This window comes from Vigna unguiculata, chromosome 3, assembly GCF_037176805.1.
Source record: "Vigna unguiculata cultivar grain cowpea cultivar isolate G323 ecotype 2 chromosome 3, ASM3717680v1, whole genome shotgun sequence".
Classification (NCBI taxonomy): domain Eukaryota; kingdom Viridiplantae; phylum Streptophyta; class Magnoliopsida; order Fabales; family Fabaceae; genus Vigna; species Vigna unguiculata.
The window spans coordinates 53,517,142-53,580,812 of NC_140794.1; the positions used below are offsets into that span (position 1 = coordinate 53,517,142).

A 63,671-nucleotide genomic window follows, 5' to 3' on the forward strand; every position below is an offset into this window, starting at 1 on the left:
TTGACTTTTTACTTGCTTCTTTCTTGTGAATATGCAAAATTACTTTGTATCTCTTCAGTTTCCATTTCCTTTATAAAAATTAGCGTAACACGTGTTATTGCTCTTGTGTATGTACTTTTTAAATATGTATGATATTATATTAGTAGATGATAATATTATAATGTTATTAAGTTAATATATAAATTAAAATTATTTATTAAAAGTAAAGCGAAATATATCAGAACAGATAAAAGAATAACTATTGATAAATAAAGAAGAAAAGAAGAAACATAGACATCCGATTTTATAAAAAATTTGTAAAAATAACGGTCAATTTTTAAAAATTTAATAAATTATTATATTTAAAAGGTAAAATCGATATTTTTAAAAGTAGACACAAAAAGGAGAATCGCCATTATATATTATTATAGATAAGTGGATTTAATTTGTTTCAATGGTACAACACTAATTCGGAAATAAACAAAACACAAAAGATATGAAGTGGTTAGGTTCTGAATACAAATTTTATGTGCTGACCAATAATTATTTTTATACTTTGATTTATTTTATTTAATTATAACATTTTTTTTTCTCTTCTTCCCATTATTTTAAAATGAAGTATGGCCTTTTAACAACTCTAAAGTTAAATATAATATAAATGACCCAGCTGTAACAACATTTTCAAGTTTTATTTTAATTTTAAGATAATATATTTTATATTTAATTAAATTTTAAATTCTTGATAAATTTGAGTATTTTTATTACTTTTTGGTTTATTTAGTATATAAATTTTTTATTATTACTTGTTTTTATTTAATATTTTTAAAATTTTTATATTTTTCAATTGATTTTTTTAGTAGTTTAATTTTCTTTGAGGCTGTGTTCGTTTGATCACATAAATTTAGGAGAAAGTGTGAAGATGAATTAGTGTAGATTTGAGAAGATGAATGTGTGTGTTTTTTGAGTGAATTTAGAAGGTAAAGTGAATAAATTTGAAAATAAATTTTATGAAAATTAGTGAATGATTTGATTGATATGATAGATTAAAAAAAATTGTAATAAATAAAATTACAAATTTACCAAGACACCCTTCATCACAAAGATTTAATAAAATTATAATTAAATAAATTAATAAAGTTAAAATAAAAAATATTTTAATTATATATTTTAATAATAATATCTACATATATAATTAATTTGTAATAATATTATAATTATTATTAATTATTATATACTTTTATTAATTAATTATTAATAATAATAATCATTTTATATATTATTAGTTATTATATATTATAATATTAATCATTATATTTTTAATAATATTTTAAGGATATTATTTAAATATTTTAATTATTAATAATTAAAACATATATTATTATTATTAATAATTAAACATATATAAGTATATTATATGTTATTTATTATTATAATTTATTATATATATATATATATTAATAATTATAAAAAAGTAGGTTAAAAAAAATAGGTTAAAGTATCATTGTCCAATTTTAAATTCTATCCCTCTCTTCAAATTAGCTTCAACAGTGTTTTCTGTACAAACAAATCACAGAAGTATCATGTTCCATATTTTTATCTTCGTGATTTTACTTGTTTTTGTATAATTACAAAGTTATGTTATTAATATTAAATGATATTTTGATTAATCTAAATTTGTGATCGACTTTTAAACCTTATACTGAAAATGTGATGAATAACGAAAATAATTTTATTAATGATGGTGACAAAGATACTTACTTTGTAAGTGATAATTTGTAAGTCATAAAAAATATATTGATTTTGTTATCAACACGTTTTTAATGACAACATTACATGTTATTTGTTGTTTTACATTAAATACAATAACACTTATATTTTAACCATCAAACCTTACAATTATTAACATGTGGATATTATTAAAAAATAAGATAACAATTACGTCATTTAATTATACAGAAAAATAAATAACATAAACTTGATTGAAAAATATAATTTTTTAATATGTAATAAAAAACTGAATTAAAAATATCCACATTTATTTTAAAATTATCCTTCCTTTATTTTGGAATAAAAAATAAAAATAAAAATAAATAGTTCAAAGTTCAACTTTCTCAGTTTAAAGTGTTACAATAAAATGTATTATTTGAATAATTATCTGAAAATAATGTTACTAAAGTGAAAGAAAGAAAAAGTTAAAATGTGTTATTTTAGGAAAAAAATGTGATTGCATGTTGGAAACGTGCTACATTAACAGAGTATGGGATTTTGAATTTATAATGAATTTGGTATGAGTAGGGAATGAGATATTTTTGTCTTACATAAAACAATACATGATAGAATTTGGTTTCTGGGATCTATTTAATCCACCAAATAATGAACCGGGTCCACCCAATCACCATCATCTACACACCTTTTAACATTTTCTTAAAAGATAATGTTATCTATATAAAGAGGGAGAGGCATCCGCTAACTCTAAAAGTACAAGTTTTGGATATTTTTTTATTTTATAAAATTTAGTTTTAAGGGTTGAATGATTAGTTTTCTTTACAAGCACTTATATAAAATTTTATATAAATCAAACATTTATATTTATTTTTCTATATTGCACGGTTTGAAATTAAGATTATTTAAGTATATTTTTAGTCTCGGTTTAAAATTTTGATACATTTTACTCCATAAATTTAAAAAAATATAAATATAGTCTTTTTAATCTTGTTTTGTTATTTTTTTATGTATCAAATATGTTTTTCAACTGATATTAAAACGAAACTATGTCAATCAATGTAAACAACTCAAATGATAGTGTGAAACATGTTTGATACGTAAAAAAAAAAAATTTAACATATCCATTGGTTAAAAGGACTGTATCTATTAATTTTTTAAGTTTAAAAATCAAAATATATTAAAGTTTCGGACATAGACAAATATTAATTTCAAATCAAAGTTCAAGAACTAAAATATTTAACCCAATTTATATAGGTAAAATAAATGGTTAAATATATTTTTAATCATCAAAATTATTTAATAAAATTGTATTTTATTCTTGTTTTAAAGTATGTAAAAATTTTGTATCTACATTTAAAAAAGAATATAAATATCTTTGACAACAAGGGACAAGTTACAATAAAGAGGGAAAAAGTAGAAGATTTAACCATTAGTTACTAAAAATATTTTTATTATTTTATAAAATACAGAGTCAAAAATTATACAAACTTTTAAAAGAGAAACAAAATACAATTAAAGTAAATAATTTAAAAACAAAAAATATATTTAATTCTAAAATAAATAAGAAATAGTCATTTCAATAGTTTAATAGATTTTTCTATCTCACGTGGGGAAAAGTTTGTACGCGGGATTACCAATTCTCATTATACTAACTCTCCACGCGGTGCAAATTAAAAATGTGAAAATCATTTACGCGGCATATTATTTTGTTTTTTCTTGTAAAAAATACTTACTGAAAGGACTTTGAACAATTCTTTTGCCATAATTTCTTCCATCGGGACAATTTATGAATTTGAAAATATTTCTTTTAATTGAAGGATATGAATTTATGGCAAGAGTTTGGAAGTCTACGAAATATAACAATTTGATTGAGAAGAATAATGTTTTAGATGTAAATTTGGACCATAGATCTTAAACAAGAAACAAGTTCATATTTTTGTTTCAGAAATGGAAAGTATCAGCATTTAAATGAAACTTCCAAAAAAGATATTTTGTATTTAACTTTTAGATTTGTGATAAAAAAAAGCAGAAACATTTAAAAGAAATTTAGAGATAAAATGTACCTGAATTTAAATTTGACGAGAAAACAAATAATTTTTTTTTAATGTTATTAAATTGTCTAAATTGTATTTTTAATCTTAGATAATTACTCGATTATAAATCCACCTTTTTAAATTTTATTAAATTAATAATAAAAATACTTAATAAGTTAATCTAAAAGTACTTTTCTAATATATATTAATCTGTGAAGTGTTTTTTACTTATTTCCTGGATATTGTCTCTGATCAATAGGAATTGTCAAAGAATATTCTCCCAAAGAGTTATGATTAATATATAAATAAGTATATTTGAAAGAAAGGTAACCACATAAGAATATAAAGTCGAATTTAGAAATTAAAAAGTAGTCGACAGTAGAAGAATTAATTACAGTGTGTGTACTGCTATAGAGCACTCTGCTATCATTAACCTGAATAAATAACTTCCCTCGTTTTCTCCATTTATTACTATAGTATAACTTATTATAATTCCTGAAAAAGAAAGAAATTAAGAAACTTTAAATTTTGTTGCGTTTCCGGTGATATTTCTGACATTATATGACTCATAACCACACATGTTTCAATGTGCAACACCAATTTGAGTAGCCAAGTGCCGTCAAAACTAGCTTTGTCCCAATGTGATTGTGCTGAAATTATATCTTCTATAATTTGTTGGCACACCCCACTTGGCTTATCAAGCTTCTTGACTCTAGCATTGGTAGAGAAGGTCTAGTCCGTTCAGAAAAAACGATGAGTCCCATGACCACGACCGTGATGTTTCTTTAGTCAAGTCAAGGTTCGATATCTGCTAAGGTTGCTTAGAATTTCGTGAAGATTGTTGTATGTACGCGGTTACCCTCCATATCATAGTTACATTTGGACAGTGATTCAGTGTTCTTCTGTCTGATAGCTGAGATTTGGGTTGTGAGTTGAGTTCGGACCTCTGATATAGATGGAGCTCAAATCCTTCTCTTCTAGTTCCGTGTCCACATCTGATGTTGCCCATGTTGGAAGATCCTATTCCACTTTGATCTCCAGTTTCAGGCACAAAGTTGGATTTAAATTCTCTACCCACTTCAAGTGCCGCAGAGGTAACTAACAATTACCCAAATTCTTGGAGGTTTTGTTGTTCAATTTTTTTTTTTTCCTTTGATTTTTGCTGTATTTATTTCTTTTCATGATCCTGGACCTGCTTGTTAGTTTGAGCTTCTTGTTTTAGTTTTTAATCTGTAAAACTGAATATCTGAACTAATTGTAGGTGATGAGGTAGGTGTAAGCCATGGTTAATTTCGTTTATTCGTTTCTAAAGTTGACATTTTTACAAGTATTTGATGCCCCCTTTTTTCTACTTAATGTGGGAAGATATGCATCTTGTTTGAAGAAAAAATGATTCTTTTGTTTTGGATATTTTGGGGGTTCAATAGGAATGTGGGTTTAATACCTCCTAATGTTTAATTTCAGGGTTGTTTCTGAGGACTTACAGTGGTTCGGACAAGGCTTATTTCACAAATGAAGTTGTAAATAGTTCAGTTGGTCAAGATAATCTTGCAGCAGAAACGAGCTCACGTAGAATTAACGGAACCAATGGCTCAACTTCGAGCTTCTATTACAGAAATCTGAGAATACTTGATGCTTTTGATGATGAATATGGGGGAGTTGTCGTTGATTCAGATAGGATACCATCCAACCCATATACCTTCGCATCTTTGCTGCGTTTGTCTCTCTTTCAGTGGAAAAAGATGGTAAATTCCCTGTCCATATTTTCATCCTCCCTAACATGAACTGTGCTAGTGTGATTCCGGTGTTTCGTCGTTTGAAATAAGACATGTTTGAGAAAACAAAGACATATCAGTATTTTCCATTTACTTTATTTTGAGACTGAATCTGCTTCTATGTTATACATAAAAATATCTGATCATTTACAGGGAAAAAAGGGAATTTGGCTTAAGTTGCAGTTAGAGCAATCTGATCTTGTTCCAATTGCTGTTAAGGTAATTCAACTTTTAACATATCTACCATTGACAAAATAAAGAAAATAGATATGCAAATGAGAGATTTCCGTATGTGTCATGTTCACAAAAATTTAAAGAAGTAAAATGTGCAAAAAAAGCAATAAATATCTGTCTCTAGACTTTGCTTATTGAAGAGTTGTTGAGGTTATTAGTAACCTGATTTTGGTTTCAGGAAGGCTTCCAATACCACCATGCTGAACCAGGATATGTGATGTTAACTTACTGGATTCCTGAAGGACCCAGCATGCTTCCAGCGAATGCGTCTCATCAAGTTGGAGTTGGTGGCTTTGTCATCAACGAAAAAAATGAAGTATGGTTGCTTCTGATATAATAAACATTGGAAGGAAGCAAACACATTTGAATCATGCAGAAACTGATATTTGTCTAATTTTCTGTTGTGAAGGTGCTTGTAGTGCAAGAGAAACACTGCTCTCCAGCAACTCTTGGTCTTTGGAAGATACCAACTGGATTCATTCTTGAGGTATCTTCACTTAATCTTCTCTAATGCTCTAGAAATGAAATATAAGACCAACTTAGACATGATGTTGAATGGTTATCTCATTTATGACTTACCTGTTTGAATTGTCTCAGGCAGAAGAGATATATACTGGAGCTGTAAGAGAAGTGAAGGAGGAAACTGGGGTAAGTTTGATGAAATTTTATGTTTTCCTGGGGTGCAAATTGGAATTGAATTTGTTGATGGGGTTGTATCGTAAGTTTCAATTCTCTAAGGGGCTTTCTTTTTATGCTAGCTGCTTTATGTTGCAGATCGATACAGAGTTCATAGAAGTCATAGCATTTAGGTAACAACTTCGTTCATACTCCCAGCCATCAAGAAAGTGGAGCTTTTCTTTAATAAAATAAAATTGAAACTATAACCAGTTATTCTGCCACAGTTTTGTTGTATTTTTCTTGAAAATCTGATGAATTTGATCGTGAATTGTAGGCATGCTCATAATGTGGCATTTGAGAAGTCAGATTTGTTCTTCATCTGCATGCTAAGACCCCTGTCATCTGAGATCATTGTTGATGATCTTGAAGTTGAAGCAGCAAAGGTGAGATATTCTTAGCCATGAAGACAATTAATGGAAAGTTTTTTAAGTGATTTGAGTCTGAAAAAAGTGTTGTGTATGATGTGATGCAGTGGATGCCACTGGTTGAGTTTGTGGAGCAACCACTGATCCAAGAAGACTCGATGTTCAAGAAGATCGTGGATATCTTCATTGCTCGTCTAGGGAAACGATATTGTGGCTTATCAACTCATCAAGTAGTTTCAAAGTTTGATGGCATGGTGTCTTCCTTGTACTACAATGTCATCGACAATGAAGATAACTGTGTTGGAAAATGAGAACTCAAAAGGCCCCATAAAACGCTTCTTGGCTCAATGTATAACAACCCTCGCTTCTCAAATTTCAGCATCAAGCTGAAAACTGCGCTAACCACTATACTGCAGATCACAATTTATCCCTATTATGTATATAAATATCCCCATGCTTCATCATCATCACATTCCACGTTTACCAATGATTCTTGCAGAAAGAACATCAACATGCAGTATATTAACTCAAAAGCTGTTAAATTTGAAGCTTTATAACAGTAGAATTTATATTAGAATATTAACGCTGTTCAAATTTAATTAGTGAACACTGGATGCTAAACTATTTGACAAAATTTAATTACGTTTCTGAATTTCTTTTTTCAATTGAGTAGCTATATTTAATTTTGAATTTAATCATTTTGTTTGTCTAAGGAAAAATTGACCACGCACGTCTAATTATGAAATAAAAAGATTGAAGATTCTAGTGTTTTAAAGCAGAATCAGACTAAAATTTTGTTTGACGTGGGTGTTGGTTCTCAAGTGGGTATTCACCAAAGTCCCACATCGAGTAATATGAAGAGAGCAGCAGAAAAATACTATAAAAGTAAAGAGTTGGTTTTAGAGTTGTTACCACAACACAATAGGTCTCTTGGGTGTATGAGGGGCTTGGGTAGTTGTGTGTCATTAGAAGGTTTGCAGTTTTTGCCAGAAAAATTGCACTATGAAGGGTTTGCAATTTTGGTCCACAAAAAATTGCACTTTGAGTGATAATATTCTTGTTGAGTGTTTGTGGATGTAGGTCTTGAGGTGCCGAACCACGTTAAATTTTCTGTGTATTTTTATTTATATTTTTCTGCTTTTATTTGTAGGTGTGCTTCCGCTTGAAGCTGTGTATTTTTATTTATATTTTTCTGCTTTTATTTGTAGGTGTGCTTCCGCTTGAAGAGATTATTTTTAGTACATGATTTCCCAACAGTGGTATCAGAGCTGAGGTTCTGACCAAGGGTTTCTAATCAAGGAAGGAATGACGAAGGGTTTCTAATCAAGGGAGGAATCAACATCCTTTTGAAGGGAGTGGAGTTCATGTGTTGTGAGATGCTCCCATATCTACGAAGGAGGTTGCAAATGGTGCTCATGTGGCCTAATGAGTGATGTACCATGGAGATCTGATATGTGTGAGTCATGGTTTGCGACATGTGCATGGAGAAAGTGCTCTACGGCTTACAAATCTGTGTTGTTGTGTCCAGTAGACTGCGATGTTTGATAATGTTGGATCTGCATGGTGAGTGTGGAGCTCGAAATGTCCAATGGTGGTGTTTTGCATGACTCACGCGATGCTTCGTCAACAATGTTGCGTCGTTGTGTTGTGGCCGTGTCGTGGCTTGACCAAGGTGGCGTTATGATGGATTCCCTTTGAGTATCAGTGAATTGTTAGTGACAATGATGTAAAAGTTGCCGACAACGAGTCTGATGTGCAAAGCGGTGAGGGCCGTTGATGGGAAAGATTGTCATCATCAGTGAGTCTGTGCATATCACCAGTGACAAGAGTGGTTCCAGCATATTTGTTGGATCACTAGTGCCAAGAGTGGTTCAAGCATATATGTTGGTGGTGTGTCAAATGTTTGTTTCATAGCAGTGAGACTTTTGGTGAAGGGAGGATATGTTGGTTCTCAAGTGGGTATTCACCAAAGTCCCACATCGAGTAATATGAAGAAGAGAGCAGCAGAAAAATACTATAAAAGTAAAGAGTTGGTTTTAGAGTTGTTACCACAACACAATAGATCTCTTGGGTGTATGAGGGGCTTGGGTAGTTGTGTGTCATTAGAAGGTTTGCAGTTTTTGCCAGAAAAATTGCACTATGAAGGGTTTGCAATTTTGGTCCACAAAAAATTGCACTTTGAGTGATAATATTCTTGTTGAGTGTTTGTGGATATAGGCCTTGAGGTGCCGAACCACGTTAAATTTTCTGTGTATTTTTATTTATATTTTTTTGCTTTTATTTGTAGGTGTGCTTCCGCTTGAAGAAATTATTTTTAGTACATGATTTCCCAACAGTGGGTGAGGTTTGAGAATAGTGTGAGTGGTTGGTGAGGTGTAGTTTATCCAGAAAGGCAATGCCACGTGACTTGATGTGAGTTTTGTTTCAGAAATCAATGAGTGAATATTTATTTATTTATTTAGTTTCAATTCTCATACAATCTTGGACGGACAGAATCATTGCTTATAATTTTGGACAGCCTGTAGTTTTTGCTCTTAATTCAAATTATATTCAATCATCACATCATTCTTTAATTTTAAACAACAAAAATAATTAGTAGAGTAAGATCAATATCATACAAGTTTTATATAGTTTCCTAACTAATGCAAGTAGGGTCATGATAGGGACCGAAATCGCACATGTCACTTCTCAATTTTATTGTGTTTCGCTAATAAACATATAACTAAAGAATATATTTATCTTTTCTACTTTCTAAAGAAAAATTGTGCAATTAGTTAATTTTGTAAGAAAATGTATTTGGTACATAATAGTATAAAAGTGTGACTATCAAAATTAAAACACGTTATATATATAACAACTTTACACAGAAAAAAATTGGAGGCAAGACCCCTTTACACAGGGGTGGCAAAACAAGCTACATTCAATGGATCAGTCCGTGTTAAAAAGAACCGTTTGAATTGAAGATTTCAACCTGTCAGTTTGTTTTAGTCCATTTTGTCCGACCCATCAATTTAATGAGTTAAAGTACGGACCAGTTTGTCCTGACCCGTTGGTCCGTTCTAAATTTTTTTAAATAAAATAAAAGTAATTAAAAAAGATTAATTTTTTATATTATATTTTTTAAATATGTAAATATATAATAATATTATAATTTAAATTATTAACACCTACAAATTAAGTTTCAATTATTAGTTATAATTGAATAATTTAATATGTAAATTTAATAATTATTTTAATTTATCTAAATAAAAACATTAACTAGTCAAATAAAAATTTTAAAAATATTTTATTTGATTAAATATGCTTTAATAATAATTTATATGTAAATATAAAAAAAATAAAAAATAAATAAAAAAAAGTGGAGGGTCAGGCCCGATCCATTAGCCGGGACAAAATATAATTATTGGTCCGTTTCTGTTTGACGAACCAGTCCAATCCGACTTGTTTTTGACAAACCATAGATGAACTGGATCAAAACGGATCAAACTGATCCGTTTTACCATCCTACATGTACATACTCTGCCTGTGTATAGAAATAAATTTGCATGGAGAAAAAAATAAATAAAGGAATCTTATGTATAAAGATCTTGTTAAATAAATAATGTAATTAATATCTCATATAATGTTTGCTTGCCACACAATATTTCACGTCATTTATTTAACAGAATAACTTACAAACAGCCTACTTAATAAGTAATAATAGAACTGATTAGGCTTTTAAAAAACATTTATGAAAATAATAAATTAATTTTGTAATTTTCAATAGTATATATATAGATTAAGAATACCTCCAAAAATTGAGAGAAAGTACGCAACCAAATTAAAACTTAACTTAATAAAGATGAAAAAGAAAAGCTAAATCTCATGAAACGTAAAACACTTTTTTGTTTGTCTGTCTTTGGTGAGAAAGGAATAGCCAAAGAGAAATGCTATCTGAGATTCTAGGTTTTTAATTTAGGTTTCATGATTAAGTACTTACCTCACATTCTTTTCTCCAAATTGCGCCCCAAATTGTTGTTGAATTTTCAAGCTCTACCCTCTTCCTTGCCTCCACTTTCCTCCTCTTCCCCCTTCGTAAGATTCTCTCTTTCATTATTCTCCATATTTTCCTCATTCCTCTTTCTCATTTTTTGGATCTACCATTTTTCTAGATTTATGTTTATCCTATCCATTTCCTCAACAAAGCCACACAAACCCTTAATATCGTCTGCATTTTCTTAGTACGAAAAAAACAACAATTTTGATAATTTTTTTTATCTCGTGTGTTATACTTTTGCAAAAGGGGTTTTGATGTGCATGTAAAGATGATGTTTTTTTAATTATAATTTTTCAGGCCTCTCTTGGTAGGGCGAAGAAGATGAAAGCATAACACAATGTCGGAATGAAATTTGGGGAATTGAGAAAGAAGTGAGGGAGAAAACACAGACACAATGTCGGAGTTCCCCATGAACTCGAGCCTGGAAATGGTGCAAAATAAAGAGAAAAAGAAACGTCACATGGTGCATCTCAATGTCTATGATCTTACACCTGCCAACAATTATCTTTACCTCTTTGGAGTTGGAATTTTTCATTCGGGCATAGAAGGTTTGTTTCTGCCATCTCTACAATCTCTATTATTAAGAATTCAGGGTTATTGATTGGGAACTATCTAAACTTCAACTTTTCATTTACAATATTTAAATTATAAAATAGTTCTTAATAAGAGACTATTCATAAAAAATCATTGAACATAAGTTTAATAACTAAATTGTCATAAAAAGAAAAGGGTTTAAAAATCTCGTGAAGTTACAAAGATAACATAAATAAAAGGAAAAGACGAGTACGGAATTATAAATTTGAATTTGAGAATAAAACAATTCTTCTATATCCATTTGTAGGTGAGGACTTCCAAAAGATTAGTGAAATGATTCTTTTCTAAATTCCATGTAACATTCATAATGACATGTTTTTCTTAAAAAACCTTATCTGTAATTACAAAAATGCATGTAAAAACTACTAATTAAAAAACTATTTTGAGAGTATATTATGAGATTGTAAACCACATTTTTCAATAAATTAATGATGAAGTTTTGGGATGTATTAGTTTGTTATTTGAATAAACTCTTAAACTGACTTCAGGAAATTGTGTTTGATGAATAACAGTGCATGGTATGGAATATGGATTTGGAGCACATGAGTATCCAACAAGTGGTATATTCGAGGTTGAACCTAGGAATTGTCCTGGTTTCATCTTCAGACGTTCAATATTGTTAGGTAGCACCAACATGTCTTATCAAGAATTTCACTCTTTCATAGAATGTCTTTCTACAAAATATCATGGAGACACTTACCATTTGATTGCTAAGAATTGCAACCATTTCACGGATGAAGTTTGCCAACAACTAACCGGAAAGCCTATTCCGGCATGGATAAATCGATTGGCTCGTGTCGGTGAGGATTCTCTTTACTTCATTATTTACTTACTATGAATTCGACATGTTCATATAATATGTATAATGTTGTCCTTATAATGTGACCACATTGAGTTTAAAATTCCAGGTTCATTTTGTAATTGTCTTCTGCCTGAAAGCCTTCAGGTTGCTGCTGTTAGACATCTCCCTGAACATCTTGATATTTCTGGTAAGATATCAAGATTACAATTTTGTTTGTTAAATAGACAAAAGATTTTGACATTGTAAATCACAATATTTAATGAAGGTCATAGAAATAAGGGTTTAAACATCTATATATCATTACAGATGAAGGATCAGAATATGATGATCTTAGTGAGTCAGATGAGAGTGAAGAAGAGGTTTCGAATCGCCATCTGATAACTAGTCCGGATAGTAGAGATGTCACCATTATATCGGAAAAACCAATTACTCTTGCACGAGACCTCCTGTGATTTTCTTTTATTACTTACTAATCTTATTCTTCTTTTCTTTTACTATATTTGTGAATTAGCTTTCAAGGTGTAACAAGCTTTATCAAATGAAATATTCACTTACCAACCCTGTTTATACTATAAAAATGATAGTTTTCTTTGTATGATTATGTATGTATCTAAATGATATCATTCTCTTGTAGATGTAATATTAATTAAGATACATTTTTTTTTATTATTATTTAAGCATGTTGTCAATTCTCGTGTGTAACAATGTTATCTTTTTTAATGTAACTTCTTGTTATTCTTCTTTGATATTGATGGAAGATGGTTATAAATTAGTATTGAAGAAGTACATCGTAAAAATAACCTCCTAATATTAATTGTGTTAAATATTTATAAGGTTATATGGCATTAGTTTCGTTAATTTTTGTAGCAAACACACATTGGTTTTACTAAATAAACGATCTAGTGAGAAATGTAATATTTGTAGGTGAAGAGCTTGATGTTATGAGAAAATGAATGGATTATATTGATAATGGTTGTCATTTTAAAAGAGAATAAGCACCTCAAGTACCATAATATGTCGATGTAATCCACTCCATTAGTTTCCGAAAGGTCTCGCTTAGAAGGATGGTAGGAGATGGAATATAACTATTTATGTTTCGTAAATTAGTGAGGGAAATGTTAATTAGGAATAAGATTTATTTCACACATCATTTTCCTGAGTTTCCTATGCCTCTTTTCATTTGTTTTCTCCCAGGCATCAAACATTTTAGAATAACAATAACCAATCAGAATAAAAACTATATAAATTATGATATATTTAAGAAAGTAGCAGATGAGTATAAAACAAATACAATATATAGTATTTTTAAAATAGACAACTTTAAAACAAAAAAAGCTACAGCTCATTTATTTTCTATAAAATCATTATTTTATTTAATATAAAACTCGAATTTCAAACAATGAAAAAACCCGAATCCTTTTCATCTCCTTCCAATTAAATCCAATCTATCTTATTATATTCGAATTCAACTCAGGATAGCCTTAATCTTGATTCATAAAACAAGTAGTTTCCAACCAAGTAGGAAGCTTTGAACTGCTCAAGGGATATTTGACAACCATAAAGGCTGTTAATAAATATTTATGAATTAAGAAACAAAATCCCCAAAAATATATCATTGAAAAAGCATGAAATGAGGGATGGGTGGAGCATAAGAAAAGATGGGAATAACCTAAACATTGATGGTTGTATTTCAAATTATGGCAAGTGAAAAGTTAAATTCTTAAAACATAGAAAAGTCATAACATTTTTAATTAAAACAAATGGAGTAAGATTCCCAGTTATACTCCCACAAGTGTAATTTCATAGCCCTCTTTAACATTTATAATTTTTTCGAAGAACTGCATCCATGATAAGCATGCAACTCAACAAGGTTTTCTTAAAATTTGGAATGACTACCTTTGATACCCAAACATTATATCAATATAAACAAGGTACATTGTTTGAGTAATGAGCAAACAATGGAATATACAGGGGAAAATAAGTTATATTTAGGCCTGCCAAAATATACACCACTTTTAGACAAAGAAAAAAAAGAAGGAAAAATATGGCTTATTTTTCAGTACATGTGGATATCAACATTAATTTCTCCAATGTGACGATTGCTTGGTTTTGCAGTAAAAGTATTGTGGTTAGTAGTACCATATCGTAGCCAAAGGCATGATATTCTCTGAAATGCCGCTTCTCCCGCAACTCTTACACGATACACAACACTTAAATCTGCCCATATTTCACTTGCCACAGTTCTTGATTCATTACTTGGGTTGTAACCTTCTAAATCTGATCCAGTTACCATGACTACAGAACTGTCATCAAATATCACAAGATCTTGTGAACCTATTGCCCCTTCAGAAGCCTTTACCAATAGATTGGTTGAAGGAGCACATCCAACTGCCCTCCTCACCATAATATGGTTGTAGTATTCTTGGACAACCTGAAATTTCAGATATTAAATTATATTGACGAGTAACAGTAGTATAATCATTTTTCAAAAAGAAAATTAAGTTTTCAGTCCAAAATCGTAGAAAATATACAGTTCTATTTCATGGTTTAATAGACCAACTTATCCAAAAGATGTTAGGTAAATTGAATATATGAAGTCCTTAAAACTTCAAACCCAATAATGACAGTGATTGAAAGATACACTAGACACTTACTTGCCACTGAGAGGAAGCTAGAAGCACCCTTGGTCGAATTGATTTCACATAAGCATATGCAGCATCAGGAGTCATCATTTTGTGGTGCACCTACGCACATGTTCAACAAATAAGAACTATGTTAGCCAGTAACAATACAAACGGCTTTTCTTTCTCTGTTTTGATCTTTTCTACCCTCATTTTCAAGTTTTGAAACCAACCAGATAACAAATAACAATAGTTGTGCTGCGACCGCGTCCAGCTTTGCAATGCACATATGTAGTGCGTCCAGATAATGCATTTTCTTCATTAAAAAAGAAATGGAAAAGGTCAAAAAATTACAAACGGTGTATTACCTGAATTATATATGAAGTGAAATTGCAAGCCAAATTACTAACTGAGTTTTATAATTTCTAAACACAATAATTTTTTACCCTTTTTTTTCACTTTCACTTATAGGAGGAAAGTGATAGAAAGACTTCAAAATGCAGAAAAGGAATACAATATAAAAGAACAAGAAATGTTGAACATGCAAATACTGAAATTAATGCATAATGCTCCCATTCTGTTGGTCACTTTATGCAACATTTTACATATAACTTAAAATCAATAATCAATTTTGTTCCACATAAAGCAAGTAACATGAATATGCCACTAAAAGGCCAGAGATCATTATAGTTAATCATTTTTCATAATACTCACCATGTATGAAGTTCACAGCACGTTGTATGTCACGCAATGAAGGAGCAAAATAGTAATCTCTAGTAGGGATCACTAAGTGGTTAATTCCGTGAGTCTGTCAAGTTTAACAAGAAGAAATTAATAGAAAATTTTATAAATAAATTTTTGAAGTCACGATAACACCCAATATATTATATATAACCCATGCAACTAAAATATAACACAATGTTGCACAAATAAGTGTTGGACCCGATATATCTTAAAGCACATTGCACTGTAGAACACAAAATGATTAACAGTAAAATTAATGTCACTCGTGAAAGTTTTATATTCTAAACTTATCATAAAAGCCAAGATACCCGCACAAGCATTAAACTAAAAAAATGTTGTAGGTTAATAGTAACAATGTTGCCTCTAATTCACAAGTTGCCTCAGGGTTTAGTATCTGGTAAACCATAAACCATTTCCAAGTATACTTGGTTCATTTAACCATAATATGTATTCTATTTCATAGTCAATGTCTGAAAACCTTTTGGAAATTGCAAAGACAACAGAGGAAATTAATCATAGTCAAATTTCTATTTCAACAAAACCTATGAACTTAACTCTCAAATTTCACAAGTTACAAATTTATAACTCCATACCATTCAGATATAAAATAAAGTAGTCAAATGGATTTAGTTAGAAGGGTAGGTACTACACAATAAGGAAAATCAACCTTTAATTAATACCATAACCAGAAATAAAAAGACATATCAAACTCACATAATATAATGTTGTCGGAACCAAAGTTTCATATGACTCATTCAATGTGATGACCGCACGAACACCAAGCTCCTTCAAGTGTGGAACATCAATAGGAAATGGAACAGCACCTAACAATATGAACTGAAAATTAAGTGCATAAAATAGGATCAACCTCGAGTCCCACAAATAACAAAAGACAAGTTTATATAGAACCAATTTTTAGAATGTCATAAAGTTAAAAGAAAAATGAGACACCTCCTCTCAACGCTAAAGTATAATCATTTAATGGCTTCACAGTTAACATTATAGATGCAATGAGTTAAGAAGAGTTTCCTGTATTAAACATAAGATCTTGTAAACCACAATACCCTTCTCCATATATGGTAATGTTATCACAAGATATGATCTCCAGTCCACAAGTTGCATCACCATCTCAATAAAAACATTACAAGAAAAAAAAATGATAAAGCACAGTTGACATATTCAATCAATGTTAATAAAAATGACAAAGTTTATACTTTCCCTCGGTAAGTAGATAATCACTTACACATTAAATTTGTCGCAATGCATGTAAAACATTCAAATTGAAGATATAGGCAAACACTCAGAGCAAAACAACTAAACATTACATTACACATGACCAAACTGAAGCATAAGAATCACATAACAGGCTTATTCAATAAATTTGGAAAGATTATGGAACAATATTTTAACCCACAAGTAATTCCCTTCTACACATACACATTAAATTTCTTGGATTTCATTTTTTTGTGACATAACTAAATTGAAGAGGAAAACAAACAGACACAAAATAACGTAACACGATACAATACATAGTTAAGGTCAGAAGTAGAAATCATACCTCATCAACCTTATCCCACCATCGAAAATCAGCCTGAATCTTATTCCTGACAACATTGTAAAAAAGGGTTGGGTAGAATAGCACACGAGCACCCGCTCCAACCAACACCCTCTTTGCATCATAACCCACAAGCGTCAACCCTCTTTCCTCCTCACCTTCTTCTGCGTCAGCCCCCTTCAATTCCTCTATATGCATAACTCACTTCTAAAAATTACAGGATATCCAAGTAGTAAAAAAAACTAATTAACAAATACCCATCGCATGAACCACAATTATAATTTCACAATCCCCCGTTTCTTTCATAAAAGGTTGATTGTTCGGGACGACGATAATGGATGAGAGACGGAGAGAAAACAATTGTGCGGAGAAAGGAAAATTTTAAGGGAAAAGAATCGAAGAAGAGAGAAAATTGAGAACTGGAATCTCTAAACCAAGATTTAGGAGAATCGGAAAATGACCCTTTCTCTCAACAAACTCCGTTGCACCCGAAAGTAAATGATCAGAGAGAGAGAAAAAACACGATTATGATGCAAGGAAGGTGAAAATCTCGGAAAGAATGACATGGAAGTCACCACTTTTAGGGATTTCCCTTTTAGGTGGGTTTGCTAACCAAGAGACAGATACTCATAAGACATCACAATTTCTCGCCCAAATCTTATTTACACTTCAAGCTTTTTAAATTAATTTCTCTCTAATTTAGTTCTTACTTTCCATTTTATTTCATTGATACAATTACATTAATTTTCTTAACTATATTTCCGCATTCCTTACGTATCAACACAATTTTGGTGGAAATTAATTTTATGATATTCATTTTATTGATTTTTCCTATATCAAGTTCTTAGCTGTTTTCTTTTACAAAATAACAAGTGCTTAGTTTCGAACCTTACAAAGTATATATATGTGGTCAACTTTAATTGTTTCTCAACGTTTTTGGTGGTGTTGGGAATATGTTTCAAAAGGGTTTTAATTCAAAAATCAATTTTAAGTAAGAGATACGTGTCTATTGAAAAGCTTTTATGTTGGTTGAAAAACCTAACTAATTTTTTCTATAAACTTACTTTCAGTACAGTTTTTTCCAAATATAAATCGCTTAATTTAAAACTCAGTTTTAATTCTAATTAACTATCTAAAATTTAATATAAATATCATTCAAGCATAAACTTTAAAAAAATAAAGTGAAATCATTCAAAACTTACGATTTATTTATGTTGGTTTAAAAATGTATATAAAAAACAAATGTATATATATTTTATAAATATTTATGACTTAAATACTAATTTAATCCTTATTTTGAAAATTTCATAAAGTTTTTAATTATCGTTGGTTTAAAATTTTAAAGGTGGTAATCTTTTAAAATTTTAAACCAATAGTGTTAGACCCTATCTTTAGAATATATGAATTAGTATTATATAACATTTCATATCTATACAACACTTTCAAGAGTTTGGATTAAAAAAAAATGATTTGGAGAAGTGTTTGAGTAATCATGATTTAAAATATATAAAATCAAAGAAATAAAATCATTTTTAGGTCAAAAAAGGTTGATAGAGGAGATTTTTTGTTTAACTCAAATTGATGTTTGGATCTCGATAACAAACAAAATTTTCAAAGCAAAATTATGATATTCTGAATGGTGTTTAAGTCTAATCTAGTGCATAAGGTTTATATGTTGATCTAGAGGAGTAGCTTTTTTTTTAGATTAATATATATAGGTACAAGTACATACAAAAGCAGGAAAAAGAGAACTTTGTAAGCCACACTAAATGGTTTGGACAACAAGTGACAACTCTCATAATGTTGGTAGAAGTCACAAGCTGAAGGTCATTTTTTGTAAGACATCTTTCAGTCACAACTAGTTGGTGCAAAAGTGCTGAAACTGAAATTGGATAGATATTTTGTTTTGTAAAAATATAGGGACAACATACTTCTTCATTTTGTGCCTTACATGAGTTAAACAATGTTTATATTTGTATTCATATTTTCTTTTGTTTGTAAAAGGGTCGAGGCACCCTGAGTGTTCTTTTTATTCAATTAATATTTTATTACGATAAAAAAAATGATACTATGATACTTGTATCTGCCATGTGTTGATATTCATTTATAATATTCATTCTTATCTAGTTTTTTTCAAATATAATTCGCTTAATTTAAAACTCAGTTTAAATTCTAATTAACTGTCTAAAATTTAATATAAATATCCATTCAAGCACACACTAAAAAAAATTGAAATGATTCAAAACTTATAATTTATGTATGTTGGTTTTAAAATGTATATAAAAAACAAATATATATTATATAAACAAATATGATTTAAATACTAATTTGGTCCTTAGCTGAGTAGATTTTATTCAATTTAGTCCTAATATTTTTTTTCAATTTTTCTCAATTTTGTTGCGCATGTCGTTTAAATAATTAATAAACGATGAATAATATTTGTAACATGTCATTTCGTAATTTATTTAATTATTTTTAATTTAAAAAAATGTTCACATGTCAAACCAACATCATATCACTTGTCATATGTCAAGGTCAATAATTTTATGTTCAATTTTGTCTTTATATTTTTTATTTTTGTACGATTTAGTTCCATTTTTTTAAAATGAAATAATTTTATTTTTCTCTAAATTTGGACCAAATTTAATTTTTATATAAATGTTATAATGATATTTTTATTAATTCACATTTTTATTTAATATTTTTTTTAGGGTTAGAGTTAGTTTAAAGTTAGAACAAAATTTTTTAAAATAGCGACTAACATCATTGGTTTAAAATTTTAAGATATTAACCTCTTAAAATTTTAAATTAATGATGTTACTTCCCACTTTTAAAATATATGAATTAATATTGTATAACACTTCATACCCATACACTTTCAAGAGTTTGGATTACAACAATGGAAAAATAAAGAAAATATGATTTGGATAAGTGTTTAGGTAGCCATGGTTTGGAATATATGGAAACAAAGAAACAACACCATTTTTAGGTCAAATAAGGTTGATACAAAGAGTTTTTTGTTTAGCTCTATTAAATGTTTGGACCTGGATAGAAAACAAAATTCCCAAAGTAAAATTATCATACTGTGAATGGTGTGTAAAAATAAAAGTAGGAGAAAATATAACCATATATGCCACACTAAATGGTTTAAACAACAAGTGATCACTCTTATAATACTTGTAGAAGTCACAAGTTGAAGGTTATTTTTTGTAAGGCATCTTTTAGTCACATCAAGTCGGTGCAGGGGTGTTGAAATTGAAACTGAATGGATATTTTGTTTTGTAAAAATATAGAGACAACATACTTCTTCATTGTGTGCCTTAGATGAGTTAAACAACTTCTATGTTTGTATTTCCATTTTTTTTTGTAAAAGGATTAGCGATAGGGATGATAATCCGAGTTGACCCGACTCATTTAGGCTCGACTTGCATTTGGCCTGCACAATGCAGACCGGCCCGTCTCGCTAACTGAGCGGGGCTTACGGGCTTGCTCAGTTAAGTAGGCTTACGTACCAGCTTGAGCGGGCTACATGCTTCTACAAGCCGAGCCAATATGGCCTGCAAGTTCACCATCCTGGCCCGCCTCACGTTATTTTTGCAGGTCTACGGGCCGACCCAACTTGTGAGGTCCATATTGCCACCCTTAATTAATGCACCCAAGTGCTATTTTTTTTTCAATATTCATTTTTTATTGTTGATAAAAAAATGGATACTCTGATACCCGTATTTGTCCTATTAATATGTGGATATAGAAGATAGTCGTACCTGTTATCCGTCGGTATCCATTTATAATATTCCTTTTCTACCCGTTGTGGATTTTATTTACTGATATCTGCAAGTACGAATTTTTTTGACATTTCTAATCACAAAATTAAAAAAAAAACTTTAAAAATATTATAAACATAAAATAATTAAAGTATTCACTATTTTGTATTACTTATTGACGGTATCGGCGATAAATTGGATAAAAAAGTATATTAATTTATTAAAAGATTAATTAAAAATATGACATAATTCGAGTTATCCATTAATAATAATTTTTTATTCATAACTTAATATCCACTCTGTAAAATAATATTTTTACAGTAATTTTAAATTTTTAAATTCTACTTTTAATATTTTGAAAATTATTTTAAAATATGATTCTAATCCTTTTATTGCCATAAATATCGAATCACATATTTTAAAACCGATTTATCAGAAGTGTAATTGATTTTTTTTTCTCACTGTATATTTATTAAAATTTATCTAAAAATAGGATTTGTCTCATTACTATATCTGATCTGGGACTTAATTTATTGCTGTTTTTTGTACGTGTCCCAAATGAAAAAATGGAAGCAAAACACAACTGAAGCATCACATGATTGTTTCTACTATGTTCGTTTTATCGAGATTGTTTTGGTATCTACATGTGTGTGTCTCTTAATATTCCTTATTGAGTTTTCTTGGTGTGGCGGTAAAGAGCATCTAACTCAACCCTTTTCTATTCTCAGAATTTGAAATATTCAAACGCAGCTGGGTGGGAATCAGATTCATTGCCAACAAATGTATTCCCACCCTCTCATGCAATGCTTCATTCATTCTTCATCACTAAACAAACATGCTATCTACAAACAAATGTTCAACCTAATTCTAACATACCTTTCATAAACAACATAAACAAGTCAACGGCTAAGGATGTCTTAAATAGATAAACCTACCCTATTATTTGAAAGAATTTAGGCTTAAAAAATTAATCTCCATTAAATAATTTAAACGATCCACAATTCTATAGTCATTCTCAACTTTCTTCATTGTCTTTCACTTTATAGAAAGAAATATTTAATAGATAGTGATTGTTACACTAATGGAACAAGTCACCATTGATGAATCATCTAACATTTTTAGAACTTTCCCACTCATCGCTTTGATAAGAGATTTCTTTCTTCCTGTGTATGAGGGCATCATTAAACAAATCCCTAACTGAGATCAGCTAATTATTCCATTTACTTTTGCATCCATGTTGAGTCACTGCGTAACCTTTAAGGGAACATTTTGAGTCACTGCGTAAACTTTAAGAGAATCCAACAGCAGCCAAAAACAGTAGATAAGTATAAGAACAAAACTTAACGTAGCTGCAATTCTTTATATTAAAAGCAATATACTAAATAAAATAAAACTTTACTACACTTTATAGATGATTTGGAATAAAGTTATAACAGTTTTAAAGAGCTAATCCAAGTGTGGAACTTGTCTTTTCTCTTGTCACATAAACCCAACAGGCTCCATCCAAATGAAAGGCATGGTAGGAGCAGAATGATGAGAAATTCCAACGCTAATAATTTGCACCTTGCATTTTGCAACAGTAGATGTAGGCAAATCGATTCGATGCTTTTATGGACCCTGTGCATATGTTCTGCTTTAATGGACCATCACCTCAACAAATTGTTGTTTTCGTTTCACTCTCTCTGCGATTACTTTTATTCCATCAACCTGTAGCACCACTGGGGGAAAATACTGGTCAAACCAATTAAAGCTCATTTGAGTTCAGCATATAGCTCCATGTGCCAATTTTCTACTGTGTCTTCATGTAAAATTTATAAGATATGCATGTCCACCAAAATTTAAGTTTCTAGAAACAAAGGGAAGTTAAGAAAGGTATCGGTTGAGTTTTTTTTGGTAGTATGAGGGACCATGGCTCAAAGCTATTATTATCAGTTCACACTAAGAGAAAAGGAGTACCAACAGATCATGTTCCAGCCACCAAAATCAGTCTCAAGGGATGATCGAAAACTGTTGAGTTTTTCGAGATAAGATTATCAGAAAAATACAACACCAATAAAATATAGTCCAACCCACACACATATAAAAGATTGACATCACTGTGAACAAAAAACCTTAACACGATGCTTTTAACTTTTTCATTTTATTTCAATGTAAAACGTAGACTATTCTAACAAACATATATCGGTGTAAATTAAAGTTTGGAAATAAGGGAAAATTGAAGACACAGAAAACTTTTGAATACATGAAAAGTTTCAAGAAAAAACAAAGTGTGTCTACATGCACAGGGTTCCGGATTAAAATTTGATATGGTAACTAAGGTAAGTTTGATGTTAGTGAATGAGATTGCAGGAGGCAAAGCATCTTTGTGATGGAACCGAAAGGGCTAAAAGGTAACATGGGAAACGGAATAAAGGTGAGGCTACACTTGACATTTTGTCTTTGACGCTGCACCTTCATCTTTCCTTAACCTCTTCTTCCAAGTAAACTCTCTTCTCCTTCTTCTCCACCTCTCACCAAGCATTCTCTCTTCCTTCTGCAATGGCTGCTGCAATCCACGCTACCAAGCAACAAAAGTTACCCCTTCAACAAAACCAACAAGACCCTAATAAATTCTATTACCATTTCCTCTATAAAGCAGCACTCTTTCTCATCTTCTTCGTTATCCTCCCCCTCTTCCCCTCACAAGCTCCTCACTTCATCAACCAATCACTCCTCACCAGAAACTGGGAACTCCTCCACCTTCTCTTCGTCGGTGTCGCCATCTCTTACGGCCTCTTCAGTCGCCGAAATCACGAAGCAGAGAAAGAGAATAACCACTCCAAGTTCGACACCGCCCAAACTCTTGTCTCTAAGTTCCTTCAGGTCTCTTCCTTCTTCGACGACGAGGCTGAAAACCCGCCGGAGTCCGATGAAACCAAAGTCCAAACGTGGAGCAACCAACACTGCAGGAACGAACCTGTGGTTGTGGTTGCTCAACCGTTGAAAAAGCTTTCTAGTTTTGATGACCAGAGTGGGGACAAGCCTTTGCTTTTGCCCATTCGAAGCTTGAAGTCTCGCTTGTCTGATGATGATAAAGATGTTCATGTTCAATCTCTAAACAGGTCAATGAGTTCTAGAAGATTTTCAAGCACTTTGAATAGAAAAGGAGAAGTTGTGGACGCTGATGGTCCTACTGTTGATGTTCAATGTCTGAATAGGTCAAAAACCTTCAATAGATTTTCAAGTAATTCAAGTAAAAGTGCTGAAGTTGAAGCTGGTGATGTTGATGTTGATGATCAATATCTAAACAGGTCAATGAGTTCCAAAAGGTTTTCGAGCAACTCGAATAGAAAAGCAGAGGTTGAAGCCGATGATGTTGATGTTGGTGTTCAATCTCTAAATAGGTCGACAACATCTTCTAAAAGATTTTCAAGCAATTCAAATAAAAATGCAGAAGTTGAAGGAGCAAGAGCTGAGGACAAAAAGAAAGAGAGCGTGGTGCTTCCTTCTCCCATTCCATGGCGTTCTAGATCAGGAAGAATGGAACCTAAGCAAGAAGAAGTTGACGATGCCTTTTCCCATCAATCTTCAAAGGAAGAATCTCGCCCACCGAAGCCTCAAACCTCACGTTCTTTTCGAGCAAGTTCCTTGTCTTCTTTATCAACAGAACCACTTGCCAAAAACTCAGAGGATTTAGTGAGAAAAAAGGGATTCTACAAATCCTGTCCTCCTCCACCTCCACCACCCCCACCCATGAAGCCAAGGTATGGTGGACCTTCCTTGGATAAAGAGTTGAAGAGAAGCTTCACAAGTGAGAAAAACATGGCAGCAGGGAAAAAACTGGAAGAAGAAAAACAATCCATGCAACGCACGTCGTTTAGAAGTGACAGGCTGATGGGGCATGCAAGCGTGCCTCTGGTGTCACAGCCTGTTGAGAAAGAAAGCTTTCTTGAGAAGGTACTTGTGGAATCTGATGAGGATGATGAAGACGACACGGAAACCGAGGATGAAGATGTGGGAGGAGGAATCATGGTTGAGAAGGAGGGAAAAGGGAAGGGTGGAGAAAGTTCAAAAACAGATAGTGGTTTTAGTGGAACAAGTGGTGATGAAGGACCAGATGTGGATAAGAAAGCTGATGAGTTCATTGCCAAGTTCAGAGAGCAAATAAGGCTTCAGAGAATTGAATCTATCAAGAGGAGTACAAGGAATGCAAGAAACTCTTCAAGGTAAATAATATTCAACATCCATATCATATCATATATCCTTCTACTGCTCACTAAGTTAGTCAAATGGGATGTAATTAAACTGACAAGGATGTTTATTTCCACAGATTAAGGTTGTAATTGGATACTCCTTTCCTCTTCCCCCATAAACAGTTCTGGCATAGACAGATTTACTGATTTTACTTATATCTTCAATATCTCAATTATGCTTTTTAGCCATTTGTTGTTTGTACGAGGTAATTGTAGTGAATTTAGTATTCACCGATTACAACTTACAGATTGTCGGAGACAAAGGTTAATAATGTATTTTTCAACATATTTTTTAAGTATGTTTTGCTGTTGATTAAATTTATTACAAGTCACAGAAAACACTGTGAGTTTAAATCAGGGGATGCGGCGCAGTTAGGAGAGCGATTCTTCATTGAATGATGTGACGATCGCAGAGGCACGAAATTTTTTACTCAGAGATGTACATATGTTACTGTATCATTAAAAAAGCTTTATTAATTGGTTATATACACAAATTAATCGTGAAAACACCATTTAAACGAAAAAAAAAAAAAATCTTCCTTTCATTATAGTTTGTGACCATTATGGGAGAAAAGTGGAATTGTGGCTTCATTCGTTAACATCATAACTTGTCTGTGGCTGGAAGCTATTTGTCTTATGCTCGCAAGTACATCATAAAAGGAAATAAAAAAAGGGTTGCAATTATTGTTGTTCTTTATTTTGGGCAATCTCTCGTAGGAAACGAACGTGTTTCACCAAATGGACACTGAAATTGAAGTTGTCGATCGACACAAAATAAGACACTGTTACGCTCTGCTTTCCAGCAATTTCGTTCAAGTTCGAGACTGACAGAACGAAATTGCTATCTCGGTTATGATACCGATGTGATCCATCTCATAATATACAGAAGAATCAATTATATGATGAACTTAATTTTGAGTTACATAAACTGAGTTCGGTTTATCTCCTTAATTTTGTCATATTGTTTTTTTATTGTTCATTAAAAACATACAATTTTTGTATTTAAGAGATGATTTTAATATATTTTAAAATTTTAAAATTAGTGACTATCAAAATATTTTAAAGACACAACAAACAATAAAAATAAATCAATAACCAATCTAAACTCATCAACAAACATATTTAATAGAAGTAATTCCTTATTGAATGCACTTGATGCATACACAATAAATTAAAACAATACTTACCAAAAATACTATTAATTATTAATTATACTATATTTTGGAAAAAAACTTAATTATAATTTAAACTTTTAAAGTATCAATTATTTTGAGATAGAGAAAGATGATAAAACTCAGATATAGTTAGGTGTTGTTTGTACTGCTTCTTTTTTAAAATGGTTTTATTTCGATGCTTTGCATAGTAAAAATTTACATTAAAAGGTTATGCAAATTCTACCAAAATGGAGCTCCGTGAAAATAAGATTTGAACATACAAACATATAAGAATGAAGTAGTTTAATTGAATTTTCTTTCCTTTCCACCAATAACAATCTACAACAAATAATTCTATAGTTTTCTCAAATACAACTCAAGATCAAGTTTATAATTTACAACCACAAAAATAAATGAGTCAAAATTAAACAATCCTTTAAGAAAATAATTAATTTTTAATTTTCAATTAAACATATTTTAAATTACACATATTTTCTTCATCAAGTCTCTGTTATGTTTTTCAACACAAAAATAAAAAATTAGTGTCCATTCAAGATACTAAATTAAAAATTAAGGTAACTTCTTAAATCATTTAGTGACCTTTAAAAAAATTAAATTAAACATTAAGGTGATTTTTTAAAGCATTTAATAACATTTCAGGACACTAAATTAAGAAAATTATTTAAGTAACTGTTCGAGGCATACTATAAAATACAAGTTAAATGGAAAATTTTAATAGGTAATGAATGGACACGAAAAGCTGAGAGGTCTGACAATAAATGATAAAATGGACTCTTAGAGATAGGAAAGAAGACAAAACACAATGTTGTGACTAATAGCTTCTTATCTCTTGGCTAAAAAAATTTAATAAATTTTATGAACTCTTATTAGCGAGTGTTTTTGGATTATATGTCATCTCTCTTAGTAATGATATTATATTTCCTTCAATGAATGCGACAAAAGTAGCAATTAAATGGGTTGAAATAATTTCTTGAGTATAAAAAATTATTAATTAAATAAATCAATATTACTTTTACGGTCGTATGCTTTTACGGTCTTGGACCAAAATTGAAATAAGACCTATTCATACAAATTAAAAAGGAAAATTGAAATGATCCTAAAATTAAACTCATAAAAAAAATTTCGTAGTGAAATATTTTTCGTATAAAAATTCACAAAATTCTCGTCATTATTACTATGCTGTGCTTTAAAAAAAGTATATATATAATCTAGAGTGTGATCAATTTGGTTTAAGAATAATCCACTTAATGCAATTTCTATAAAAGACACATGTGATCTTAAACCAAATTCATCTGCAACTGTTGATCAATAATACGGGTAAGTTTGTTTAAGTAAGGAAAACAGAGAATTATATTTGGGCTAGTTGGGTTGAATTTAGAACCTTTTCTATTTGGAGCTAACCCATTCAAGATCCATTTAGTTGAGATTGTTAAAATAAACTCATTAAAATGTTTCTGTTCTGTTTAACATATACCAAAAAAACACAACCCTACGAATTTTCAAAGAACAACCAAACATCATTAACCCTGGTACTATTTTAAACACAATTTGTACCACAAAAAAGCCTTTAGTTAACGTTCATAAATCCCACCAAGAAAATATCATGAATCCTACCATAATGTGAATCAAATACAAGTTCACGTCACATTCGACAACCATTTGATTTGCTCACAAAATTAACATCGAATGACATAGCTTTGACTAGTAGAATTAGTTTGTTGTAGGTGAAGAGTGTGAATGAGAAAGAGAGAGACCAATCAATTTCAAAACTTTGGCTATCAAGTGTTAGGTTCAATTTTTATTTTTATTTTTCAACTAATGAACTAACTAAACTGTCCCTTGTCTATTTCAAACAACCCAAAAAACTAAACCAATTTGGTTGGTTTGAATATTTTGGAAATTCATCACGTTCACGTAATTCAATGAACACATACACATTTTACCAACATCTTGTTCTATTGTCCAAGATATTCAATAAGTAACTTAGTATTCTACATATAGGTGTGACTTAGGTCAATTTTTGTGAGTTTGTCCGTTTCAATTCTTGGAGTTGATCAATGAACATAATCCATGAAAACAGGGACTCTGTTCTGCACAAAACCAGAGCATTGTTATTTGAGCTGATAATGACCCAAATTTCTTAAACCATTATTTATAGAACAGGCGTGGTCTCAATGCTACTCTACACCCTAAATTCACCCTTAAAATAAGAAACCAATTGCATTTTCCATGCCACACCCAACACCCCGTTCCAGGGACCCACCCCAAATTGCATTTTTTTTTTCTTTTGCTACAGAGTTATTTTGACCTTTTATTCCAATCCAAAACCCTAATCCATCCCAAATCTTCCAAACCAAACAAGGATCTTTCAAGCATTGATGAATAACTATTTTCCAAACATTACATCAAATTTTGACTTCACATCAAACAACAAACATGAAACTTTAATATTATTTAAGAAGGCCCCACCACACCACAGCAGCGAACAATTCCCTGTGGACTAAGAAAACAGAACACAGATAAATAAATGCTGACTAAATTGTTCTAAAAGCATAGAGAGGATTATAACTTTACATGCGTATGAAAATTATAAAATATAATAAACGCGTAATCATAATTTTTTAAACCTATACTTAAAACACGTTCCTTAAATATTATTACTGTAAATAAAATAAAAACGTAAATTACTGTCATGAATTACTTTTTAAATCACTTTTTTTCACCTAGGTTAAATATGATTTTAGTCCCTTAATTTTTAATAAATTTTGGAATTAGTTCATTTTAAAACTTTAGATCAAGTTAGTCCTTCATCTTTCAAAATACGTAAATTTAATTTTTTTAATCAAATTTTGTTAAGTTTAATTGACATTTCAAACGTGTTTCATAATAGTATTTGACTTAACATTAAAGTAAAAATGTGTCAAACAATATAAACAACTCAAACACACAATCCTCATGATCCTGAAATACATATAAAACATCAAATAAACATAACAAAATTTGATTAAAAGAACTAAATCCACGTATTTCGAAAGATGAATAACTAAATTAGTCTAAAGTTTCAAAATAAACTAACTCCAAAATTCACTGAAAGTTAAAGACCAAAACATATTTAACCCATAAAAATACTATCAAGCTTATTACGTTCATAAAACCATGCAAAGTACACAAATTTTGTATTAAAAAAAAAAATAATAATTTATATTACTTTTCTATGTATACCTTTCAAGACCATGTCATTTTCTTATTTTCTTATTTTCATGAATATATATATATATAACCTGGAAAGTATATTTCCTGCTTTATTTCATTCTCATAGTAAAGGTCTAGGAAAGTGGTATCTATCCAATGGAAATAATATATTAGAAGTTTATTTATGATAACATTATAAAATTGATTTTATTTAAAATATCTAAAAACTGTAAAGTATTCCTAAATAATAAAACAATGACGTTTTAAGTTGTAATATATTTTAGAAATATGATCCGCGAAAGAGAAAAGGAAACTTGTTTATTAAGGTATCCGAAAGCGTGGTTATAAGATGCCTAGGAAGTGTAGAGACTAAAAAGTATGTGTGGGAAAAGAATGGTTTGAGAAATAGTGAAAGAAAGCTATATAATTTAACTAGACAATTGCAGTTTACACGAAGTGTGTGTTTAGTGTTTGAGATGGGAAAAGGTTAAGTAACACTAAAAACTGAAAACCTCCTAACTAATGTAGGTCATCCAAACAAAAACAAAAGATGATGAGTCAAAGTGGTACAAAACATTGGAGACCCACCAGATCCCTTCTTCTAATCACCATATCCTACATCCACACCTCACTGTTTCTCGTTTTCGGCTACACACCTAACCCTACAAGTACCTCCATTCCATTAAATTAATTCTTATTCACAATCAGTGGTGAAAACCATCAAAGCCCCGGTGCGGAATGGAAGCAGCCGAACCCCACGGGCCCATGCCCATGGGCCGGCTGTGGGCATGGGCCTGGCCCATCGGATGATGACGCGCGGCGGCATCAACGGCGGACGACGGCACAGCCACCCGCTCGCAAGAAGGGCACATGGTGAGTGTGGTGGGAGGAGTCATTTGCATGTAAAACTGAGGGGAGAGTTTCAGTGCTCTAAGCTCCTGAACTTCCTTCTGCAACCTTCTATTTTCCTCCGTCAGATTCTCGCAACACCTTTTCAACACCTCGCAGTCCACCTCGGTTTGCTTCAGCTTAGTCCTGGGATTTATTTCACACGTTTAATAAAACTAAAACTTTGTATTAAACCCAGTTATTTATTTCGTGTGTGTTATAATTTTTAAACTCACCTTGCTCTTCGGTTCTGGAACCACACCTCAACTTGTCTTGGTAGAAGGCCTAGCTGTTTTGCCAGTGCCAGCTTTTGCTTCTGCCAGAACATTAGATTAATTAACGTTAGCAATTTTAGTTTAGTACTTCCAAAAACGTGATAACTGATTTTAAGGTGGTTTTCCGTTAGGCTTACCGGGTTGAGGGTATTGTGCTCTTTGAAACTTTCTTCCAGAATAGCCGATTGGTCTTTGGAGAGTCTGAGTTTTTTCCTTGAGGTTTCGCCGTCTTCTTCGTCGCTGATTCCGCGGGAACAGGCTCTGTTCATGTCGTGTTCTTCACCGTTGGGTTCTCGCTCGCTTCGCTTTCCGCTCACGCTCGAAACGGTGCTGTTCGGAGACGAAACTCCCGCTTCCTCTTCCATGTCCACGCCCGAGGGTAACCGATTCACGTCGATTCCGCGCAGGAACGATCGGGTTTCGCCTCTGCATGTGTCCGAGTTTCGATCTGGATGCAAACAAAAAGTCATTTAAATTAGAGGGTCATGCATATCGGGACAAAAAGTGAAGGGCGACAATAATATTTCTCTCCCCGGAGCAAAAAAAAAAAAAAAAAAAGACCCAGTAAGCCGGATCAAAGTGAACGAAGAAGTGGCGGAGAGAAAGGAAATAAAGAGATAAACTTGAACAGATCTGGAACATTATTTGCATGCAAATAAAATGAAAAAAAAAAGTATTATTTATTTATTGGGAAAGTGGAGGAATTTGAGGACATACCGAAAGCGTCGTTCCAAGAGGGTTTAAAAGGATTTGAAGGTGAAGGTGAAGGGGAAGATGAATGAGTAGAGGAGGAGATGAGAGTAAGATGTTGAGGATTGGGTATATTGTGACGGAAGTTGAGGCTTAGACTCAAACCCAGATCTTCCTTTTGAACCATCATCTCTGGTTTTATAAAATTGAGGTTCTGGTTATGGAGAGAGTGAGATTGAGAGAGAAAAAGAGAGAGAGCGTAAGAAGGAGACGATGAAAAGCAGGGGAGTTGTGTGTGGAGTGGAAAGGGGGGCCGTGTGGGTTGAGATTATATAGAAAAGAGAGAGAATGGGTGGGAGTAGTGTGTAAGTTCAATGATGACTTTATGTCAGCAAGGCCAGTTATCTCAATCATCACATTTGCCCCCAAAATAATAATACTCTCTCTCTCTCTCTCTCTTCCCCCTCTTTATTCTTTACCTTTGACCATCTGGTAAATAAATAAACTCCACTTTATTATACTTTACTTTCACACCCTCATCTTTTTGGATAACTTTCACGCCATCTTTGCTGGATAACTCCCACTCCACAACACCACAACTAATTCCATTGACCGCTGAATAATACCATTTTCTTTTACTGTGCCTCATGAAACCTTTTCAAATTTGAATTCCTCACACTAACGAACGAGGCATGAAGCAGAGGGGGATAGATGATTTGTGATAAGACGATAACTATATACATCACATCATTGTTCATGTCACATTTTTTTGGTTATGGAATTAACATGTGCGATGTTATAAAAGTAATAAATGAATTGATAATGTTATGATTAGCGAGGTAAAAAGGAAAATAAATAAATGGAGTTAGGTTTAGGTAGGATAGAGTGTGGGGTGGCAAATCGCAAGAAATCTTTCGCATTAAACAGGGTGGGGCAGGTGGCACCTGAAGATTTGGGCCAGGAGTGAATCAGTTCCTACATCAACGGCTGAGGTAAAATGTCAGATATAGGAACAGGCATGATGAGCATCGTCCCTGGACATCCATCAAAATCAGCACAGCCAATGGTCATGATTGGAACCAAACAGATAACCTTTTCATTATATTTGTGTTGTCCCTCGGTGGGTCCCCATTATCCCTTATCCTACGCGACACACAAATCTCCACCCATGCGATCACCACGAGGGTCTTCCCCCCAGCCAACAACGTCGCTTTCCTTAACTTTTTCTTTTCTTCTATCACACTGTGCCCTGTCACTCTTTCAAATTTAAATTTAAATCTCTTTCTTCCTCTTCCTTCCTCCACCGCGCTTCAAATTAATGAGTTAGGTTCCAAGAACCACCGTGCTGTTCTTCTTTTCGTTTTGAGAGAGTTAGGTTCCACGATACTTATTTTTGCAGGCATTAGTTTTGGACATTTGGCGTATCCAATCATGGGAGTGGTGAAATACGAGATTTCAATTTTTATTATTAATGTTCCTATCAAGTTAAGAAAGTGAAGAAACAGTGAGAGGGGGGACAAGTGCGATTGGTATTCACGTGGACCGACGATGAAGCAAGCGTGGAAGAAAAAACCTGCCCCCAACTCACACTCACATGAACCAACATGCCTCTGCACTACACGTGCCACAATACCTTACGTCTTCTTTTAACCATTTTTACTATTATATTATATTATTCCTTTTCACACCTTTACATATATATATATATATATATATATATATATATATATATATATATATATATATATATATATATATTTTTAAATATATTTATTCAACCTTTCTTCAACACTTCCTAAACATGCAATATGTCACCTTTCAACACCAATATGCATTTGCTAAAGTAATGCCATATAAGCAATTTCCCATATAAAGACTTTCTTATGCCGATCACATACATCAATCTCATAAATTGAAAATAAAAAACTCAAATTTTACATGGTTGTAAATAAGCACATGTAACTCTCATCAGGTTTAATTAACTTTCAAAATGACGTAGATGGTTGAGGATGCAATAACAGGATTTACACATTCTTCAACCTCTTTAAACAAATTGTTTGTTCTAAAAGCAACACATCATGTGTCAACAAAATCAATTTAAAATTTAGCAGGAGTCTTTTTCATAAAACATTTCTTATACAAATGTTCAAAATTTTATGTTAGAAGTTTTATATCGACTAAAAATAAAATTAATTCACAATTTATATAAATGGATTAAAATTTCGTTTTACAAATTTATTTTTTTAAGATTGAATTAGACTTGAAATTCAATTCTTATCACCAAATTTTAATTTGTGAGTTTTTATGAGTTAGCATATATCCCAATCCCGTTGTGAGCAATTATTGAAAATGTGAGTAGTAATTGTGTATTTGGCATGGTTGATGAATATATAGAATTGAGTTTGCAACTTAGAAGGAAGACCCTCCTCCACGGGAACCGGAAAACCTTTCCCACCCAATCACCCAATAATTCAAAACGGCTCATCTATCACAAACTTTCTACCACCATGTTGCATTTTAAGGAATTAACAAAACTAGAAACACTCTACTCATTACAAATTTTAACAAACATTTCACTCCAACAAATAACATTTACAAACGTGTTTTATACTTCCTTCCCATCTATATATATTTCACCTATCCTTTTTTGACAAAAAGAATATCAACTTCATTTGAGTGATAGCAAAAGGGAAAAATAGATGAAGGACATTGATTGTAACGACAGAGACTACTACCTTACTAACTTATCTCACTTTAAAATCGGAAAGAAGGTGTAAGATCCTCCTACACTCACAATTTTGGAATCATAGATTAAAATATGTGCGATAGACACAACCGAAACCTAACTATTTGATTGAAGTGGAAAAGTTGAAATAACGTAGTAGAATGAAGGTGATGGTAATAAAGGAAAGAAAGAAGGAAAGCGTGGATAATGATTAATGAGGAGATTAGGGGTAGAGTATTAATTATTTATTCTTTAATTAGTGAATGGCATGAGAGACAAAGATGTCGGGTGATGATTAAGAGTGTCCCCACGAGTGCGTGGTAGGTGTCCCACGTGTTCCCTGGCATTGGGCTGGGTCTTTCCACACACCCCAATAATGGATCTCCCCCTAACTTCTTAAATCATAACCCTCCTTAACGTAACACCCACTACCCGACAACACCCATCATCTTTCTCTTACATCAAATCCACCACAATTCTCAACTCTCCACTATATTACATTACCACTTTCCTCTTCTCTAATTTCCAACTACATTCTTTTAACTCACCATTTATATTTTACAATCCAATTTAATATACTTTGCACGGCTTACTTTAACAGATTTGATGAGTAAGTCATATATATGTAGTACTATTTGTTCTTTTTTTTTTTCTTCTGAAAACTAATTCAACCAGAATCAGTAATATCTTTGCCATGTGATATGCACGTGAATTTAGGTAGCTTTCCACTTCCTTTTCGAGTTTTGTCCCGTTTTCCCTGTCATAACTGGTTCTCGGTAAAACAAATATATCTTACTCTATTGCTCGAAAAAGGTAAACGTATCAAAAATATTCCAAAGCCAAAAGCTTTATTATATAACTCAGATGTTTTCTTTATAGCTTGTTTAAAAAAAATAAAATAGGACGTCTCGTTTGAGACAGCGAAATTAAAAAAGGAAGCTTTATTGCTTCCAAAAATAGGAATAGTTTAATCTGTCTTGAACTTCTTTTTACCGGAATATTTTTGCTATTTGTTTATTTATTTTATGAAAAAAAGAAAATGTTTTGGGGTGAAATAGGTGGTCTTGTCACAATGCACCCAATAATTGGAAGTGTCGATCGCAGAAGGCCGAGTTTTCTTCCTTGGGTCCGTACAGCGTTCCATCACATGTGATTCGCACGTGAATTCCGGACCCTGATGTTTCACTCATTGCCATTTGCTATTTCAAGTCATGTCCAATGACCATGTTGCCCCTCTTTTTGGATTGCCTCCATCGTTCAATCATTGATGCCCCCATTCTTTCTCAATAATTTTACAACTTCATCTACATTACCAAGGCTACATTCAGTGGCAGAGGAATCACTATTTCTACAACAATAACTATTTCCACAACACAATAAATTATACTTTAAAAAACATGTATTAAGAAATTCTACAATATACAAACAAATATTTCAATAACTGATAATTTAATATCATTGGTTGCTTTTATAATCTTTTTATAATTTAAAATAAATAAGTTTTACCTATATATATAAAACTTGTATATATTAAAATGTTTCAGGTAACATCAATTATCTGATGAGAGAAACGCGATGCATCATCACTTAACTTCTTACCATCATGATGCTACTGCTAAGTTCCTTTGGTTTTTTTAAAGTTGAGATTATTAGTAGCTTTATGCACTCTAGATCATGCTTTTTGTTTCTGTACATTTTTTTTTTCTTTCCGAGTCTTGTGCGCTAAGTTGGCTTTTCAAATATCAGTACTTTTCTTTTGGTATAACCCTCAAACTACTTTTCATTCATATCCTTCACGATGCTACTACTTATTATTAGGTCTTCTAATCACATCTTTTTTACCGTTTAGTCCTTTCATGTTTCTTCAGACATGTGAAGCCCATGGTATCTTTCTTCAAAATCACAACTATTTTAACACACTCCTTTTTAAGGATTCAAATCCCACAAACGTAAAACATGCTACAAATATCAAATCTGTAAAGCCACAAATTTAACAACACAACAGTAAAAAAGTGGGTATGAAAACTAACGACGAGACCCAGTGGTGCATTTTTTTATTCTTATATTGAGGAAAATGAAAAAGGTTTGAAATTAAATGTTTTCCATCTTACTCTATTTCTATTTACATGACTTTCGGATGAAAAAGCTTCCTTAATATTAGAGCGACCTTGCTTAAGGATGTTTATAATAGTTTGTTTCACGTGGATTATTTTCAGTGCATATACTCAACATTCTTCCTATGTTATCAGGAAACTAAAAAAGGTTCCTTAAACGACAAATTAAATATTTCTAGATCTAATGTAACGTTATATCGCATTATATTTGTAATTTATCATATTTTAACATGTCAAAAAGCAAGAGAGAGAGAGAGATTTTAAATTAATTGCAAGCTGAATGGTACACCACCTTTAAGCCTTAGAACTCAAAAAGACTAAAAAGATCAATTTCTGAGCAATTTCATGTTGAGTGATACACAAGTCTTGAATCTTAAAGAATGATTATACTTTATGTTTAAATTTTAAACTAGTTTTTAGAATTTAAACTTTTAATCAGTAAAAATATTAATTCTTTTAGCAATTTTTCAATTTACTTATCATTATCATGAAAAATAATTATATAGAGGGGAGCTGTATATCTACCTACATTATAAAATCGGTACTTTAAAGTTTTATTCGTAGATAACTTATTCACTTATAGATGGACTACTTAAACGATTTTAATTAAACTAATAGACTATTTTAACGATTTTAAATAAACAAAATGATAAAGTATATATTATTCAACTTACTAAATGTTATGAACACGAATCACAAAATATTTTCAATCAAAATATGAATAAGGATGTGAAAAGTAGCGGAGTATAAAGTGGCGAATAGAAGTTCGATAAAGATGTCATGTGACAACTTTTTTTTTCTTTTTTTTTAATTTTGTTAGAAGGAGAAGATCGTGTTAATTACAACTTAAACGAATGAACTTTTGCGCATTATACATGCGTTGAAATTATAAGAAGAAGAAAAAAGAGAGAATAGAGAATGGAATGGTGGTGTTGGTAAACCAATTTTTTTGCTTAAACAAGAATAGAAATGTTTGGACACTGGATTAACTTTTAATTTGTAGATAAATAAAATCAATGATTGTAGGAATAAAATATCATAGGACTCAATTATATAGGTAGCACTAGTGCAGATTTGATAATTTACCTCGCCTTATAGGCCTCGGTTATGGCGGAACCGAAGCCTATAAGGAGGCGGTGGCAATTTTGCAATTTCAGCAACCTATATTGCTTCGGTTCTACAAACAACCGGTGCCGTAAGTGACTTTAGACCTCGGTTCCTTAAGAACCGAAGCCTATTAGGCAGCCCATAAATGAAAATTTTAAAATTGGCGCCTGCGAGAACACATTTGGCCTCGGTTGCTTTTCGATCGAGGCAATATTGGGCAGTTTTAGGCCTCGGTTGAAATAGAACCGAAGCCTATAACCCTGCCCAGAAACCCTAATTTTACAAATTTCATCAGCGCTGCAATTCACCCCTCTCTCTCACTTCCTCCCTCACCAATTCAGCCCCCACGACCTCCTCTCGTCTTCCACTCCCCTTCTCTTGGAAACCCACCACAACGCCTTAACTCTTCTCCCAAACCACACGTCGACGACGACACCGCCCTCTGTGACGGCCACCTCCACAACCACAAGCTCAAGAATGCGACTCTTGACACTGCCCTCTGCGACGACCACCTCCACAACCACAAGCTCAAGAATGCAACTCTCAACGCCGCCCTCTCCACAACCCCGTCCAGGCCGCTCTCGTCGCCTTCGTCGCCGCGGGCGGGGGAACTACCACGACATTGTGGATGCCATTTTGGTGGAGAAGGAAGACGCCGCCGTTAAACAGGAGCAGACGACGAGGTTTGGGAGCGTGAAGATGAACTCTCGATGGTGATGGCAGCGTGAAAGCACGGTGGTGATGGTTCGATGGTGCTGCGGTGGTGGTTCGATGGGGTATTGTGCTGCGGTGGCTGCGCGTTGCAGAGAACATGGAGAAGTGGTGGTTGCTGGCAATGGTGGAACGTGAATGGTTGGTGCGCGAGGAAGCTTCGTGGAGGCTGCTAATTTTATTTTTTTAAAAAAAAATATTGAATCTATGGCTTCGGTCTCTCTGCAACCGAGGCATAAAAGAGATATATGGCTTTGGGTAATGACCGAGGCCAAAAGAGATGTCTTTTGGCCTCGCTTTAATATGCCTCGGTTCTTAAACCGAAGCAGAATCTCAAAAATAACCGGAGTCAAAAGGGGGTACTGCACTAGTGTAGGCAGGATGTACATCCAAAAATATGTATTATCTTCATCTATACTTAAACTTTATTCCATTAGGTTTTCTTGCAAAATCTAAAATGTTCCTTTGTTAGGTTATATAGTTATTCACAAATGCTAAAAAATTTCTTTTTTTAATTGCCCATTTGTATTATGGTTGATATATTTGTTTTTACACTTTTATTTTTCACTATTTTCCTTTTTATCTGTGTAGAGAAATGTTGGAATTATTTAATATAATTTAAAAAATAAATAATTAAATGAAAATTGATTATAGATTATTTTTGTTTAAATCATATTGATGACAATTGATTCTTATATCTCTCTTTTCTATCTATAAATACCACATATATGCATAAGAAAATACACAACATATACATCAATTGAAAAAAAGTGTTTTTCGATCTTCTACTTTGAATTTTCTTTTGAGACATTGTATTCATAAGGTTTCACACAAGTTACAAAAAATGTTTTTTAGACTTTTTCTCTGTATTGTCTTTTACGACATTAATGTTCATAAGATTTTAGAAATTATTCGATGCATTCGATCGATCTGACGAATTGTTTTATCTTAAGAAATAGGCGTATAATATTATGTATTGCCTTATGCAGTTGAAGTGTTTTCTATCTAAAGACAGCGTGATACGTGCTTCAACCTAGACTACTACTCTTTACTTCATTTAGAATTTTGTTGTATATTTATTATTATTATTATTTGTTGTTTAACTTTATAAATATTTTATTTTGATATCTCTGTCTTAATCTTATTGTTATGTAATTATTATTATTCATTTCTTTTAATATTTTGCTGACAAAAAAACACTCACATATATGTATTACCAATCATACAATTTTATAAGAGTTTCATCCTAATGGCATGTTCATATTAAGTAACATGTTAATGAGTCATATTAAGAGTCATCTCAACATGTCTTTTTCTTCCTTCTGACATGGATTTATCATTGGTACCGATACCATGATTGATTGTCTCACAAAAAAAATGTCTTCCACCTAAGGTGTTTACTTGTCGACAATGAGAGAGAACTATGTTTTTCTCACCAATTAAACAAACTATAATATTATATATATATATATATATATATATATATATATATATATATATATATATATATATAATCATTAAACAAACTTTCAATAAAAAATTTATTAAAACTATTTACTAACCCAACATTTTGAATATATTAATACTACAAATAAGTGATAAAACAAAATGTAGTGTGTATAAACACAATATTAATCTAGGTTAAATTGAATTCAAATTTAATAATATTTTGGATTCAACTTTTGGTAATAAAAAGTTCATTTTTAAAATTTTTAATTTATCTTTTCCGGTATTCTTTTTAATTACATATTTTATCGTAGATTTGTTATCATATTAAGGTCCTGCAAAGTCGGTATAAAGTAGATTATATTGTATTGATTTAATTTTCATTTTGGTAAGTTTTTTTATTTATTTTGTTGTTTTAAGTTTTTTTTTTCTTCCTAAATGGATGGTTAAGAGAAAGTGTTTCTACTGTAGGGTGGAGTTTAGAAGTTTCCCTAGATTGTTTAGATCTCTGTAAGTGATTCTCTAGGACTTTTTGGATAAAAAGTTTGTTTCAATCTAGATAAATGGATGTAATAATTCTTCTATATGATATGACTATTTGAATGCATAAATTGGACCATGTACAATTTTAAATAAAATGTATGATGTGTTATAATCCCTAGAGTTGAATGCTAAGTAAATTTTATGGATCTTGTACAAAATTTTAGAGGTATTATTGTTATATTCATCCTCAAATACGTAATTTTAATCTAATTATTGAGTTCATATCGCTATAATTATTTAGGCCTAATTATTTGGATGATTTTAATTTAGTACATGTGTGCCAATTTGATATCCGTTTTTAAAAATATTTCAATTGTGTTTCAACTTTTGAAAAAAATGTTTCAATTATGTCATTTTTTAACGATATGCAACATATTAATATGTGACTTTTTTAATTATTTTTATTTTGTTTTTTAAAAAAAAATATTGTCACGCATCAAGTTCCTGATGTGACACATGACACTGTGAATGTTACGTGACAAGACAATGTTACATGATAGTCACTTTCAAGTGTCATTGTATGATTCAATTTTGTCCCATTTGTTGTCTTCAAAATGGAGCAATGTTTTCTCTCTCTAATTTTAGACCAAATTTAATATTTGTACAAATTTTATGCTAATACTTTTTTTATTAAAATTGACTTTTTAACATATTATATTATTTTATATTATTAATTCATGTTTTGTTAATCACCCAATTTTTTTTTTTTAAATAGAGCAATATTGTTTCTCTCCAATTTTAGACCAAATTTATTATTTGTATAAATGTTATACTAATATTTTTATTAAAAATGACTTTTTAACATATTACGTTATTTTATATTATTAACCTATATTTTTTAATGATTTCTTTTACCGCTAAATTTTAATATAAATATGAGTACTTAATTTTTAAAAAAATTATACTTAATTAGTTTTAATCTTATAAAGAAAACATGGATTAAAAAAATATTTCAATTATTAAAAAAATTGGGACCAAAATTGAATCAACCCAAGATATAAGTAGAGACTAAATTGAATCAAAGAGACATTTATAAGGACTAAATTGAGATCAAAACAATAATGTTTAACAATGACAATGACATGTGGCATTGTCATGCTACTTGACACTCACAGTGTCACATGTCACACCTAGAGATGACAAAAATATTTGTGCTCGTGGGTATCTATGGATAAAACCTGCGACGGATAGTTAATATCTTTGCATATTTATTACTCTCGCATAGCAGCGTGTATTTTAATACCGCGGGTGGATACTATTCAAACTTAACCCAACCAATTGTCATTCCTCATACCAAAGACTTGACACATGACAACAACTTTTTTCTAAACAAAAAAACTAAAACATAAAAAAACATGGAAACAAAAAACTAAAAAAATCACGTATTGATACGTGACATAACGTTGTTAATAATATTTTTCTAAAAGAAACTTAATTAAAATATTTTTTTAAAATTTAAGATGTAATTGAAATTTTTTTAAAACCGAAACTAAATTGACACATCCTTACAAAAATAGAGACACCCGAATAATTTAACCAATTATTTATGAGATAAAATTCTTAATATTTTTCAAATAATATATGTGATCACTTAGACCGAACCAAATTATGTATATTAATTGCATTAATTGTTTTAACATATTATTTTTATTATTTATTCATAAGTATTTAATCATATTTTTATATGTGTACTCAATTTATTCTATTTATAGAAGCTTAATTTTACTTCAAGAAAATAAAAAAATAGATGAAAAAAAAAACTTAAATCGGTCTTGCGATGAAAATATAAGTAATATATAATTTTTTTTTAGATTATAACATTAAAGTCGCTATTACACACAGAATATAAACATGAAGTTACGAATGGAGATTGGAGCTTTGTAATTTGAACCGATACAGTATATTTTATTTTGATGATTAAAAAACCCGTAAAAAAAAGTAAATAAATAAATGTTTGACAGAGTTGTCATCCTAAGAAGAAGGACCCTACAGTTGTAGACAGTAATCTTTGACAGAACTATATTCATGTTGATCTTAGATATGTGTTGTTAAAATCATTGATACATAAACAGATATATAAAAATATAAAATGTATTTTATTAGGATGCAAGATTCTCTTTCACCGTCTCAATACATGCTATGGCAACCCACGTGAATCCTACTACACGCATCAATTCATCCAAAGACACCAAATTACACGTGTACATGTCTCTCTGCCCCACGTGCAAACATGGTCAAACTTTCTTTCTTTTTATTTTCCTGGATCTGGTCCACGGTCAAACCTAGCTTTTCCTAAATCACTATCTCATACTAATACTTTTTCTAACAAATTATTATAAATAGGCTTTTTAGTCATGCGGACAATTATTATATGTCTCACTATTGCTCACTTATCACTATTCTCTTATCCATCTTTTGCTTATCACAAAAATATTCAATTATTACTTCTTCCTATTTATCTTTACCAATTATTCTTCATATAAAACTTTTTTCAAACCACTAATTTTCTAATCATTTTATTAATATGATTGCGTTGAAATATTAACAGTTTTTTTCTTACCCAAACTTTATGTTAATTCAAAAATCCTTTGATAGATTAAAATAACCCAGAATTAAACATTTTAGAACCTTTCTGTCGTTTCTTCCTTCGACCTTCTTAACCGGTGTAGTCGGTCACCTCCCCCATCAGTCTGAGTGTGATTAATTAATCATTAACCGTTAAACAAGTGGAAAAAAGTGGGATTGCGAGATTCTCCACACGTGCGCGTGCAACCATCTTCTAGGAACAGTTGCAAAACCCACTTGGCTTAAGATATTCCTGTGTGACCAAGCCTTGTTAAGTATATCTGGCCATGTGACCGGCTTAGCTGGTAATCATGTGATTAACGGTTGCACGAATCGTTTACTTGGAGGTCTAATGTCGTTAATCGATGGTTTAGTTCGTGTCCTGTTTGCACGTACCATTATTTTGTATTTTAAAATCTTTTAGTCTACGATATACGAATAACTATATCATTCACCAATAAATGTAATAAATTAATTAACAATTGTATGAACGCTATTTTGAATTAATTAAAAAGTTAAAAAAAAAATGAAATGGGTGATCTAGTGGACATGATTGGTTGGTAATTAAATAATGATGAAGTGTATAGTTGGAAGTGAAAGAGAAGGATGTAATAGATTTGGCAGATGATATTTTGGTTGAAAGCATGTTCTGTGATGAAGAAGTGAAGATTTTATATGTAAGATAATAGGGGAATGACAGAGTACGTATGAAGGCACATGATGGTGCAATGATTTTATTTATTTATAAATAAATAAAGAGCAGGATATGTGGGGTGTGTAGTGTTTGTTTGTTTCATTAATTGTTATTTATTTATATGACTTAACACTAACCCAATCATTTCGTTTCTTGATTCTTCAAATGATGAAAGGTTCCTATGCAATTATATGAAAGTATGTTCTGTTAAAAAAATATATACATTTGATTTATAAAATGGAAGCAGAGAAAAAATGAGTTGGATTTTGAAATGATAATTTTGGTAAGTAGGGTTTAGGAAGGTGGGTGTGAATAAAAAATGGTAAAACAGGGAAGAGTGTCCCCTAGAATGTAGATTTAGTGAGCACTTAGAGAGGGGTTTTGTTGGGGGAAAACATGGCCTACTTGCATTTTTATATTGTAGGTTAAACATTAGAGATTAGGGTTCTAATTTCTATTGTTTATTTGGTTTAGAATAATTAGAGAGATTGAAGGTGGGAGTTGAGTTTTTTTATGGATTGCTTCAAATCCCACGCCAAGTTTCCGACCATTTCTCCGCTTCATATCTAGGACTCTACTTCATTGCGTGTTTACACAATCATTACTTACTTAATATCCCTCCTATTATTGCTATTAGTACAACACTAATCACAAAAAATTATATCAATCATCTTCTATCTAATCATTAACTTATTAATATATTTCAATTTATTTTTTAAATATATTCTAGTATTTTGAAACGTAAATATATTTATATCAAACTCTTGAAAATCTTTACTTCTTTGATGTTGAATCTATTTACACATAATTTACACATAATTGATTAGTTGTTCAGGGTTTTATAAAAATAAAATGACAGTTTTTCTGTGACATTAACAACCATATATATATATATATATATATATATATATATATATATATATATATATATATATATATATATATATATATATTTATCTTAAATATTTATTTAAGTTCGTATTCATTTAAGTCCGCATCTTTTATATATTCGTATTTGAAAAGGAAAATTTTTCGGATCAATAATTTTAAGATTTTATTTTCATAAAAAATCACATAAAGTGATTTGACTTTATATTATATTACATTTTGTTATATATATATATATATATATATATATATATATATATATATATATATATATATATATATATATAAAGTCTTGAAAATCTTTATTTTTTTCACAACAAGAAAATACTTCATCCATAACCAATTTTAATGTTCAAAAGTTATTAGTTATTATAGTGAGCAATTAGATACTAATTTACAAAAACATAAATGATTGGTTAAAGAAATAGTCACTATTATGAATAAAAAATTATAATTGGTCACTAATTAATTAAAGATTGATCTAGAAAAGACTAATTTAGAAACCAATTATTTTGGTTGAAAAAACTTTGGTAATTAATGTTTAGTGATCAATTTTCTTTGGTAGCTAACAGTCTTGATAGCTAGATTTTAAAGATCAATTATAATTTTTTATTTATAATAGTGACTATTTTAGTAACCAATAATTCTTTATTTTGTAAATTGATATCTAAATTGGTCATGATAATTACTAACAACTTTAAATCATTAGAATTTGTTGTTATTGAAATATTTTCTTGTCTAATTTGAAATTTAATATATTTATTGGACTGATTAGTTGTTCAAGGTTTTATACAAATAAAATGGTAGTTTTTTTAGATTTTTTTTCTCATGTTACCAAATTAATTACTTTGACATTTAGGAAATATGTTGTTTCCAAAAATTGGATCATTCATCGAAGAGAAATATATACAAAGTCACTTCTCCATGGATCTTAAGTCTTGTAAGTTTTAACCATTTCCATATTTAATTAGTCGGATGATAGCCACTTTTGTTTAGATGTGTCAGTTTGGTCTCAACTTTTAAGAAAGCGTCAATTACGTCTCAACTTTTGAAAAATGTCTAAATTATGTCCCTTTCAAAAAAAAAAAATTATTAACACCGTTTACGGCGTGCCACATGTTAATCTCTGGCTTTTTAAATTTTTTAACTATTTAACTATTTTTATTTTTTTAAATTACTTTTGTCACATACCAGGTTCCTGGTGTGACACGTTAGTGCCACGTGGCAAGGTACTGCCACATGTTAGTGTCACTACCAAGTGTCAATGTCGAATGGTAGCCACTTTCATTTAGATGTGTTAGTTTTGTCTCCATTTTTAAGAAAGTGTCAATTGCGTCACAACTTTTGAAAAAATGTCTCAATTATGTCCCTTTAAAAAAAATATTAACACCGTTTACGGCGTGCTAGATGTTAATCTTTGGTTTTTTAAATTTTTTAACTATTTATATTTTTTTTAATTACTTTTGTCACATACCAAGTCCCTGATGTGACACGTTAGTGCCACATGTCAGTGTCACTACCAAGTGTCAATGTCGGATGGTAGCCACTTTCATTTAGATGTGTCAGTTTGGTCTCAATTTTTAAGAAAGCGTCAATTGCGTCCCAACTTTTGAAAAAATGTCTCAATTATGTCCCTTTCAAAAAAAATATTAACACCGTTTACGGCGTGCCACATGTTAATCTCTGGCTTTTTAAATTTTTAACTATTTTTATTTTTTTTAATTATTTTTTGTCATGTATCAGGTCCCTAGTGTGACACGTTAGTGCCACGTGGCAAGGTACTGCCATGTGTTAGTGTCACTATTTAGTGTCATTGTCGGATGCTAGTCACTTTCGTTTAGATGTGTCAGTTTGATATTCATTTTTAAGAAAGCGTCAATTGCGTGCCAATTTTTTAAAAAATGTCTCAATTATGTCCCTTTCAAAAAAAAATTTATTAACACCGTTTACGGCATGCCACATGTTAATCTTTGGCTTTTTATAAAATTTTTAACTATTTTTATTTTTTTAATTATTTTTTGTCACGTATTAGGTACCTGGTGTGATGCGTTAGTGCCTCGTGACAAGATACTACTACGTGTCAGTGTCACTACCAAGTGTCATGGTCTTGATTTCAATTTAATTCCAACATATGTTTATTTGTTCAAATTTAATCCCAACATATGTCATTTTGATTCAATTTACTCTTGATTTTTTTTTTCAAAATAAAAAAATATTATCTCTCTCTTAAAACAAAATTTATGACATATAAATTTTATATTGATATTTGTTATTAAAAATGACTTACAAAATTAAGTATTGATATTTATATTAAAATATATGAATAACAAAACATGGGTTAACAATTAAGAAAGATATAATATGTTATAATGTCACTTTTTCAAAATTTGAGACGGAATGCAATTGACGCTTTTTAAAAAAATATAAACCAAACTAATACATTCAAATAAAAGTGGGATACCATCTAACTAATTAATTCAAATCACTATATGACTTAAAGGAGGCTAAAGCAGACCTGTGTATAATAGGATCAGAAATTTAATTAATATCTCTTTTATATATTTTTGAAATATCATTATTTATGTGTTAAGATGTGTTTAAAAGTAATTTAGTTTATATGATGACATTGCATTTTTTGAAAATACTTTTGATGAAATTAATAAAGTTAAACAACACTTTAATGATAATTCTCGCATTCAGGATTTGTAGTGATTTAAAGTATTTCTTAGACTTTAAAGCTGTCACATACAAAGCTGGTCTTATTCTAACTCAAATAAAGAAGTAATTGAATATAAATTTTGAAAAACCAAGTAATTCCCCTACTAATCCTTGTGTTAAATTCAAATAAAATGAGGGAGACCTTTGTGTTGATTGTACTTATTTTCGGAAATTGATCTATCGATTTTTGTATTTCACTAACACAAGCTCCGAAATATGTTTTACTATTTTGTTTCAAACAAGCATACCTTTCTCAGAGACAACTTTGTGAAAGAACAAATATATTGAAATTCATTCGTGTGAATAAAGATTGAAAAGAAGGCTCTATTTTTTCTATAACATATTCTATCGACTATTCCATTGGAAAACATTTTCACGAAAAAAAAAAAAAAGAAGCCTTGAACTCCAATATTTCTCAACAAAATGTACACAATTAAAATTCATATCTCATTTTGAGAGGAGTATTAAATATATATTATTTGTTCTTTTTTTGTTTTTTTAAGAACTTAATAACTCTTCTACTCGTTTGTTTATCTTTTATATATATAGTTACTCTCTTTTTTTTTCCTGCATATTCTTATTTAATGAAATTTATGAGAATTTTATAATTTGAATCTTTTATCCCCTTTCTTTCAAAACTCTACGTTTATAAAACATTTTAATCAATTTTTACATTCATAATTTGTATTTCTAGGTTATTTGTATATTTCATTAGTTATGTCATTTACAATTAAGTTGTAAGTGTCTGAAATGTGTGTGTCTAATTGAATAAATTTTATCTTTGTTAGAAATTTAGGTGTGAGTTTAAGTTTAACAAATAAAAAATGTAAAAGTTGAGCATGATATAAGATAAAGATCCATAAATTAATTATCTTAAGGTATTGAGTTAAAAGTGATGTCAATCTCTTATATGTGAGTTGGACTCATGTCTCATTAGTATTATATATCTTTAGTTATTCTCTCTTGAAAGACTCATCAGTGGTATGGAAGAAAGAAGGTTTGTACAAGTCAATGGTACTCATTCTCAAAGGACTCATACTTGAGGAAGAAGATGGTTAGAAATGACTCATTGGTGTTATATATCTTTAGTTATTCTCTCTTGAAAGACCCATCACTGATATCGAATAAGAAGGTTCGTACAAGTCAATGGTACTCATGGTGAAAGAACTCATACTTGAGGGAGATATGGTTAGAAATCTAAATATTAATCTTCGAGAAAAAACATCAAATAAAAATAATAAAGTTGAACATTATATAAGTTGATCTTTCTCGAAAAAACCATCGATCCTATTATCAAATATAAGTTGTATACTCATTAAAAAAAAGCTAAGAAAACTATCAATAAATCAGCTATCCAAGTTAGTATCTAATGATTAAATTTAAAAGGATATTCAATTTCAGGGTAAAGGTAAACAAGACTAATTAAAATGTGTAATTAAGGATACAGAAAAAAGACGATACTTAAGTTAGTAAGGAGCAGTGACACTTAGAAAGTTTATGAACTTAGACATGCAAGAATAATTTATAAACTTGTACATATTTGTACTTTATTTGTTGATTAAGTTTTTACGAAAATAACTAAAATCATTTTCATGCTTGTTCCTGTTTGTTTCATGATATTATAAATTATTGTTGGTATAAGCCGAAATCGAATATAAATGCTTAATTACATGTTTACCCATTATCCACTTTCGAATAAATGCTGTAATTACATGTTTACAAAGTGCAATTCACTTTGGACCCAAAAATATGGTTTTATTTTGTTTTGGCCGCTTCTTCCTGCACCACCAAGTTTTCCCTTTTCCCAGGTAAAAAAAATCCAAAGATGAGGAAACCTGGTCTGTCCAGAAAGAAAATCGGTTAGAGTTTTTGGGTGAACTGTAAAATACACAGCATGCCACGCCAAGTACCTATTATTCATTTACACTGTATTCTTACGTGAGTGATTACTGTAGACAAATGATAAGACGATAAACTTGAACAATATTTATATTCTTTATCAATTATTTGAAAGCGAAACATTATGCTGATTTGAGGAATACGTGATTTCATTTCATGCCTCTGGCATGCAGAGATTAGAGAGTGATTTAGCTAATTTTATATAATTGTCCTCATTATTTTATTTCAAATAAATGAACCATGGTAGCTTTGTACGGTTGTTTTTGCAGTGCTAATGAAACCTATTAACTTTTTTTTGGATCCGATTCTAACCTGTTAAGCCTTTTTATTTAATCGGTTCTGTTTCTTTTGGAATCAATTGCATTCCATTCTACTTTTGGTGTCATTCCAACCACGTCAGCCTTGTATCGACCCTTTTAAATTAAAGTATTAAATCTTCTAAATCAAATATTTTTTAATATTACTTTTTTCAATTAATAAATATTTATAATATTTTTATTTATGATAATGATATATGAAAAATTAATTACAACTTATAAATATCATTTTATTATATTTTTTTAACACCAAAGACAATTAGGTCATTTTACATTTTTATCTATTAAATTTATATTTTTTAGTCACATCAATCAAATCTTTTACAAACTTTCAGAAAAATTATTCTCAAATCCACTTCACTATTACCCCAAATTCATAAAAAAAAACAACATAAATATCACTTTCTAATCAACCCAAATAAATCATCTTCCTCTCTCTCAAATCATCACCCATATAAGAACACCCCCTAAGACCCTATTCTTTTGAGTGGATCTATTGTTCAAGAGGATTGAAGAGGAAGGCATAGAGGGTGATCACCTAGTTCTTTTTGAGGTGATGCAAGGAAATGACAGGGATGAAATGAAGGGATTGCTGAAAAATTTCATCCCATTATTCTTGAAGAGATTAGAAGGTAATAGATAAGAAATTACCACTTTATCCTCAGTATATTTATTGTTAATAAATTTTCTAATAAAATTTTGTTTTCAATTATTTGTTAATCATTTAATAAAATAGTAAAAAAATGATTTTAATTTATTCTAGTCTTTCAATTTTGATATATTTTCTTTATACGTGCCATATGAAAATATTATTTACTTTAAAAATTTTAGATAACTTAATTTATTAATATTTACCAATTTTAATTTTTAACAAATAAATATATGTAATTTAGTTTTAATTTATTAATAAAAATAAATAAAAAATTTATTATTAATAAACATCTGAAAAAATAATTTAAAAATATATAAATAATATATAATTTGAAGAAAAGAAAACAAATTCATTAAAAATTGTTACCTATATCGTTAACAAACATAATTAAATTAAAAAATATGTTCATATCAAATAAACAAAAACTTTTATACTTCAAAAGACTTTTATATATACTAGTATAAACACAGGCGCTATCGCGCATGTGTGTATGATTTTTTAAATATGCATAATACTAGTCTTTCTACCCGTGCAACGCATGGGTTTTTTTAAATGCAATATTTTTGATAATAGGAATTGATTTTGTAATATTTATTAACCTATAAGGTTATAATATAATGTCTTTAAAAAAATAACAATAAAAGAAGACCAAATGACATACCTATAATCTGTTTTTGGTTAATCAACTTCATAACTTCCTTTGGTACACAAATTTGATTACTTCTTAAATCAACATGATGTTCATTGTACGCCTTGGACTTTACGCAATAGATCCTGCATTTAACAACAAAATTATAACAAATATTTTAATTATAACAATAAATCATGCATCTATATTTATACAAACTTTCAAATAAAAAGAAAATTAGAAATGACATACCTATAATGTGTTCATTGTCAAAGAGTTTCAAAAATTTCTTTGTACACAACATTTTTAGTTGTGTTTGTGATATTTCCATTTTTAGTGTTGATTACGTACACTATTCATTATTATCATGTTCATAATTGTTTGAATTTGAAGAGATGTAGCGCTAATAAAAGCGTTTTAGTGTTGATTGCGTAGTGCAATCATGATTTTCGTCTTCAAAAGTGTTTGAATGTGAAGAGATGTAGCGGTAATCAAAGAGTTTTATTGTTCATTAAATAGAGCAGTCATTATTATCGTGCTGAAAATTGTTTGAATGTGAAAAGATGTAGCGGTAATCAAAGCGTTTTAGTGTTGATTACGGAGAGCAATCATGATTATCGTCTTGAGAACTGTTGATAACTCTTGGACAGTGCAATTAATTTGACCTTGAGAAATGAAAAGTAATTTAAAAAAATGAAACGTTTGTTGGCTTCTGATTTATTATTTAACGTGTAGCAGAGGATATCCGCAGTTTAGTCATCATTATCTCGAGCAGTGCGATATTTAATGCATTTGAAAACTGATTGACAGGTTGATTTGAAGACAATTAAACCACTTTTTGAAGGCGGTGGAATACAAAACGCTTTCTAAACGGTCATTTAAAATTTATTTTTCAATTAATATTGAAAAATGGTTAAAAAGATTATAATTCATATAATAAAAGAGAACAAAATATAACTTATATATTGAGATATATAATAAATGCATACAAAATAAGAGTACAATATAAATCATCTTATATATTGATATATATAAGAAGTTAAAAAAAAAAAAAGAATTTACAACTTTAATACCAAAAAACTGGATAAAGAACTTTGATATCTCTGCTTGTTCTTTGACTTTCAACTTCAAAAAACAATTCAGGGTGATCCTCTACAAAGAGTTGATGAAGAGCACAAAAGTCTTTCCAGCCAGATCCTATCTTAACAAACCTAGGTCTTATTATCAATTTACACTCGTCTTCGCCCCTGGGTCCATGTAAAACAATAGAAGAAAGTCCACTCTTTTCAAAATAAGTAGCAAATTCTTTCTTCAAATACTGAAAAAAGAATGTGAAGACATATTAATTATTATAAAGGAATGGAAATTTAAAATAATATCAAAAATTATAAACTAACCAGGTGGCTTGCTTGACAGTAGTATGTGGATAGTTCAACAGTAAAATGGATTAAGTTCGACATAGAGAGAGGACGACGTATGGCAACATTGTTGAGGAACTTGGTCTTGATTCATGTGTCTGCAGAACGTTTAGAGACGTGGATTACGAAAGATGAATTTCCCACGTATTTGAACACAAGCAACTTGTCGGACTGATCTCCATAGAAAGATCTTAGTTGGTTCCAGCCTTGAGTAATCATTGGAGTGTGAATATCCATGTTGTAAGTAACATGGTGAACATTACTTTGGTAATCCACAACGGTCCATTTAGCAGCAAGGTCCTTCCAATAGCGTATGATGAAGAGTCGGTCAACGTGTCCACCGTCCTTAAAAGATTAGCAAGTTAAGAAGAAATAAATAAATAAATTTAAATAAGAAAGATAAATGTTATTGAATCAAAAAATATACCTGGTCTTTCAAAAACATAGAAATGTATCCGCCAACCATGTCTGAAGAAAGTATGAATTGTGGTGTGGGCATGGGTTCCATTGAAGCAGAATAGGTTGGTGATGAAGTAAAATTGTAAGAGAACAAAATGGTTAACAGTACAAAAATCAGATGTCTAACTTTGAATTGGTAAACACAGGGAATATATATATATATATATATATATATATATATATATATATATATATATATATATATATATATATATATATAAAAGCAATAGGAGAAGTCATAGCTTTTGGAAGTATCCGTACCAACTGAACAGTCTTAAGTGGTAAAAGTAGAGTTTAATAAATACGAATTGAAAAATTATACGTTAAATAAAAAAATATATTATGAAACGTCGTAAAAGTATAAGAACAATTATTTAATGTAATTTTGGAACGTTTATTTTTTTTAGGATGGTGTATATTTAATATTGGAATCTAATAAAGTTTAATTATTATAACGTGTGGCAGACGATGGATCAGTTTATTCATCATTATCTCGAGCAGTGCGAAATTTAATGCATTTGAGTACTGATTGACAGGTTGATTTGGAGATTTATAAAAGCAGAATTTGAAGGGGTAAAGGGTGATTTGAAAAATGTGAAAAACTCTTTGAAAAATGTGAAAATGAAAAAGAAAATTGGGTAAAAATTTGTACATTAGGTGATAGAATGAATTATTAAAAAAACCATTAACGAAAAAAAAATGAAAGAGTTTAAGAAAGAAAAATAAAGAAGATGAAGGGTTTGGTTGTAAAAGGTGAAAAAGTAAAGAAAAATTGGTGAAGAAAAAGGTAGATTTTCATACAAATTACTTACCAGTTGAAATTGGTGAAGACTACTGCATTACTTTGAAATGTTGATTTTAAGCTTGTATCCAGAAGAAAAATATAAGAAACAGTTAGATGAAAGTAGATAAACGGCAGAAATAGTTAGATTAACTATTTTGAATGAAGAACTTTGCCAAAATATAGTGTAAGTTGGTAAAAATAAAGAGATCTGCTGAAGAAATCCTTTATTAAAAAAAACCATGAACGAAAAAAAAATGAAAAAGAGATCTGAAGGTAGAAAAGTAAAGAAGATGAACGGTCGTAAAAGTGAAAAAATACAAATAAACAACAGTTAGATCTACATAAACAGAAAAAAAAGTTAGATAAAAAGTTGATTTCAAACCTGATGTTAAATCTGCGGCACTGAACGATTATTAGAAATGTACCAAACCTAGAAAATATAATGATGCAATAAACATGTTAGATATGACAAAATAAAAGAATAATGAGTTGTTCGGTGGAGAAAAGTAGAAATAACAACGAAATCTAGGTAATAAAACCATATGTCGCAGTGAGCCATATTAGTCCTGTACAAAGAAACGCATGAAAAAGATAGATCAAACAAAATATAAGAAAAAAAATAGATGTTCGATTTCTGGGTTAAAACTATAAAAAAACGATTGAAAAAGATAAATATGAAAAAAAAAAGAAATGAGTTGTTCGGATGAGAAAACTGAAAAAAAATCGACTTCTGGTTTAAAACCTGAAAAAAAACGCATTGAAAAAAACTTCTGGGTTTAAAAGTCTAAAATAATGATTGAAAAAGATAAATCTCACAAAAAAAAAAGAAATGAGTGTTTCGGTTGAGAAAACTCTAAATAAAATCGACTTCTCCGTTTAAACCTGTAAAAAAAAGAATGAAGAAGTTAGATCTGACAAAATATAAGTAGAAAATGAGTTGTTGGCTTAAGAAGACTGAAAACAAAAAATATTTCTCCATTTAAACCTGTAAAAAAAGGGATGAAGAAATTAGATCTGACAAAATATAAGCAGAAAATGAGTTGTTGGCTTAAGAAAACTTAAAACAAAATATATTTATCCGTTTATACCTGTAAAAAAAGGGATGAAGAAGTTAGATGTGACAAAACATAAGCAGAAAATGAGTTGTTGGCTTAAGAAAACTCAAAACAACAAATATTTATCCGTTTAAACCTGTAAAAAAAGGGATGAAGAAGATAGATCTGACAAAATAGAAGCAGCAAATGAGTTGTTGGCTTAAGAAAACTGGAACCAAAAAATACTTCTCCGTTTAAACCGGTAAAAAAAGGGATGAAAAAGTTAGATATCACAAAATAAAAGAAGAAGATGAGTTATTCGGTTGAGATAACTGAAAATAAAATGGACTTCTGGGGTTATCAAACAGCTGAAAAGAGGAAGATGAAGAGTTGTGGTCTGTGCGTGAGAAAAACAGAGAAAAGAGGAAGGTTGAGAAGAAGATGAAAAGTGTGGAACGCGAAAGAGAGGAGAAGAAAAGAGAGAGAGAAAGAGAGAGAAACTTTTTGAAGGTGATAATAAATGAATTTTGAATTTTTTTAAAAACGCTGAAAATTGTGGTTGATTGACACGTTAGCCATTTTACCATTTGTAGAATGAATATTTTGAAATGAAGTGTATCAGATATATTATTTTATAGAGAAAGTTACCATTTGTTAGTTTAGAATTGTATATAGTATTAGATTATATTAGTAGATAATAATATTATAATGTTATTAAGTTAATATATAAACTAAACTTATATTTATTAGAAATAAAGTAAAATATATCATAACAGATTAAAGAAACCATTGATAGATACAGAAGAAGAGAAGAAGAAGAGACATTTGCTTTTATAAAAAACTGGTAAAAGTAACGGTCAATTTTTAAAAATTTAATAAATTATTATATTTAAAGGATAAATTAGTATTTTGAAATGTGGACACAAAAAGGAGAATCCCCTTTTTATATATATATATATATATATATATATATATATATATATATATATATATATATATATATATATATATATATATATATATATATATATATATAACGTAAATAAATTATTTTTCATGTAAATATTAAATTGATAAATGTCAAATTTAATTTCATACCAAATAAATTTTATTATTCATTTTTTATAAATATATTTTTTCTTATTTCATACGATCAATAAAAATTAAATAAATTATTCTAAATGATTTATATAGCATTTTATATTACTTTTAAAATTAGATATATTTTGGTAATCTCATTTTTTTATCTATTAAATTGTTTTTAATATGTCATCACTTAATTCAATCATAAACTTTCACAAATTTTACTCTCTAATCTACTCTAAAATCATCTCCTAATTCTTTAAAAAGAACAACATCAATTTTACCCTCTAATCTTTTTTATCTCTTCCTCTCCCTTTCCTTCTGATCATCCTAAAAAACAAAACACAACCTAAAAGAAACAGCATCAGAACAATAATGCAACTTGATTCTTAAATCCGGCCACTACACCCTCAAAAAAATTAACCAGATTTTTTCTTCCGACATATCCCAGAATTTTTTTGTACTTCTCCCGAATTATGTTATCCGATTTGTTATTTTGAAGACGGTAAAATGAAAAAAAAAATGGAGGTGCAGGAAGAAAAAACATCGGGTGCAGGAAGAAGAGCCCTTTATTATATCGGGTGCAGCGCCCTTTATTTTTTATCAAGCTCCCTTAATATCTTTGCAGGCCTGAATGGAAGATCGACCCAGTATTGAAAAAACTAATAGAATGTTATGTCCTTTTTCAAAGGCCTGAAAATTCTAGCGTCCTTTCGAATTGTATAGGCTGGAAATATAAAAAGACATGTTTTATTTTTTTGTTAAGATGAGCCACTTCTATAAATTATACAGTTTTATTGAAATACATTTTTTCTGCTGTGATTTAAACATGCATGAGAACTTTTTAAATAATTAATTAAATACTTTTTTTTTAATCAGTTATATTTAAGTCATGGTGTAATAGGCTTTCTATCATTTCTAATTATCATCTTTCCAAATACTACTTTAAAAATGTACAAGTGGCAGGTGAGAATTGGAATTTTAGGTTTGGTCCATGAAAGAAAAAAAAATGGTGGAGATTAATCAATTAGGATTTTAATATAATTTAATCGTGAAGTAGAATTTTATGAGGGTGCCGAAAGAAAAAAAGGAAGTGCAGGAAGAGAAGGCCTTTAACAGCCGAAATTTAATTTCAAGCTGGATCTTTCTAATTATGTAAAAGTTTTCCATTTACTTTTGTCAGGAAAATATGAAATTACAATTTATCATTTACTTTTGTCAGAAAAATATGAAATTACAATTTATCTTTTTTATTCACTTTTATTTTCAAATTAACCTTATATTACCTCTTTTGTCACCTTTATATGTGTTACCGAAGAAAACAAAATATAAATTTATAGCTTTTTAAAATTTAAATTAGTTTATATATAATTTAGTTTATGAAAGATATTTTATTTTTATTGTTTTCTTTCTGTATAAATTGATTTTAGTTAATGAAAAAAATTTACAGTTCACACGATTAATTTGTATGAAATTTATATGATTTAATTCAATTTTATGATATTTACGTATAATGATACCGAAAATTACATTTGTTGTTGATATGTTGTAAGATTTATAGTGAATTAAACCGTTCTCAATTATCTTAAAGATCTGAATCCGGAAGTTTATTGTATAGATTGACTACTGAAAATAATAGATGATAATGATGTATGGTCTTTTAGTTGTAGAACACCTTGAGTTTTCTTTAGATTTTAATGTGCTCTCAATGAGACCATAACCTTTTTATGAAATTTCTTTCAGTTATTATTTTTTAAAAGTTAGTATTTCTAATTTATGTCTTTTATCGAATAAAGTACTACATGCTTAATATTTTCATTATATATATATATATATATATATATATATATATATATATATATATATATATATATATATATATATATTAATCATAAGTATGATTAAATTACTCTAATAAATTAGCTAATAAAATATAACAGTATTAACTTATTTAATTATTTAATTATTTATCATATATGATCAAATTGCTAACTAAAAATAAATAAATTTCAATATTTTTTTATGGAAGATTCTTGATATCAAACAAGATACTCCTGATTGTTTGTATGAATAATCATTATTTGTACCAAAAGTTGTGAAAACTACATGTAATTCATATTTAAGGAAAACGTTTTATTTACTTTATAGTTATAAAATTGTCTTCGTGTTAATCAATGCATAAAGAACGTCTCTTTATAAGTACCACTAGAATTTATATTTAAAAAATTAAATTTTTATATATATTAAGCTATTTTACAAGATTTCATACATTTATCGTATTACATAATGAACTATATTCTAAATCGAAAAGTAGAAACTAAATCTTAGTTAACATTAAATAAAGTTTCACTTTTAACACAAAGCCACTTAAGTTATTTTTTTAAATATACGTTAATTATTTATTTTTAATTTTATAACATAAATTAAATCAATCATCAACTTTTCTCTCATTTTCTTCAATTGTTTTTTTCCTAACTTAAACAACCATATCTTTTTCTTTCATTTTTTTCTTTCCTTTTGCACATTAATATCTAAAATTGATGTACAATATTTAACAAACATTGATATTACTGACAAACAATTATTTAATTTAAAAGATCCTCATTTAACACGTTCATCTTTACTTAAATTTTGATTTGTACTGTAGATGTATTGGTACTTGTTAAACTAAAACCTAGTCAGTATATATATATATATATATATATATATATATATATATATATATATATATATATATATATATATATATATATATATATATATATATATATATAAAACAAAAACTCAAACTAAGATGAGCTTAGAAAGAGCGGGATGAATTTATTACATACTATAGTATATTATTTCTTAGGTTAAAATACTTTTTTTATTTCAATTTTTCTCAAGTTTTGTCAAATAAGTCTTAATTTTGATTTTGTGTTCAAATATTTTCAATTTTCATCAATTTTGTTCAATTGAATCTTTTTTTTTAACACCGTTTAAATCATTAACAGCCATGAAAAGTGACTATTACGTGTCACTTCGTGATTTTTTGAATTTTTATTTTATTTTCTTAATTTTTTTAATTTTTTTTAAATGTCCGCGTGTCAACCCAGTAGTGTGTCATGTGTCAAAGTCAATGTTCTATATTCAAATTAAGCCCTATATTTGTTATTTTTGTTCAATTTAGTCCCAATTTGTACTTATAGAAGATGTGACCAAATTTAATTTTTATATTGAAGTTAAAATGATGTGAATTTTAATATATTATATAAAAATATGAATTTTAATATCAAAATTAAATTTGGTTTCAATTTGGAGAGGGACCAAATTGGTTCATGTTAACAAAAATTGGAACTAAATTGAACAAAAATAACAAATATAGAGACCAAATTATAGACTTTGACATGTGGCACGCTGCTGGGTTGATACGTGGACATTTAAAAAAATTCAAAAAAAAAATTCAAAAAAACCACAAAAATGACACATAGCAGAGTAACTGTTCATGGCCGTTAATGATTTAAACGATGTCAGCAAGAAAGATTTCATTGAACAAAATTAACGATAATTAGAACCTATTTAAACACAAAATCTAAATTAGAACTTATTTGACAAAACTCGAAAAAAATTGGAATAAAAAAGTATTTTAACGTAATTCTTATAATATTTATGTTGATTTGCAACTGAAATATTAGATATATAATTCAATTTACGTATTGCATTTTATTTTGACTCCTCCAAATAAGCTCCCCATTTCACATAGAACAAAAAAAAAACATCATATAATATGTATGACGATCGTTTTTGTTTATAAACCCAAGTATGCTAACAACTGATTTGGCTAGGTTGTTATGATGTTTTGGTTAGCGTCAAAAGTCAGCAACAAATAATGAGTCTCACAAGGCCAAAACGTGGTCACAGAAGTTGTCTGATGACAGAAATTTGACTCAATCTCAAGATTACGTGTAGTTCATCGAAAGTATTATAAAAAAAAAGGTTAAACATGCTTTTAATCTCGTAAGAATAAATTTTGAAATTAGTTCATTTCAAAAATTTGGACTAATTTAGTCATTTATCTATCAAAATACGTGGATTTAGTCCTTTTAATCAAATTTGTTAAGTTTATTTGATGTTTCGTACACATTTTAAGATTGTATTTGAGTTGTTTATAATGTTTGACACATTTTTGCTTTAATATTAAGTCAAATACTATTATGAAACACACTTGAAATGTCAAATAAACTTAACAAAATTTGATTAAAAAAATTAAATTCACGTATTTTGAAAGATGAATGACTAAATTGGTTCAAAGTTTCGAGATGGACTAATTACAAAATTCACTCAAAATTAAGGACCAAAAACATATTTAATCCTATAAAAAATAATAAATCAAAATATGAATTGTTTCGATACTACCTTTTTACAAGTTTTAAAAAATATAATTCGTCACTAGTTTTAGTTGTCCTCTTAAACAATTTGATTATTCTAATACAATTTTATAAATATATATATATATATATATATATATTATTTAACAGTATAATAATGAAACCCATAATTTATAAAACTATTTATTTATTTATTTTAAAAATATCTTATGTTAGGTGAAAATTAAAGATCTATATGTTGGGTGAAAATTAATAATGTATTAGCGATTGACTGAGATGTTATGCGTGTTATCTGTTGGGTCAGGTTCAACTTCTTTTTTCTTCTTCTTGTGTTTTTCATGTTTTTTCTTTCTTTCTTTTATTTGAAGATTTTTTTTTTCTCTTTTATCTTCATAGGTTTCTCAATTTCGTTCTCATTTATTTCAAAATTAAATTCTGTTTTATTTTATAGTAGTGGTGGCATCCCTTTGGTAGGATCATACACACTACTAAGACATTACAAATTAGTTAACAAATAATAATAATAATATAAACATATATTATGTATTTAAGAAAATTTATATATATATATATATATATATATATATATATATATATATATATATATATATATATATATATATATATATACTATTCCTATTAAGTTCTTAATAAATTTCATCATTCGTACTTGTACTATTCTTTACTCATGTATAATATATGTATAATATATAATTATTATAGGTGGATAAATTATAACACGCCATAAACACAAGGACAAGTTAATGATTTTTTTATGTATTAAAATCCATGTGATATGACATACTTAATAAAAATATTAATAGATTTATTTGAAAAATTCTATTTATGTATGTAAATCTTTGTGTTAAAAAAATGTTTACAGTTTTAATATGCTTAAAGTTATATACGATGACTTGATTATTATGTAGAATTTCAATAACTTTATCTTCTATTAGTTATCTATGTGAAATATAGTATTGGACTGTTTGTGTATAAAGTTAAACGAACGGAATTATATACGTTATTCTTTTTTAATAACTTCACTTCTTTTAAATTTGACTCTTTTAGGTGACGATGATATATTATCTGTTTATTTCATTTTACTTTCTTAAACTACATAAAAAAATGTATAAAATAATGTGTGATACTCGTCGACTTTGTAAAGCTTATTATTCCTTTTATAATGTGTGAAAGGGTACAGATAGTATCATTACGGATATTTATTTTATTATTAGGTGATATATTTTTAAAGAGTTTGGATCCACTAATTTATCTGTTATGCTTTGAAAATACATTAATGGTCATTAATTTTAAAATTTTAAAATATTTAAAATTATTTTTAAAATATCAAAACAGTGTGTTTTTAATATTCAGCAGAGAACAACCAATAGAACTCAGTAAAGAAACTAGTCTCATTTTTAACTTATTTAAGAATGTTTATGGACGTAGTTATGAACATTAGATGATAATATTATTTGATGGACATGATTATGAACATTATTTTATGGACAATTTTAAGAGTGATATTTGATGGATATCACCTTTTTGTTGGTGGGGTATTAATACCTTCTTCACATGTAATGAATCCCGGATTCAAAATCTGATTTTTTGTAGACCTTGTTTAATTTTTTTGTTTTTTTGGGGTTTTGAGGATAAAGTATGGTGACAATTCCAAACTCCTTTTGTTTCAAAACTTTATTTTTGGTTCGCTGTTCTGTCGCGATTTTGGTTGCGACAGATGCAGTGGCGGATTTTGGCCAAAATTTCTGGAGGAGCCAAAATAATATACTCAGTTTATATATTTAAGATTTTTGTCACTAATTCACGACAAATTAATACATAATTTAATATAGCTATAATTATAAGAAAAAAATACATATATCTAAATAATATTGTCATCATTCGTTTTTTCATATTCTTGAACTTATCAAATAATTGAATCATAACTACATTTTTTAGCTATTTTTTTCAATGCAAATAATCATATTATCTGCAAAATATTGATTTTCCATTTTACTAATATGCATATATCGATTCAAAAGTAATCACAATATTTTGTTCTCATCTTCACTTCTTTTTTATCAATTTTAAAAAAGTAAATTTATTCTTTAATTCTTTTTATCAATATATCTGTCTATAAAACAAGTTTAAGACTAAAAAAATAATTTATTATAATTTAATAAAAAATTGAGAGACATAATTACTAAAAGTAATTATGATAATCAAGTTACACTTAAAAATCCTCTATAAAAAATCACATAATACATTATTTGCTCTTCTCTTTTCATAAAAAATGAATATACAAAAGGGTAATGAGATAAAAAATAAAATAGGGCTAAATATTAAACAAGTATTGCACTAGTGAGACAAGAGAAATTTTTTTTCCTTTAAGAATAAGAGAAGATATGAAAAAGATGAGAACAAAAATAATGAGTTTCTGGTTAACTTTTTGTTTCAGTAACAAAAGAAATCAGGTAAAAGTAAGAAATGAATACAACACGTGAAAAAACATAAAAGATAATGTGAAAAAAAATAAAAATGATCTTAACAATTTTTTTCTTTATTATATTTAATTTTATATTGCACTATTTATTAAAATTAAATGATTTACTTTATAAAAAAATATCTAATTTGTTTTTTATTAATTTTCAGTATATTACTATCTAATTTAAAATATACACATAATTTAAAAAAATTAAAAATATATCATTTAAAAAAATTTAAATACATAAAACTTTTAAAAAAAATTAAAAAAGTTGGGGGGGTCGTGGCCCCCGTCTGCTCCTATGTGGCTCCGCCACTGGACAGATGGTAACTTCATTGAGGACAGTAGAGAGTCGGACCATTTATTTGGACGTATAAAATTAATTTGATTTTTCTTTGTATTTTTTCTTACCCTTTTTTTCTTTTCTTTTTGAGCATGTATATTATTATCTCTTTTGATATATTGAATTGTTGTATACGTATATTCTTGTTTATTTTGATATTTGAAATAATTATTGGATGTTCAACCTTAGGACAAACTAAATGTCGTGGGAAATGTTATGAAGTGGGTCATAACTCTAGTAACCTTGATCTTTCGGTATTAGAAAACTATCCTTGTGAGCACATATACTTTGCCTTAGAACTTTAAGCGTCGAACCTCTGTTAAGTTAAGGCACAAAATGATACTATTTGCGTCTTTTATCCTCGCCTTTCCTTGTATATGATAATAAATTCATCATAATTTTGATCATCACACCATTAAAAAAAGGGAAAAAATGCCTCATAAGGTATAAACATACATTTCATCATCATAATTAGCATATCACATGAAGAAATGTCATGCGATGCACAATGATACATTGCATTCTCATTATGTGGTCATTCATGGTACCCTGTTCATAGTTTCAAACACATATCATGCATACATAATTTTAGAAAAAAAAAAAAGCTAAAAACTTGCATTGCAATAAATTCAAATTGTTTTCCATTTTGCTTATCACCAAATTTTTGGAATCTTTTTTATGAAAAATGAGAAAATAATGAAGCAATCTTTGGTCAAATTAATCAACTGAATAAATAGATAAAATTAATATTTAATATCATTGTTTTTAAAGCATTAATCTAATCTATATGCATGAGATTGCTCAAATTCACTATCTTGTTTCATCACCTTTGCACTACAAACCTTGCTTTTATTTCCACAGACGATCATCATAAAGGGGTCACACATCTTAAAATGATTACAAGAAATTCTCTGAACAAAAAGAAAATGAAGAAAAGTCTGCTAGACTGAAAACCCGAAAGGGCAGTCTAGGAAAAAATTAGACAAAAAAGAGAGAGGGAGAAAATTAAAAAGAAAAAAAAAAGAAAAAGAGAGAACAAAACAAGGGACAGTTGTCACATGAACCAAATTATTTTCATGTGGATTATAGTTTTTTATTGAGAAAAACAACCATGATTTGAAATTATGTGTGACCATGTTTCTTTATCCAAAAAAAAATAATTATCCTTTACTACTCAATTTAAGCCTTAAAAACAAAATCTTTCAAATTTTCTTAAACAAGGGTCACCCTCACACTGAAGGGTTGACATAATATTTGCATTTGTTTTATCCGACTGGTAGTTCACCATTACAAAAATATAAAAAAACAAAAGAAAAATGAAACAAATGATGTGG

At 29.5% G+C, this 63,671-nt stretch overlaps 5 protein-coding genes across 7 annotated transcripts; 3 read left to right on the top strand and 2 right to left on the bottom strand.

Annotated features, from left to right (window-relative positions):
• The first annotated feature begins 4,322 nt into the window (after positions 1 to 4,322).
• NUDT8 (nudix hydrolase homolog 8) lies at positions 4,323 to 7,366 on the top strand. Its single transcript, XM_028065918.2, has 9 exons — positions 4,323 to 4,831; positions 5,202 to 5,482; positions 5,666 to 5,731; positions 5,925 to 6,062; positions 6,156 to 6,233; positions 6,344 to 6,394; positions 6,521 to 6,555; positions 6,699 to 6,807; positions 6,897 to 7,366. The coding sequence occupies exons 1-9, from the start codon at positions 4,693 to 4,695 to the stop codon at positions 7,098 to 7,100; spliced, it is 1,101 nt and encodes a 366-aa protein (XP_027921719.1). The 5' UTR covers positions 4,323 to 4,692; the 3' UTR covers positions 7,101 to 7,366.
• Positions 7,367 to 10,647: 3,281 nt separating this feature from the next.
• LOC114177196 (deSI-like protein At4g17486) lies at positions 10,648 to 12,910 on the top strand. 2 transcript variants are annotated; one of them, XM_028062453.2, is made up of 5 exons: positions 10,648 to 10,863; positions 11,123 to 11,373; positions 11,932 to 12,219; positions 12,328 to 12,408; positions 12,528 to 12,910. In XM_028062453.2, exons 2-5 carry the CDS (start codon positions 11,220 to 11,222, stop codon positions 12,671 to 12,673), a joined length of 669 nt encoding a protein of 222 aa, XP_027918254.1. In that variant the 5' UTR covers positions 10,648 to 10,863; positions 11,123 to 11,219; the 3' UTR covers positions 12,674 to 12,910. The 2 variants fall into 2 exon arrangements, with proteins under 2 accessions (XP_027918254.1, XP_085526893.1); XM_085670767.1 differs by lacking the exon at positions 10,648 to 10,863 and adding an exon at positions 10,884 to 11,009.
• A 1,182-nt stretch (positions 12,911 to 14,092) lies between these two features.
• LOC114175199 (Phosphotyrosine protein phosphatases superfamily protein) lies at positions 14,093 to 17,786 on the bottom strand. Its single transcript, XM_028059962.2, has 6 exons — positions 17,145 to 17,786; positions 16,301 to 16,423; positions 15,557 to 15,650; positions 15,076 to 15,158; positions 14,876 to 14,965; positions 14,093 to 14,652 (listed from the first exon to the last, which is right to left on the bottom strand). The coding sequence occupies exons 1-6, from the start codon at positions 17,337 to 17,339 to the stop codon at positions 14,278 to 14,280; spliced, it is 960 nt and encodes a 319-aa protein (XP_027915763.1). The 5' UTR covers positions 17,340 to 17,786; the 3' UTR covers positions 14,093 to 14,277.
• A 5,547-nt stretch (positions 17,787 to 23,333) lies between these two features.
• On the top strand, positions 23,334 to 25,436 carry LOC114177718 (hydroxyproline-rich glycoprotein family protein). 2 transcript variants are annotated; one of them, XM_028063195.2, is made up of 2 exons: positions 23,334 to 25,110; positions 25,215 to 25,436. In XM_028063195.2, the coding sequence occupies exons 1-2, from the start codon at positions 23,444 to 23,446 to the stop codon at positions 25,225 to 25,227; spliced, it is 1,680 nt and encodes a 559-aa protein (XP_027918996.1). In that variant the 5' UTR covers positions 23,334 to 23,443; the 3' UTR covers positions 25,228 to 25,436. The 2 variants fall into 2 exon arrangements, with proteins under 2 accessions (XP_027918996.1, XP_027918997.1); XM_028063196.2 differs by having other exon boundaries at positions 23,335 to 25,436.
• Positions 25,437 to 29,901: 4,465 nt separating this feature from the next.
• Positions 29,902 to 31,674, bottom strand: LOC114177720 (homeobox-leucine zipper protein HAT4-like). Its single transcript, XM_028063197.2, has 4 exons — positions 31,385 to 31,674; positions 30,805 to 31,115; positions 30,629 to 30,708; positions 29,902 to 30,539 (listed from the first exon to the last, which is right to left on the bottom strand). Exons 1-4 carry the CDS (start codon positions 31,545 to 31,547, stop codon positions 30,209 to 30,211), a joined length of 885 nt encoding a protein of 294 aa, XP_027918998.1. The 5' UTR covers positions 31,548 to 31,674; the 3' UTR covers positions 29,902 to 30,208.
• Between the last annotated feature and the right edge of the window lie 31,997 nt (positions 31,675 to 63,671).

What these genes read in the sequence shown, in the direction of transcription:
- NUDT8 (XM_028065918.2), top strand. Translation starts at nt 4,693, where the DNA reads ATGGAGCTCAAATCCTTCTCTTCTAGTTCCGTGTCCACATCTGATGTT. An exon ending in CCACTTCAAGTGCCGCAGAG is followed by an intron (nt 4,832 to 5,201) that starts GTAACTAACAAT and finishes GTTTAATTTCAG; the next exon opens with GGTTGTTTCTGAGGACTTAC. An exon ending in TTGTTCCAATTGCTGTTAAG is followed by an intron (nt 5,732 to 5,924) that starts GTAATTCAACTT and finishes TTTTGGTTTCAG; the next exon opens with GAAGGCTTCCAATACCACCA.
- LOC114177718 (XM_028063195.2), top strand. Translation starts at nt 23,444, where the DNA reads ATGGCTGCTGCAATCCACGCTACCAAGCAACAAAAGTTACCCCTTCAA.
- LOC114177720 (XM_028063197.2), bottom strand. Translation starts at nt 31,547, where the DNA reads ATGATGGTTCAAAAGGAAGATCTGGGTTTGAGTCTAAGCCTCAACTTC. An exon ending in AGCACAATACCCTCAACCCG is followed by an intron (nt 30,709 to 30,804) that starts GTAAGCCTAACG and finishes ATGTTCTGGCAG; the next exon opens with AAGCAAAAGCTGGCACTGGC. An exon ending in TTCCAGAACCGAAGAGCAAG is followed by an intron (nt 30,540 to 30,628) that starts GTGAGTTTAAAA and finishes AATAAATCCCAG; the next exon opens with GACTAAGCTGAAGCAAACCG.
- LOC114177196 (XM_028062453.2), top strand. Translation starts at nt 11,220, where the DNA reads ATGTCGGAGTTCCCCATGAACTCGAGCCTGGAAATGGTGCAAAATAAA. An exon ending in TTTTCATTCGGGCATAGAAG is followed by an intron (nt 11,374 to 11,931) that starts GTTTGTTTCTGC and finishes GATGAATAACAG; the next exon opens with TGCATGGTATGGAATATGGA. An exon ending in AAATCGATTGGCTCGTGTCG is followed by an intron (nt 12,220 to 12,327) that starts GTGAGGATTCTC and finishes TTAAAATTCCAG; the next exon opens with GTTCATTTTGTAATTGTCTT.
- LOC114175199 (XM_028059962.2), bottom strand. Translation starts at nt 17,339, where the DNA reads ATGCATATAGAGGAATTGAAGGGGGCTGACGCAGAAGAAGGTGAGGAG. An exon ending in TGCTGTGAACTTCATACATG is followed by an intron (nt 15,159 to 15,556) that starts GTGAGTATTATG and finishes TTTTTAATGAAG; the next exon opens with AAAATGCATTATCTGGACGC. An exon ending in TAGCTTCCTCTCAGTGGCAA is followed by an intron (nt 14,653 to 14,875) that starts GTAAGTGTCTAG and finishes CTGAAATTTCAG; the next exon opens with GTTGTCCAAGAATACTACAA.